Here is a 70,433-nt window from a genome sequence, read left to right as displayed (position 1 = left end):
GATCTGCCTGTCTCAGCCTCCTAAAGTGCTGGGGTTACAGGCGTGAGCCACTATACCCGACCTTTTTTTCTTTTAAATAGAACCAGTTCATTTCACAGTTGGTCCATCAGTCTGTCTTTTCATTCACTCTATAAATGTTTAGACTATCACACACAGAGTCCAAATAAAATGAAACCAGAGCATTTTGTCATATTGGTGCAAATTTGAGGATGAAGGCTTTTGGCTCAATTTTATTTTATCTTAATTTGTTTGTTTTTTTAGAGACAGGGTGTTCTGTCGACCTGTCTGGATTTCAGTAGCACAATCATGGCTCACTGCAGCCTTGAACTCCTGGGCTCAAGCAATCCTCCCACCTCAGCCTCCTGAGTAGTTAAGACCACAGGTACACATCACCACACCCAACTAATTTTGAATTTTTTTTGTTTTCTTTGTAGAGATAGGGGTCTCACTATGTTGCCCAGACTGGTCTTGAACTCCTGGCTTCAAGTGATTCTCCTGCCTCAGCCTCGTTAAGTGTTAGGATTACAGATATGAGCTACTGCTCCTGACCTTGGCTCAGTTTTAAGCAAATTATTGTGTCTTAGTGATTTTTTTTCTTTACTATAGATTTTTATTCTGTTTTTTTTTTTTTTTTTTTTTTTGTTTTTTTTTTTTTTGAGACGGAGTCTTGATTTGTCGCCCAGGCTGGAATGCAGTGGCGTGATCTCAGATCACTGCAACCTCTGCCTCCAAGGTTCAAATGATTCTCCCTCCTCAGCCTCCTGAGTAGCTGGGATTACAGGCACCCGACATCATGCCCAACTAATTTTTGTATTTTTAGTTGAGACGTGGTTTCACCATGTTGACCAGGCTGGTTTCGAGCTCCTGACCTCAGGTGATCCGCCCACCTTGGCCTCCCAAAGTGCTGGGATTACAGGCGTAAGCCACCACGCCTGGCCTTTATTCTGATTTTCATATGCTTTTTAGGTTTGTTTATGAGTGCAATGACCACTTCCAGGGATTCTTCTAGCCTGCATTTTCTAATCCGGTAACCACTAGTCACTTACAGTTTTTTATATTTAAACTTATTGTAATTAAATTAGGCCAGGCACAGTGGCTCACGCCTGTAATCCTGCACTTTGGGAGGCTGCGGGAGGCAGATCACTTGAGTTCAGGAGTTTGAGACCAGCCTGGGCAACATGACAAAACCCTGTCTCTACAAAATATAAAAAATTAGCTAGGCATGGTGGCATGCACCTGTGTCCCAGCCACTCTAGAGGCTGAGGTGGGAGGATCACTTGAGCCTGGGAGGTGGAAGTTGCAGTGAGCTGAGGTCATGTCACTGCTCTCCAACCTGAGTGACAGAGCCAGACCTTGTCTCAAAGCAAACAAACAAAACCTAATTATAATTAAATCAAATGTAAAATTCAGTTCCTTAGTTGTGCTATTCATATTTCCAGTGTTTGATACCCACATGACTAGCGGCTATCTCACTGGACAGTGCAGATATATACATAATATATCCATCTCAGAACATTCTGTCGGCCTACACTGTAAGCCAAGCTTGTCCAACCTGCAGCCTGTGGGTTGCATGTGGCCCAGGACAGCTTTGAATGTGGCCCACCACAAATTTATAAACTTTCTTAAAACATTGTGAGTTTTTTTGTGATTTTTTTTTTAGCTCATCAGCTATCGTTAGTGTTAGTGTATTTTTAAAAAATTTTTGTTTATTTTTATTTTCTATTTTTTTTTTGAGATGGAGTCTTGCTCTGTTGCCCAGACTGGAGTGCACTGGCACAATCTTGGCTCACTACAACCTCTGCCTCCCAGGTTGAAGCGATTCTTCTGCCTCAGCCTCTTGGGTAGCTGGGATTACAGGCGCGCGCCACCACGCTCAGCTAATTTTTGTATTTTTAGTAGAGACAGGATATTGCCTTGTTGGCCAGGCTGGTCTCTAACTCCTGACCTCAAGTGACCCACCCACCTCTGCCTCCCAAAATGCTGGGATTACAGGCTTCAGCCACCACGCTTAGCCAGTGTTAGTATATTTTATGCGTAGCCCAAGACAATTCTTCCAGTGTGGTCCAGGGAAGCCAAAAGATCGGACCCCACTGTGTAAGCAGGGGTGAGGACCCAGCTGTGGGAATGTCCTGTCATGTTGATGGGGAGGTGTAATCCGTCCACTCCATTCTTTGCCTTCTAACCTGCAGTTTGGAAAGTGGCCTCTAGCTGATGTCATAAGGAACACAGAGAGTGTATGCATTGGAAGACCTAACTTCCTACTCTTTGTTAACCATGTTGGGACAAGCGCCTGCTTTCTCAGGTCCCCTTTAGCCCAGTTTCTTATCCAAATGCCCATCGACCAGCAGAGGGAGCTGGTCCCCAAGCTGACCCACCCTTAGGTTTTCTTCCTTGGGAGATTTTGGTTGTCAAAGCTTTGCCCCTGCAGCCCTGAGTGGCCAGCTCCTCTCTTGCCCTCTGCCCTTTTGTGTTCTAACTTTGGGCTGAAAGGAACTTGGGGTAATCGTATTTAGGCTTTGCACACACCTAAATCTTATTTAGGCTTTTGCATTTTATCTGTTATAAGAGAGCAAGTGGGCAATGAATGTGCCCTCCTGAGGGTGTCTGAAAAGTGGGAAGTCTCCCTGTCCTAATCCATTGCCATTGACTTCAGCAGCAGAGGAAGCAGCACAACATCTGGAAATGAGGCTTCTCCAACTTCTGCTGCTAATTAACTCTGTGACCTTGGGCAAGTCATTACTTCCAACCCCAGGTCTCTCTTTTTTTAAATTATTTTAATTTATTTTTGAGACAGGATCTCACTCTGTCACCCAGGCTGGAGTACAGTGGTGTGATCTTGGTTCACTGCAACCCCTGCCTCACAGGCTCAAGCGATTCTCATGCCTCAGCCTCCCAAGCAGCTGGGTGATATGGTTTGGCTGTTGGGGAAACCTCTGCCTAGATTTCAGAGGAAGTATGGAAACACCTGGATGTCCAGGCAGAAGTGTGCTGCAGGGGTGGAGCCCTCATGGGGAACCTTTGCTAGGCAGCGAGGAAGTGAAATGTGAGGTCAGAGCCCCCACATAGAGTCCCCACTTGGGCACTGCCTACTAGAGCTGTGAGAAAAGGGCCACTGTCCTCCAGACCCCAGAATGGTAGCTCCACTGACAGCTTGCACCCATGCAACTGGAAAAGCCACAGACACTCAATCTCAGCCCATGAAAGCAGCCTGGGTGGAGCTGCCTAAGGCTGTGGGAACCTACCTTTTACATCAGCATGAACTGGATGTGAGACATGTAGTCAAAGCAGATTATTTCAGAGCTTTAAGATTTGATTACTGTCTTGCCTTGTTGGATTTCAGACTTGTATGGGGCCTATAGCCCCTTTATTTTGGCCAATTTCTCCCATTTGGAATGGGTGTATTTACCGAATGCCTATACCCCCATTGTATTTAGGAAGTAACTATCTTGCTTTTGATTTTATAGGCTCATAGGCAGAAGGAACTTGCCTAGTCTCAGAGGAGACTTAGACTTGGACTTTTGAGTTAATGCTGGAATGAGTTAAGACTTGGGGGACTGTTGGAAGGGCATTATTGCATTTTGAAATGTGAGGACATGAGATTTGGGAGGGGCCAGGGTGGAATGATATGGTTTGGCTGTGTCCCTACCCAAATGTCACCTAGAATCATAGTGGGAGGGACCTAGTGAGAGGTAATTTGATCATGGGGTGGTTACTGTCATGCTGCTCATACCATTATCATGATTAGTGAGTTCTCATGAGATCTGATGGTTTTATAAGAGGTTCCCCCTTCACTTGGCTCTCATTCTTCTCCTTCCTGCTGCCATGTGAAGAAAGACATGTTTGCTTCCCCTTCCTCCATGATTGTAAGTTTCCTGAGGCCTCCTCAGACCTGTGGAATTGTGAGTTAATTAAACTTCTTTTCTTTATAAATTACCCAGTCTTGGGTATGTCTTTATAGCAGTGTGAGAACAGACACAGGCACATGCCACCACGTCTGGGTAATTTTTTTGTATTGATGGGGTTTTGCCATGTTGTCTAGTCTGGTCTGGAACTCCTGGACTCAAGCAATTCACCTGCCTTGGCCTCCCAGAGTGCTAGGATTACAGGCATGAGCCACTGCACCTGGCCCAGGCCTCTCTTCATATGTGGTGAAGGATGTGGGACCTGATGATTTCCAAAGCCTTTTGCAATTCTAGATTCTATAACTTGGCCAAAGCCTTTGTGATCTGGTGGACACAGAGGTTGAGATCAAGATAAAATAGATATTCTCCCAAAAGAGAAATCTGCAGGCCTGGATGGTTTCACTGGATAATTCATTCAAACACTCATAGAACAGCAGACATCTCTTTTGCACAACCTTTTCCAGAAAATAGAGGAGGGAACACTTGCTAACTGATTTTATGAGACCAGTATTGTCTTATTATTATTATTATTTGGGATGGAGTTTCACTCTCGTCACCCAGGCTGGAATGCAATGGTGTGAACTGGGCTCACTGCAATCTCCACCTCCCAGGTTCAAGCGATTCTCCTGCCTCAGCCTCCCAAGTAGCTGGGATTACAGGTGTAAGCCACCACACCCAGCTAATTTTTGTAGTTTTAGTAGAGACAAGGTTTCAACTTGTTGGCCAAGTTGGTCTCTAACTCCTGACCTCAAGCAATCCACCCTCCTTGACCTCCCAAAGTGCTGGGATTACAGGTATGAGCCACTGTTCCCGGCCAATTTTATGAGACCAAAAACAGACAAAGGGCCGGGTGCGGTGGCTCACGCGTGTAATCCCAGCACTTTGGGAGGCTGAGGCAGGCAGATCATGAGGTCAGGAGATCGAGACAATCCTGGCCAACATAGTGAAACCCCGTCTCTACTAACAGTACAAAAATTACCTGGGCTTGGTGGCAGGTGCCTGTAATCCCAGCTACTGGGGAGGCTGAGGCTGGAGAATCGCTTGAACCTGGAGGCAGAGGTTGCAGTGAGCCAAGATCGCGCCACTCTACTCCAGCCCGGCAACAGAGTGTGACTCCATCTAAAAAAAAAACCAAAACAAACAACAACAACAACAACAACAAAAAAAAAAACAGACAAAGGCAGTACTAAAATGGAAAACTCTAGAGCAATATCTCCCATGAACTTAGATGTAAAATCCTTAATAAAATATTAGCAAATTGAATCTATCAACGTAAAATAATTATAAATATAAGCTCCAGCACAGTGGCTCATGCCTGTAATCCTAGCACTTTAGCAGGCCACGGTAGGCAGATCTCTTGAACCCAGGAGTTTCAGACCAGCCTGGGCAGCATGGTGAAACTCCATTGCTACAAAAAATAGAAAAATGAGCCAGGGATGGTAGTGCATGCCTGTAGTCCTAGCTACTCCGGAGGCTGAGGTGGGAAGATCACCTGACCCTGGAGAGGTCAAGGCTGCAGTGAGCTGTAATCGTGCCACTGCACTCCATCTTGGGTGACAGAGTGAGACTCTGTCTCAAAAAAATAAAATAAAAATAGAATTACTAATATAAGTATAAAAATAATTATATACTATAACCAAGTAGGACTTATTCCCATTATATAGGCTGGTACAACACTCAAAAGTCTGCCATATCAAGAAAGGAAGGTAAAAAAACAAGTCTTCCATATCAAGTGATCGATAGAGTTTAGATATTTAAAAAGTCCACCATATCAACAAGCTAAAGAAAAAAATCATATAATCATATCAGTTGGTGAAGAAAAAGCATTTGATGAAATCTAGCACACATTTATGATAAAAACTCTCAGCAAGTTAGGAATAGAGGGTAACTACCTTAACTTGATAAAGAGCATCTACAAAAAACCTGACAGCCCACATCATAGTGAATGGTGAAAGACTGAATGCTTTCTCCCTAAGACTGGGAACAAGGTAAGGATGCCTGCTCTCCCCTCTCTTATTCACCCTAGTTCTGAAAGTTCTAGCCACTGCAATAAGACAAGAAAAAGAAATAAAGGACATATGAAATGGAAAGGAAGAAATAAAACTGTTTCTTTTTGCAGATGACATGATTGTCTATAAAGAAAATCCGAAATAATCTACAAAATAAAGCTGACCCCCAAACCAAAACCCTCTTATAATTGGTTGGGAATTAAACAGGTTACAAGATACAAGATCAACACACAAAAATCCATCATGTTTATGTATACTAACAACAAACATGTGGAAACTGAAATTTAAAACACTGCATCATTTACAAATGGTCCAAAGAAAGTGAAACACTTAAGCATAAGCTGAACAAAACTTGCACAGGCTCTGCAAGCTGAAAATTACAAAATGTTGATGAAATAATTTATTTATTTATTCATTTATTTATTTTGTGATGGAGTCTTGCTCTTTGCCCAGGCTGGAGTGCAGTGGCTTGACCTCAGCTCACTGCAACATCTGCCTCCTGAGTTCAAGTGATTCTCCTGTCTCAGCCTCCTGGGTAGCTGGGGTTACAGGCACGTGCCACCACCCCCAGCTAATTTTTGTATTTTTAGTAGAGATGGGGTTTCACCATGTTGGACAGGCTGGTCTCGAACTTCTGACCTCAGGTGACCCTCCTGCCTCAGCCTCCCAAAGTGCTGGGATTATAGATGTGAACCAGCATGCCCAGCCTGACGAAAAAATTTTAAAAGACCTAAGTAAATGGAGAAATATACTGTGGTCATGGAGTGGAATACTCAATGTAGTAAAGAGGTCAATTCTCCCCAAATTGAGTCAGGTGCAGTGATGTACACCTGTAGTCCCAGCTACCTGGGAGGCTGAGGCAGGAAGATCCCTTGAGCCCAGGAGTTTGAGGCTGTAGTTAAAATGATTGCATCTGTGAATAGCCACTGCACTCCAGCCTGGGCAATATAGTGAGACTCCATCTCCAAAATTTTTTTTAATTTTTAGTTTTATTTATTTCTTTATTTTGAGACAGAGTCTCATTCTGTCACCCAGGCTGGAGTACAGTGATGAGATCTTGGCTCACTGCAACCTCCACCTCCCAGGTTCAAGTGACTCTCCTGCCAAGTAGCTGAGATTACAGGTGGGTGCCACCACGCCTGGCTAACTTTTGTATTTTTAGTAGAGACAGGGTTTTGCCATGTTAGCCAGGCTGGTATTGAACTCCTGACCTCAGGTGATCCACCCGCCTTGGCCTCTCAAAGTGTTAGGATTCCAGGCGTGAGCCACTGAGCCCAGCCAAAAAAAATTTTTTTAGAAGTGTAATTACTATTAAAATCCCAGCAAAGTATTTTGTAGACATAGACAAGTTTATTCTAAAATGTACATGGGAAAATATAGACTCTAGGAACAGGAAAATAATCTTGGGAAAAAAAGAAAGATGAAAGTGGGAGGAATTACTCTACCTCTTATTAAGATAAAATAGATACTGTAGAAGAACAGGATGAAAGAAAAAGGGAGGTCAAACTCTGGCCAGCCCTCCCCTGAGATAGTGGAGACAGAATCCCAGGGGCTTGCTTTCATCTGATAGCTGAAGCATCAATGGTCACATGCTCACTGGAAGGCTGTGGGCGTACAGGAAGCTTGGTTTCCCTGATAAAATTCCCATCTCTTTAAGCTCCTTTGAGAGTAGCTGGAACTTTAGTGAGAAGAGTCCACCATGTCTGGAAGAGAGATTCTAAAATGCTGCTGGTTTCTTGAGGTTGTCTCATGGGTGAGTTGAATGTTCTACTTCTTTCCCCACGTGCACCCGAAATTTGAAGGCAGAAGAGCATCAGGTTCCTGGTTTGTTTGTTTGTTTGTTTATATATTTATTTATTTTGAGAAGGAGTCTCAGTCTGTTGCCTAGGCTGGAGTGCAACAGTGCGATCTCGGCTCACTGCAACCTCTGCCTCCCGGGTTCAAGCAATTCTCCTGCCTCAGCCTCCCAAGTAGCTGGAATTACAGGCACCTGCCACCATGTCTGGCTAATTTTTAAATTTTTAGTAGAGACGGGATTTCACCGTGTTGGCCAGGCTGGTCTTGAACTCCTGACCTGAAGTGATCCGCCCCCCCTTAGCTTCCCAAAGTGCTGGGATTACAGGGATGAGCCACCATGCCCAGCCTGTTTCCTGGTTTATAGTTGTGTGCTAGGCTGATATGGTTTGGCTCTGTATCCCCACCCAAGTCTCATGTCGAATTGTAATTCCCAGTGTTGGAGGAGGGGCCTTGTGGGAGGTGACTGGATCACAGGGGCGGACTTCCCCCTTGCTGTTCTTGTCATAGAGTTCTCACGAGATCTGGTTGTTTGAAAATGTGTAGCCTCTCCTCTTCACTCTCACTCTCTCCTGCTCTGCTGTGTGAGGATGGTGCTTGCTTCCTTTTTGACTTCTGCCATGATTGTAAGTTTCCTGAGACCTCCCCAGAAGCCGAAGCCTGTATAGCTTGCAGAACCATGAGCTGATTATACCTGTTTTCTTTATAAATTACCCAGTCTCTGGTATGTCTTTATAGCAGTGTGACAATGGACCCAGCCCAGCCTAGACTACATTATTTTCTCTTTTGCCCCCTGTGAACTCTCATTTTTTTCCCAATGGAATGATAATGGGAAGAACTCTCATTTTAATAGGGGAAAGGAGGGCCAGGCATGGTGGCTGATGCCTGTAATTCCAGTGCTTTGGGAGGTCGAGGCAGGCAGATCACCTGAGGTCAGGAGTTCGAGACTAGCCTGGCCAACATGACGAAACCCTGACTCTACTTAAAATACAAAAATTAGCCAGTCATGGTGGCGGGTGCCTGTAATCCCAGCTACTCAGGAGGCTGAGGCAGGAGAATCACTTGGACCAGGAGGTGGGGGTTGCAGTGAGCCGAGATCATGCCATTGCACTCCAGCCTGGGTGATGGGCGACAACAGTGAAACTCCATCTCAAAAAAAAAAAAAAAAAATACATGAAGAAGCAAGACTGAAATTGGGACTACCTAGACGAATCCCACACAAAGGTGAAATCAGGCTGGCCCTCCTTCCCCAGCCAAGCTCTGGTTTGGAATCAGTGAGGCAACCAGACCCTCATCCTGTGGGCCTTTCCTCTTCCAGTACCCCATGACTCATTAAAAGGTGAAGCATGGCCAGGTGTGGTGGCTCACGCCTGTAATTTCAGCACTTTGGGAGGCCGAGGCGGGCGGATCACCTGAGGTCAGGAGTTCGAGATCAGCCTGGCCAACATGATGAAACTCCATCTCTACTAAAAATACAAAAATTAGCTGGGCGTGGTGTTGCACGCCTGTAATTCCAGCTACTGAGGTGGCTGAGGCATGAGAATTGCTTGAACCTGGTTGGCGGAGGCTGCAGTGAGCCAAGATTGTGCCACTGCACCACTGCATTCTAGCCTAGGCAACAGAGCGAGACTGTCTCAAAAAAAAAAAAAAAAAAAAGAAAGAAAAGAAAAAAATAGAAAAGATAAAAAGGGTGAGGGGCTTAGGTGGGGTCAGGAGAAATGGGAACAGTGTCTGGAATGAATGAAAGGCAGGCACCAGTGACCCTTTGGTCCAGGCTGGAGACATTTGTGTAGGGAGCATTTCATTTTTACATCAGGGAGGTGGAAGAGGTCATGGTAAGTTTACATTGGAGGGATTTCCTTCCTGCAGCCTTGAGAGGACCCCAGACAATACAAGTGGCTAAAAAGATAACCCCCTAGCCTGTGGGGTACAGGGCTCTCCCACTCCATGGGCCTCACTGTATTTCCCTGGTGGTCATGGATGGTGGTTGAGGACTTTCCCTTCTTCCTGCAAGCCTGGGTCTCCTTCTTCCCCACCACACCATCCTGGAATGCCTTCTTGGCTCCTGGGGCTGCTGCCTTTGATCTCAAATGGCATCAGGACATTGACATTGGAATCACTTTCTAATCCGGGACAGATGTGAGCCCAGGCGTGTGAGTGGAAAGTCAGATAAACCAAACCAAGCAAATAAGACAAGTAAGAAGAGAGCCCGAAGTGGGGCAAAAGTCCCTGGGCCAGGTGGCTCAGCCTGTAATTCCAGCACTTCGGGAGGCTGAAGTGGGAGGATCACTTGTGCCCAGGAGTTTGAGATCAGCCTGGGCAACATAGCCAGACCCGATCTCTACAAAAAATAAAAACAAAACATTAACGATGCATCATTGGCCAAGTAAGACTTGGGCAGATATAGTTGCTGCCAAGGCCCCAGCACAGCATGGGGCTGAAAGGGCCATCTCTTCAAGGCCCTCACTCCTGTTGCCCTACAAGGTTCCGGGTCTGTGCCTCAAGGGCATGTCCCCAACCCTCTGGGCAGCCTAGAGAAGGCTCCCAATAAACATCTGAGCAGCTGCAGGCATCCGGGGAGCCACCCCTCCACCCCCAGCCTGCCAGCTCTCTTGCAGCCTCACACCTCCCTTTACCACCCCTTCCTCTCAGGACAGTCACCCTTCACCTTTGGGTTAGTGGAGGGGCGTGCCCTGGAGAAGACCTCCCCAGGAGTGGAGGGGCTGGGTACAGCCATCTGCCAGTGTAAAATATGAGAAGCAGTGGGGACAGGCAGTAGAGCTGTCAGGAGGGAAGTTTCTCTTTCTTGCCCTCTTTTTTTTTTTTTTTTAATGTACTTAAGACTCTGAGGAAAATGGGGGAAGGTGTACAAGTAGGAAGGGGGTTTGGAAGCACACCAGGAAACAGCAACTGTCCATTTGAGTTGCTGCATTGCTAGGGCTAGACTAATTCTAGTCGGCTTGCGATGCAGACAACAGGTGGGGCAACTCTGACTGTCTCCAGGACTTCAGATAGACTGTTCAGACCTAGTGGGCCTCTCAGAGGTCTGGGTCGCAGTGACCCTGAGGAACCTGGGCACCCTTGACTCATTAGGTGAGAACCCAAAGACTCCCCAGGAAGCCTCCAATAGATCTAGTTCCCAGGCAAGACTGGTTAACTCCAGACAGGCCCCCACATTGGCCTACAATGAGATGGGCACATAAACTCCAATGTGGCTGTACAAGGTTTAGCATTCTGTAAACTACACTGGTTGAATTATCAGATTGGTCCCACGGATTCAGATCCAACTTGGGAACCTCCAAGCTTTTAAAAATTAATTCATTTGTTTATTTATTTACTTATTTATTTTTATTTTATTTTTTTGAGACAGAGCTTCACTCTTGTTGCCCAGGCTGGAGTGCAATGGCACAATCTCAGCTCACTGCAACCTCTGCCTCCTGGGTTCAAGTGATTCTCCTGCCTCAGCCTCCCAAGTAGCTGGGATTACATGCACCCAACACCATGCCCGGCTAATTTTTTTTTTTTTTTTGTATTTTTAGTAGAGACGGGGTTTCACCATGTTGGCCAGGCCAGTATTGAACTGCTGACCTCAGGTGATCCACCCGCCTCGGCCTCCCAAAGTGCTGGGATTACAGGCGGGAGCCACCATGCCCGGCCTTATTTATTTTTATAGAGGAAGGATCTTACTTTGTTACTCAGGCTGGTCTTAATCTCCTGGGCTCAAGCAATCCTCCCACCTCGGTTTCCCAAAGTGCTGGAATTACAGGCAGGAGCCAGCGTGCCCAGCCCTCCAAGCCTTTGAAGGCTGTTTGGCTGCAAACTTTACCTGTGCCTCCACGATTGTGGTGTGAAAGCAGCCATAAGTAAGAGTGAAGCTGTGTTCCAATACAGCTGTATGTAAGGATACTTAAATTTGAGTTTCATATAGTTTTCATGTGTCATGAAATCCTATTTTGGCACTGCATAGTGGCTCACACCTGAAATCCCTGCACTCTGGGAGGCCAAGGTGGGAAGATCGCTTGAGCCCAGGAATTCAAGACCAAACTGGGCAATATGGCAAAACCCCATCTCTACTAAAAATACAATGGTGGTGAGTGTCTGTAGTCCCAGCTACTCTGAAGGCTGAGGTGGGAGGATTACCTGAGCCTGCGAAAGTCGAGGCTGCAGCGAGTCATGATTGCACCACTGTACTCCAGCCTGGTTGGCAGAGTGAGACTTTTTTTCTCAAAGAAGAAAAAAAAAAAAAAAACCTTGAGCTTTCCATGGTGTGTAAGCCCATGTTGTGTGTTTATATAGTAGGTGAATGTAAATCAAAATAAACAGAGGACAGCTTTAGAAGTGAAAAGGGGTCAAACACAGGAACCTATTCTTGCAGCCCTGTGGGAAGAAGGAGAGGAGCTATGTGCCTGTCAGCAGCAAATAGCTGCCTTGAAGCCCATGTTTACACCTGTGGTGGAGGGACCAGCTTCTTTTCTCTTTCTCTAGGGATCCTGCTTTCTGTCTGCCCAGCCTGGAGGAACTGGCTGCACTCCTGCACTGCCCTCATCTGGATATTCCCACATAAAGCTGTTGGGCTGTGAATAAAAACCTCTCGTCCTTTTAGCTCAGTTGCAATAACATAATGACTGGAGGTTGTGGGTTTACTTTTTATTATGGAACATTTCAAATATAAACAAAAGCAGACAGAACAGTATTTCCCCTCCCATGGACTCATCATCCCACTACTGTGATGATCAATATACAGTCAATCTTGTTTCATCCATACATCCATTGGATCATTTTATTTATTTATTAATTTTGAGACGGAGTCCTGCTCTGTTGCCCAGGCTGGAGTGCAGTGGCGCCATTTGGCTCACTGCAACCTCTGCCTCTGGGTTCAAGCAATTCTCCTGCCTCAGCCTCCTGAGTGGCTGGGATTACAGGCGCCTCTGCCACCATGCCCAACTAAGTTTTGTATTTTTAGTAGAGATGGGGTTTGGTCACGTTGGACAGGATGGTCTCGAACTCCTGACCTCAGGTGATCCACTCGCCTCGGCCTTCCAAAGTGCTGGGATTACAGGCATGAGCCACTGTGCCCGGCCACCACTGGATCATTTTAAACAGAATCCCAGTGAGCCCATCATTTCATCTTTAATTATACAGTCTAGATCGCTAACAGATAAAGCCTTTTACTTTTTTTTTTTTTTTCCAGACACAGTCTTGCTCTGTCTCTCAGACTGGAGTGCGGTGGCATGATCTCAGCTGACTGCAACCCCCACTTCCCTGGCTAAAGCGATTCTCCCACCTCAGCCTCCAAGTTGCTGAGACTACAAGTGCATGCCACCACAGCTGGCTGATTTTTTTTGTAAAAAAATATTTCTCACTCTACTGTCCAGACTTGTCTTGAACTCCTGGGTTCAAGTAAGGCTCAAGTTCAAGACTAGCCATAGCATCCCAAAGTGCTGGGATTACAGGCACGAACCACTGCCCCGGTCCTGTTTATTTTTTTTATTTTTATTTTTTGAGATTGGTTCTAACTATATTGCTCAGGCTGGTCTCGAACTACTGAGTTCAAGCAATCCTCCCGCCTTGGCCTCCCAAAGTGCTGGGATTACAGGCGTTGAGCCACCTTGCTTGGCTCTTTTTTTCTTTTTTTTTAGACGGAGTCTCCCTCTGTCGCCCAGGCTGGAGTGCAGTCGTGCGATCTCAGCTCACTGCAAGCTCCGCCTCCCAGGTTCACGCCATTCTTCTGCCTCAGCCTCCCGAGTAGCTGGGACTACAGGCGCCTGCCACCATGCCCCGCTAATTTATTTTTTTGTATTTTTAGTAGAGACAGGGTTTCATCGTGTTAGCCAGGATGGTCTCGATCTCCTTACCTCGTGATCCGCCCGCCTTGGCCTACCAAAGTGCTGGGATTACAGGCGTGAGCCACTGCACCCAGCCCTCTTTTTTTCTTAAGCAAGGTGCGATGCACTTTTATTGTATTACATTAGGAGGATGTAAAGTCTGGCTGTCTCTCTTTTGGTGGTTTTAAAATTGATTATTGGGGTTTGGGTGTTGTCAGCCTGATGCATTCATTATTAAACAACTTCCCTTCAGCCTTTATCTAGATGGTTTTGGCAGATATTGATGATCATTGCCTACATCCATTATTTCACAGGGGGATGCTAGCGGTTTAAAGAGGAACATATTCTTTCTTTCTTCCTTTCTTTCAGTCCTTTCTTTCCTTCCTTTCTTTCCTTCATTTCCTTCCTTCCTTCCTTTCTTCCCTCCCTCCTTCCTTCCTCCCTCCCTCCCTTCCTTCCTTCCCTCTCTCCCCCTCTGTCCCTCCCTTTCTCTCCCTCCCTCCCTCCCTCTCTCTCTCTTTCTTTCTTTCCTTCTTCTTTTTTTTTTTGAGATGGAGTTTTGCTCTTGTTGCCCAGGTTGGAGTGCAATGGTGCGATCTCGGCTCACTACAACCTCCACCTCCCAGGTTCAAGTGATTCTCCTGCCTCAGCCTCCCAAGTAGCTGAGATTATAGGCATGTGCCACCACACCCGGCTAATTTTGTATTTTTAGTAGATGTGGGGTTTCACCATGTTGATCAGGCCAGTCTCAAACTCCTGATCTCAGGTGATTCATCCTCCTCAGCCTCCCACAGTTCTGGGATTACAGGCATGAGCCACTGCGCCCGGCCTCTTTCTTTCTTTCTTGGTGTTGCACTGTTGCCCAGGCTGGAGCACAGTGGCTCCATCATGGCTTCCTGCAGCCTTGACCTCTGGGGCTCAAGTGATTCTCCTATCTCGGCCCCCCAAGTAGATGGGATTACAGCATACACTACCACACCTCGGTGATTTTTAAATTTTTTTGTAGAGATGGGGTCTCCCTATGTTGCCCAGACTGGTCTCAAACTCTTGGGCTCAAGTGATCCTACAGCCTGGGCCCCTCAAAGTTCTGGGATCACAGGTGCCTGGCCAAACATATTCTTATAAATTCAAATCTACCCAGAAGGAATAAAGATAGATATATTTTCAATGTCCAGCTTTCTGGTTCTAGAGCTCAGTGTCATAGAAAGGAACCTCATCTAAGAGTCAAGAGCCTAGGGACCAGGCACGTGCTATAAGATCTTGCATAAATCAGGCCGTGTGCTGTGGCTCATGCCTGTAATCCCAGCACTCTGGGAAGCCAAGACAGATGGATTGCTTGAGTCCAGGAGTTTGAGACCAGCCTGGGCAACATAGCGGAACCCCGTCTCTACTAAAAATACAAAAAATTTGCCAGGTGTGATGGCGTGCGACTGTAATCCCAGCTACTTGGGAGGCTGAGGTGGGAGAATCAGCTGGTCTGGGGAGGTTGAGGCTGCAGTGAGCCAAGATTGCCCCATTTCACTCCAGCCCAGGCAACTCAAGTGAGATCCTGTCTCAAAAAAAAAAAGATTTTTTTTATGTTTAACCTAATTTTATTTTTTTAAAAAAAGATGTTGCATAAATCAATTGTCCCTTTAAACTTCAATCTGCAAAAATAGGGTGTTGAACAACATGATCTAGTGAGATGGTTAATTTTTTTTTTTGAGACAGAGTATTGCTCTGTCTCCCAGGCTGGAGTGCAGTGGCACAATCTTGGCTCACTGCAACTTCCACCTCCCGGGTTCAAGCAATTCTCCTGTCTCAGCCTCCTGAGTAGCTGGGACTACAGGCGTGTGCCACCACACTTGGCTAAGTTTTGTATTTTTAGTAGAGATGGGGTCTCACCATGTTGGCCGGGATGGTCTCGATCTCTTGACCTCGTGATCTGCCCAGCTCGGCCTCCCAGATTCCAATTCTTCCTGGGATTACAGGTGTGAGCCACTGCGCCCGGCCTGTGATGGTTAATTTTATGCCCATTTGACTGGGCTAAGGGATGCCTAGATTGCTGTCAAAATGTTATTTTGTAGCTCCTAGGCTACAAACCTGTACAGATGCTACTGTACTAAATAATGTAGGCAATTGTAACACAGTGGTATTTGTGTATTTAAACCTATCTAGGCTGGGCACGGAGGCTCATGCCTATAATCCCAGCACTTTGGGAGGCTGAGGCAGGAGGATCACTTGAGCCCAGGAGTTCGAGACCAGCCTGGAAAACATGGAGAGACCCTGTCTCTACAAAATTAAAAAATCAGCTGGATGTAGTAGTGTGTACCTGTGGTCCCAGCTACTCTGGAGGCTAAGATGGGAGAAACACTTGAGCCCAAGATGTTGAGGCTGTAGTGAGCCATGATTGTGCCACTGCACTCCAGCCTGGGCAACAGAGTGAGACTCTGTCTCAAAAAAAATAAATAAATCTTATTTTAAAATTTAATTTAATTTTTTTTGAGTCGGAGTTTTACTCTGTTGCTTAGGCTGGCATGCAGTGGTGTGATTGTGGCTCATTGCAACCTCTGCCTCCTGGGTTTAAGTGATTCTCTTGCCTCAGCCTCCTGAGTAACTGGGATTACAGGTGCACACTACCACACCCGGCTAGTTTTTGTATTTTTAGTAGAGATGGGGTTTCACCATGTTGGCCAGGCTAGTCTCAAACTCCTGACCTTGTGATTCACCCCTTGGCCTCCCAAAGTGCTAGGATTACAGGCGTAAGCCACTGTGCCAGGCCCAAATAATTTTTTTTTTTTTTTTTGAGACAGAGTCTTGCTCTGTCACCCAGGCTGGAGTGCAGTGGCACGATCTCGGCTCACTGCAACCTCCACCTCCTGGGTTCAAGTGATTCTCCTGTCTCAGCCTCCTGAGTAGCTATGATTACAGGTGCGCCCCACCTCACCTGGCTAATTTTTGCATTTTTAGTAGAAACGGGATTTCGCCATGTTGGCCAGGCTGGTCTCAAACTCCTGACCTCAGATGATCTGCTCTCCTCAGCCTCCCAAAGTGCTGGGATTACAGGTGTGAGCCACTGCACCTGTCCCCAAATAAATCTTAAAAAGGAACACATCAAAACCTATAAAAGGTACAGTAAAAATATGGTATAAATGATTAAAAGATGGTACACCTGTATAGGGCACTTAGCATAAATGGAGGTTTCAGGACTGGAAGTTTCTCTGGGTGAGTCAGTGAGTGGTGAGTGAATGAAGGCTGAGGACATTACACTATTGTAGACTTTATAAACACTGAACACTTAGGCTACACTGAATTTATTAAAGATGTTTTTCTTTCTTCAGTAAATTAAATTTAGCTTAATGTAACTTTTTTACTTTATAAACTTTTTTTTGGTTGTCAAATGATCCTTTATTAAAATATTGTCCTTTGTGGTTCTTAACTAGCTGAGCATTCCTCCGCACTACCGTTAAAAGTCATCTATGATGTCATGAGGGTGGCGGCCATCAACATTGCAGCCCACAGACTGGGCAGGCCCCAAAATCTCTTCAACGGTTCCAGAGAGTATGCTGGCTAAAGACTGATGCCTGGGCAACCTTGACAATCCAAAAGTGTTATTTCCAGGCAGGGTGTGGTGGCTCATGCCTGTAATCCCAGCACTTTGGGAGGCCGAGGTGGGTCGGTTGCCTGAGCTCAGGCTCAGGAGTTCGTGACCACCTTGGGCAACATGGTGAAACCCCGTCTATACTTTAAAAAATAAAAGAAATTAGCCAGGCGCAGTGGGGCGCACCTGTAGTCCCAGCTACTAGGGAGGCTGAGGCACGAGAATCACTTGTGCCTGGGAGGCAGAGGTTGCTGTGAGCTGAGATTGCGGCACTGCACTCCAGCTTGGGCTACAGAGTGAGACTCCATCTCAACAACAAAAGTGTTATTTCCGCTGTGTTTAATGTTTTTCTGTTTCTTTCTGCCTCTTGGCAGTTTGTCGAGGGCTTTGATGATGAGAGCAGAGGCAGAAGGTACCCCCTCAATCTGGGCCTGTCTGTTCTGGTCAGTTTCACTGTAATCCTCATACGCTTCCAGTCACTGATTGCCTTGGCAATGTCATCACCAACTTTTTTAGAGACAGACCTAGGGGGCTGATCTTGGGAGCCAGTGCAGATGTGGCACTGACTTCACCCCCAGTACACCCCAGGTGTATGAATTTGATCTCACTGGGGTTGAACTTAGGCAGCTGGTGTCAGATGAACCTGGATTTGGGACAGCAGAAGAAAGTTGCACCACATCCTCCTCCAAGCTGAAAACTGAAAGACTTTATAAGCTTTAAAATTTTTTTAAATGTTGACTCTTTTGTAATAATACTTAGCTTAAAACACAAACCCACTGTACAGCTGTACAAAATTATTTTCTTTCTTTATATCTTTATTCTATCAGCTTTTTCTATTTTTAAATATTTTATTTTATTATTTAGTTATTTATTTATTTTTGGAGACGGAGTCTTGCTCTGTCTCCCAGGCTGGAGTGCAGTGGCACCATCATGGCTCACTACAACCTCCTCCTCCTGGGTTCAAGCAATTCTCCTACCTCAGCCTCCCGAGTAGCTGGGATTACAGATGCACGCTGCCACGCCCGGCTAATTTTTTTGTATTTTCGTAGAGATGGGGTTTCACCATGTTGACCAGGCTGGTCTTGAACTCCTGAGCTCAGGCAATCCACGTGCCTCAGCCTCCCAAAGTGCTGGGATTATAGGCGTGAGCCATTGCGCCTAGCCTTTATTTTTAAGTTTTTTAACTTTTTTGTTAAATCTAAGACACAAACACACACATTAGCCTAGGCCTACCCAGGGTCAGGATCCTCAATATCACTGTCTTCTGCCTCCACATCTTGTCCTACTGGAAGGTCTTTAGGAGCGATAACACGCATGGAGCTACCGTCTCCTGTGATAGCAATGCCTTCTTCTGGAATACCTCCTGAAGGAACTGCCTCAGGCTGTTTTATAGTTAACTTTTAAAATATACATAAGTAGGCCAGGCGCAGTGGCTCACACCTGTAATCCCAGCACTTTGGGAGGCCAAGACAGGCAGATCACTTGAGGTCAGGAGTTCAAGACCAGCCTGGCCAACATGGTGAAACTCTGTCTCTACTAAAAATACAAAAATTAGTCAAGCGTGGTGGTGCACGTCTGTAATCCTGATTACTCAGGAGGCTGAGGCAGGAGAATTGCTTGAACCTGGGAGGCAGAGGCTGCAGTGAGCCGAGATCCTGTCACTGCACTCCAGCCTGGGCGACACAGTGAGACTCTGTCTCAAAAAAAAAAAAAAAAAATGTAGCTGGGCACAGTGGCTCACACCTGTAATCCGGGCACTTTGGGAGGCTGAGGTGGGTGGATCACCTGAGGTAAGGAGTTCAAGACCAGCCTGACCAACATGGTGAAACCCCGTCTCTACTAAAAATACAAAAAAAATTAGCCAAGCGTGGTGGCGCATGCCTGCAATCCCAGCTATTCAGGAGACGGAGACGGGTGAATCGCTTGAACCCGGGAGGTGGAGGTTGCAGTGACCCGAGATCGCACCATTGCACTCCAGCCTGGGCAACAAGAACAAAACTTCTTTTCAAAAAAAAAAAAATATATATATGTATATACACACACACACACACATCTTATATATGCATATATATACCCACAAATAGAAGAAGTAGGCTCTCAAATAACAGTAACAGGAAAAGTAAATACATAAACTAGTAACATAGTTGTTTATTATCATTATCAAGTATGCACTGTACATAATTGTAGGTGCGTTACTTTTATAGGATTGACAGTGCAGTAGGTTTGTTTATACCACCATCACCACAAACACAGGAGTCACCCATTGCACTACAATGTCACTAGGCGATAGCAGTTTTTCAGCTCCATTATAATTGTCACTGGCTGGAATGTCACATACGCAGATGCCCAGGCTGGTCTTGAACTCCTGACCTCAAGTGATCCGCCCACCTTGGCTTCCCAAAGTGGGATTACAGGTGTGAGCCACCCCGCCCCACTTGTTCTGTTCTATTGTTTCTGTTCCTCTGGAGAGCCCTGACTCCTCCACCTATCAAAACACTTCACAGCTCTGACCCTCCAGAGTCTATTATTTTAAACTGCAATCACAGTCATGACTGGTCAGTGTAACTTTTAGGACACCCAGCCTTAAGTTCCTTCCCCTCATTTTACAAAAAAAATGGTCCTTGTTTGAAAGTTTCATGCAGAGATATTGGTTTAACCCATTGCATTTCAGTGGTTCTGCTTATCACAGAAGACATCACCCTAGGCGAGCTTCTCAAAGGGACTCTCTCTCCTCTTTATCAAAGTGTCCATTTTCCCATACACCCATATTTGGCTGTGCAAAAAGAAATTTCTCCCATTCTCCAGGAGAGCATCTAGTGTCCTTACCCTTTGGGCAAACTCTTCTTAAAGAAAGTTCTTGTAAAGTCAGTCACCCAAGTTGTAGCTGACTGAGGGGCATTCTCTTTCAGAAGTCTTTGCTTTTTTTTTGATAGGTCCTTGCTCTGTTGCCCAGGCTGGAGTGCAGTGGTATAATGATAGCTCACTGAAAACTTGAACTCCTGGGCTCAAGCAATCCTCTTGCTTCAGCCTCCCAAATTGCTGGGACTACAGACCTGCAGCACCACCCCTGGCTAATTTCTGTATTTTTTGTAGAGACAGGGTCTTGCTATGTTGTCCAGGCTGGCAGAACCTCTCCCTCCCAAAGTACTGTGATTATAGGCATGAGACACCATGTCCGGCCTCACTGATATATCAAATTACACATTACAATGATAAGAAATTCTTCTGGCCAGGCGCAGTGGCTCACGCCTGTAATCCCAGCAGTTTGGGAGGCCGAGGTGGGCAGATCACTTGAGGTCAGGAGTTCAAGACCAGCCTGGGCAAGATGGTGAGACCCCCCCCATCTCTACAAAAAACATGGTGAAACCCCAACTCTACTAAAAATACAAAAATTAGCTGGGTGTGGTGGCATGTGCCTGTAATCGCAGCTACTCAGGAGGCTGAGGCATGAGAATCTCTTGAACCCGGGAGGTGGAGGTTGCAGTGAGCCTAGATTTCACCACTGCACTCCAGCCTTGGCAACAGAGTGAGACTCCACCTCAAAAAAAAAATTATTTATTTTATTTTTTAGACACAGGGTCTTGCTCTGTTGCCCAGGCTAGAGTGCAGTGGCACAATCATAGCTCACTGCTGCTCGGTACATCTCAGCCTCCTGAGTAGCTGGGACTATAGTCACCGGAAGTCTTTTCTATTTATTTATTTATTTTGGGATGGAGTCTCATTCTGTTGCCAGGGCTGGAGTGCAGTGGTGTGTGATCTAGGCTCACTGCAGCCTCCGCCTCCTGAGTTCAAATGATTTTCCCACCTCAGCCTCCTGAGTAGCTGGGACCACAGACATGTGCCACCATGCCTGGCTAATTTTTGTATTTTTAGTAGAGACAGGGTTTCACCATGTTGGTCAGGCTGGTCTCAAACTCCTGACCCCAAGTGATCCACCTGCCTCAGACTCCCAAAGTGCTGGGATTACAGGCATGAGCCGCTGCATCCAGCCAGTTTTTCCATTTTAATACGAGATAATATCTTCAGTTAAAAAGCATGAATTTATAATGATGAATTTTTATTTTATTTTATCTTTATTTTTAATTTTTTGTTTTGAGACAGGGTTTCGCTCTGCTGCCCAGGTTGGAGCACAGTGGTGTGATTACAGCTCACTGCAAACCTTGACCTCCCAGGCTCAAGGGGTCCTCCCACCTCAGCCTCCCAAGTAGCTAGGACTGCAGGCGTGCACCACCACACCTGGCTAATTTTTTCTATTTTTTGTAGAAATGAGGTCTCACTATGTTGCCTAGGCTGGTCTGGAATGCCAGCCTCAAGAGATCTACCCACCCACCTCTGTCTCCCAAAGTGCGGGGATTATAGGAATGAGCCACCATTCCCAGCCTAATGATGAAATTTTAAGGTGAAAACATCTTTTTCCCTTGGAGGAGGAGACCTTCTTATCCCTGACATCACAGGCTACATTGTCCCTACAACAGCTGGCTGGACAGTGTTCCATTAACGCTCCTTTTTTTTTGAGATGGAGTCTCACTCTGTTGCCCAGGCTGGAGTGCAGTGGCGTGATCTCGGCTCACTGCAACCTCTGCTTCCCAGGTTCAAGCGATCCTCCTGCCTCAGCCTCCCGAGTAGCTGGGACTACAGGCACGTGCCACCATGCCCGGCTAATTTTTGTATTTTTAGTAGAGACAGGGTTTCAACATGTTGGCCAGGCTGGTCTCGAACTCTTGACCTCGTAATCTGCCTGCCTCGGCCTTGCAAAGTGCTGAGATTACAGGAATGAGCCACTGTGCCCAGCAGTACTCTTTTTTATTTTTTTTATTTTTTTTGAGATGGAGTGTCGCTCTGTTGCCCAAGCTGGAGTGCAGTGGCACGATCTCAGCTCACTGCAATTCTCTGGCCTCAGCCTCCCAAGTAGCTGAGATTACAGGCCTGCGCCACCATACCCAGCTAATTTTTGTATTATTAGTAGAGATGGGGTTTCACCATGTTGACCAGGCTGGTCTCGAACTCCTGACCTCAAGTGATCCACCCACCTTAGCCTCCGAAGGTGCTAGGATTACAGGCATGAGCCACCATGCCCGGCCAGCACTCCTTTTTGATTTATTCTTCTTCCTGGTGTGCTACAGCCTCTGGGAAACTCCAGCAGGAAAAGACCCCCATGGGAACATCTCCATAGGAGGCTCACAGCGTCCTCTCATGCTGGTGTACCAGGTGGAAATGGCACCATGTGGCAGGTGCTGATGGATGCAGGTCCTAGTGGCAGGTTCAGTGGGGAAGAGGATGTGGTTCCAGGAAGCCTGTGGTGGGATCGCTGGCCTTGGGAATGAGAAAACTTTTCAGGAGATAATATGACCTGTAGGAAGGTGTCACTTCTGTCAAATTCAAGATGAGAGGCTAAGACCAAAACATAATGAGTGTCAGGTCTGTAAGTTTGTCCCAGCACTTTGGGAGGCAAAGGCAGGAGTACTGGTTGAGGCCAGGAGTTTGAGACCAGCCTGGGCTATACAGAGAGACCCATCTCTACAAAAAAAAAAAATTTTTTTTTAATTAGCTGGGTGTGACGGTGTGTGCTTGTAGTCCCAGCAACCTAGGAGGCTGAGGCAGGAGGGTCGCTTGAGCCCAGGAGTTTGAGGCTGCTGTGAGCTTTGATCACACCATTGCACTCCCGCCAGGGCAACAGAATGAGACCCTGTACATATTTAAAAAAAAAAAAAGCCTATAAGTTTGAAAACAACAAGCAGTGAATGGATAAAGGTCAGGCATCCAGAGTGGAGGATGAGAACACTGAGTAAAAATCAGTGGGACTGTCTTCCAAGAAGCCACCCCAATCCCGAACCTCTGCACTTTTGTTTTTTTTTTTTTTGAGACAGAGTCTCACTCTGTTGCCCAGGCTGGAGGGCAGTGGCGCGATCTCGGCTCACTGCAACCTCCTGGATTCAAGCTATTCTCTTGCCTCAGCCTCCAGAGTAGCTGGGACTACAGGCATGCGCCACCATGCCTGGCTAATTTTTGTATTTTTAGTAGAGACGTGGTTTCACCACGTTGGCCAGGCTGGTCTTGAACACCTGACCTCAGGTGATCTGCCCACCTTGGCTTCCCAAAGTGCTGGGATTACAGGTGTGAGCTACTGCGCCTGGCCTGGAACCTCTGCACTTTTGTGTATGCGAGTCCCACCATCTGGATGCCAATTTCCCTTTCCTGTGCCTTTCCACATCCTAATCATTTGTTTTTTTGTTTTGTTTTATTTTTGAGACAGAGTCTTGCTCTGTCACCCAGGCTGGAGTGCAGTGGCATGATCTCGGCTCACTTCATCCTCCGCCTGGCAGGTTCAAGCGATTCTCCTGCCTCAGCCTCCCAAGCAGCTGGGATTACAGGCATGCGCCACCACGCCTGGTAATGTTTGTAATTTTAGTAGAGATGGTGTTTCACCATGTTGGCCAGGCTGGTCTCGCACTCCTGACCTCAAGTGATCTGCCCACCTCAGCCTCCCAAAGTGCTGGGATTACAGATGCGAGCCACCACGCCCAGCCCCAATCGTTTGTTAACATTCAACTCCAATTCCTCCTCTTCGTGAAGTCTTTTCTGACCATGCCCTCTGGGAGTGGTTTCTCCTTCGCTGGCATCCCACCTTCACTGGCACTCGCTTCCCTCCTCTGCCCTAGTCATTTGGCAGTTACTTCTTATGTTTAAGCCTCTCCCTCTAGAGTGGAATCTGAAGGTGGCCATTGTGTCTGACACCTCTTGGTATGTTCCAGCACCTGGCCCTAGCCTGGTGCCTAGCACATAGCTGTGTCCCGTACTTGCTGACTGATGGATGGGTAATTGACGCATCAGGGCAGGCATTCTTTCTCAGTCCTTGTTTAATGACATTGAGACTTGAAGAGCTTGCTATCCAGCGACTTGTTCCCTCTGAGCAAGCAGGGGTTGTGCTGCTGGGTTTAATTTATGTTGCTCTGCCTTTCATGCTTTCAAAGGACTTTCCCACGACAGACTGGGGACCTAAAGGTTTGTGCCACTAGCACCAGGGCTCAGAGATGAGTGGTGACAGATGCAGCCAAGTGTGCCGGCCCCTGACCTGGTTCCGCTTCTGCACCAGGGTTGGAGTTTTCTGCAGCCATGGGGTCTGGCGCTTCATTCCCAGCTTATTCCCATGTGGAGTACAGTCTCTGGGCTTTCACGTGGAGGTGTGGGCTTGCATCTGTGAGTGGGGGGACCCACCCACTGGGTGTACATGACTATGTATATGGATGTGATGACTCTTGGTGAGGGGCAGGTGAGCTGGGCATGGTGGCTCACCCCTGTAATCCCAGCACTTCAGGAGGCCGAGGCAGTCAGATCACTTGAGGTCAGGAGTTCAAGACCAGCCTGGCCTGGTTCTACTAAAAATATAAAAATTAGCCAGGCATGTTGGTGGGCGTCTGTGATCCCAGCTACTCAGGAGGCTGAAGCAGGAGAATCGCTTGAACCTAGGAAGTGGAGGCTGCAGTGTGCTGAGGCCTCACCACTGCACTCCAGTCTGGGCAACGGAACGAAACTCTGTCTCAAAAAAAAAAAAAATTAAATATGTCAGGATTAAATTAAATATGTATTAAACTTTGTCTTCCCAGGAGATGCCTTTACTTGCTTTCCTTCCCCTCTCTGTGATGGGATAAAGCCACCCTACCAATATCTATGCCGAAAGCTGCCTCTCCCACAGGACTGGCAAGACTCCTTTGGCGGAACAAAGTAAAAACTAAACTTTCTCTGTGGGGCTGGGAGCTCCCTACCCAGGGGCAGGGACTGGGTCCTAGTCACCTCTCCATCAGCACACTGAAGGTGCAGACTGGCCAAGGACAAGTAGGGGCTTGGAAAAAGTGTGAGGAGTGAAGGAAAGGCTGGATGCCCCAGGGTGCTGCAGCCCTACCAGCCAGGTTGTCCTGTGATGACTTAGGCTGAGTGGCTTCTCTTCCTCCCCTCCTATTTATTGATTTATTTTAGAGACAGGGTCTCACTCTTCTGCCCAAGCTGGAGTGCAGCAGTGCCATCATAGCTCACTGTAACCTACAACTCCTGGGCCCAAGCAATCATCCCATCTCAGCCTCCCAGGTAGCTAGGATTACAGGTGCATGCCACCGTGCCTGGCTATTTATTTTATATTTTTTTGCAGAGGTGGGGTCTTGCTATGTTGTCCAGGCTGGTCTCAAGCTCCTGGCCTCAAGTGATCTTCTCTCCTTGGCCTCCCAAAATGCTAAGATTGCAGGTGTGAGCCACCATGCCTGGCCCATTTTCTTTTCTTTTTCCTTTTCTTTTCTTTTCTTCTTTTTTGAGATGGAGTCTCACACTGTTGCCCAGGCTGGAGTGCAGTGGCACAATCTCGGCTCACTGCAAGCTCCGCTTCCTGGGTTCCAGTGATTCTTCTGCCTGGCTAATTTTTTCTGTATTTTTAGTAGAGACGGAGTTTCACTATGTTGACCAGGCTGGTCTCAAACTCCTGACCTTGTGATCCTCCGCCTTGGCCTCCCAAACTGCTGGGATTATAGGCGTGAGCCACCACACCCGGCCGGCCCATTTTCAATTTATCATGGCGGGGAAGAGAATCCGATCCTGACTGGAAAGCAAGATGCCCTGCCACCTCTTGGGACTGGAAAAAAAAAAAAGTAGCATTTTTCCCATCCATGACTTCTTCAAAAACAGGAAACACTTCTCTTTTCTCCCACCACACCCTCTCCCACTGGCATCTGGATCCTGACCATTCTCTTGATGCTTTCTTGAGGGGCCCTCAGCCATGTGCCAGGGCATGGGGGGCTCCGCTTCCCTCCTCTTTGCAGCCAGGAAAGCTCCTCACTCCTTTCTTAATTAAAGGCATTTGATAAAACCCAGCACTGGCTTCCCCACTGGGGAGGAGCCATCCTTAGTGTCCTGTCTTCTTTCCCTCCCAGCACCAGCTGCTCTTTCCCCAGCACTTGCTTCCCAGGGGAAAGATGTGGTTGGTAGGAGGGAAGGGATCAGAGAGTGTTTTAGCTCTAGTACCAGCTTCTTTGGGAGGCAGAAAGGTTCCAGCCTTGTCTGAGCTTTCCCTCCTAGGGAAGGAAGGGAGAGGAGAGCATGGACCAAGCAGCATGGAGGATCTGCCCTCCTCTGTGCTGCCTCCTTCCATCAAAGAAAGTGGGTGGCTCTCACCTGTAATCTCAGCACTTTGAGAAGCTGAGGTGGGAAGATCACTTGATGTCAGGAGTTCGAGACCAGCCTGGGCAAGAGAGTAAGACTCCAGCTCTACAAAACATAAAAGAAAATAGTAAGCATGGTGGGGGGTACCTATAGCCCCAGCTACTTAGGAGGCTGAGGAGGGAGGATCACTTGAGCCTGGGAGTTCAAGGCTGCAGTGAACTCTGATTGAACCACTGTACTCTAGCCTGGGTGACAGAGCAATACCTTGTCTATAAAATAAATAAATACACTTTGGGAGGCTGAGGTGGGCAGATCACTTGTGGTCAGCAGTTCGAGACCAGCCTGGCCAACGTGGTGAAACCCTGCGTCTACTAAAAATACAAATATTAGCTGGGCATGGTGATGTGCGCCTGTAGTCCCAGCTACTTGGGAGGCTGAGGCAGCGGAATTTTTGAACCTGGGAGGCAGAGGTTGCAGGGAGCCGAGATCATGCCACTGCACTCCAGCTTGGGTGGATGCAAAGAAGCCAGCCAAAGCAGCATCTAGGGGTGACTTGAAAGGCGATGCTAGAAACTTACCACTGGGTTGGTGGGCAACCCCTCCTGCTAATGGTGGCAGGAGGCAGACAAATGCCTAGGCAGATAGGGGCAGGTCCCTGGTAAAACCACACCTCCAAGCCGAGGATATTTTAAAGCCTGAAAGCCAAGCTACAAGTCAAATCCACGGACCGGATTGAGAACCTGTCTTGGTGTGCTTTCCTCTTATTAATCCCCACCCTTCACCTATTTTACATTCACCTACCCTTTCCTAATTGGTTTTCTACACTGTCCATGCCCCACCTTTGAGTGGTGTCTTCGCTTTAACCTTTATTGCATACTTACAAACCAATCAGCACGCAATCCCCATTTTGAGTCCATAAAAGCCCCAGACTCAGCCACACTGAGACAGAAACCACCTGACTGCAGGGGTGGAGAACGAGCCCTACCCCCAACATCCCCGCTCCGCTGAGAGCTGTTCCATTGCTCAACAAAATCCTTCTCCACCCATCCTCACCCTTCTAATTGTCAGCCTTACCTCATTCTTCTTGGATGCAGGACAGGAGCTTGGGAACTGCTGATTGCAAGTGCAATCTATAACACAGGGGGCAGTGGCGGGAAGGGGGGTTGTTGCCAGCCTGGAGGTCTCCCTAGTTGGCAAAGTGGCCGAGAAAAATCCTGCATCAGCTGGGCATGGTGGCTCACGCCTGTAATCCCAGCACTTTGGGAGGCCGAGGCAGGTGGATCACCTGAGGTCAGGAGCTCAAGACCAGCCTGGTCAACATGGTGAAACCTCATCTCTACTAAAAATACAAAAATTAGCCGGGCGTGGTGGCACAGACCTGTAATCCCAGCTACTCAGGAGGCTGAGGCAGGAGAATCGCTTGAACCTGGGAGGCGGAGGTTGCAGTGAGCCGAGATGGCACCATTGCACTCCAGCCTGGGCAACGAGAGTGAAACTCTGTCTCAAAGAAAAAAAAAAAAATCCTGCATCACTGCTTTCTCTTTCCCCCTCTGGCTTGATCCCTCTCTTACCTCCTGGAAGGAAGCCTAAGCATTTGGGCCTGGGTTGTAGGTGGGACTCGTGACCTCTCCCAGCCTCTGGGGAGCAGCTTCTCCAATAGTCAGGGATCTCAATGACCTTCCTTCCTTCCTTCCTTCCTTTCTTCCTTCCTTCGTGCCACTTGCAAAAGTTCAATGATTATTCAGAAACTGGAAGAAGGATTTCTCTTCCTACCTCAGGAGAGAAAGAAGCATTTCTTGGTCCCTTCTTCCATTTATGACCAGGAGCTAAAAGAGAAGGCACTGCTAGAACACACTCCCTGTCCACCCCTGTCTCCCCAGGCATAAGGCTTTCATTCCAGGCCAGTCCTTAGGCACCAGAATGCCTTTGGTTTCCGCATAAAGGAGATCCCTTCTGTCTCCTCTTCAAGTCCTCTGGATCTGACCTTGGGAAACAAATCAGGTGTGTGCAGAGTTGGCTGTGCCACATTACAGAATACAAGGAAAGTCTTAGCTTAGGGGCTTCTTTTCAGTTCTGATAGTTTTTATCTCTCTGCCTTCTGGTTAGATGGTGGGCCATTGCCATGGTGGGGGCCTGGAGAAGGCAGACTGGCAGGTGGCACCAGCCACAGCCTGGCTGGGAGTGAAGGAAGTTGTTTTGGAAAAGGGACCAGCTCCTTGGATGCCTGTGTACCTGTTAGAAATGAACCTTTACTGCACACTTTCCACAAGATGAAAAAAAAAAAAGAAACAAACCTCTACTGTGTTATAATGGACAAACCTCCATTTCCTCTCTGGGCCTCAGGTTTTCTTTTCTTTATTTTTTATTTTATTTATTTATTTATTTTTTGAGTCAGAGTCTCGCTCTGCCACCTAGGCTGGAGTGCAGTGGCCTGATCTAGGCTCACTGCATCCTCCGCCTCCCGGATTCAAGCGATTCTCAAGCCTCTACATCCTGAGTAGCTGGGATTATAGGTGCCCACCACCACGTCTGGCTAATATTTGTAGTTTTGTAGAGAGAGGGCTTCACCATGTTGGCCAAGCTGGTCTCGAACTCCTGACTTCAAGTGATCTTCCTGCCTCGGCCTCCCAAAGTGCTGGGATTACAGGCGTGAGCCACCGCACCGAGCCTGGGCCTCAGGTTTTCAATTCTGTAAAGTGTTGGTGCTGGATTTGACCGTTAAGACTGTTTTTAGTGCTTATGCTCTGCCACCTCCACCCTATGCCCCTAGACTATTTGTGACGAAAGAAGAAACAGCAAACACCAAACCAGCTGCTCAGAGGCCACGTATACACACATGATTTCATAAAAATGAATGGATGGTTGCTGTGGGCAATGGAGAGGAGAGACAGGGTAAAGGGGTAGCAAAAACTTCCACCTAGTTTTTGCTCCATTCCAAGAACTTTAAAGCCAGAGGGGTGGATTATGAATGTTAGAATAGAACTGCCTGTTACGCATGTAGTCTTAGACAGGGTATAAGGCTGTGATCACCTGAACTCTTTTTGGCTTCTTTAGTCCATGTCACATGAACATATACAGACACACACATACATGCATCCAATCATGATGTTCACAGGAGAGAGTACTCATCCCTGCTATTAGAACTTCTGCTCATCAGGCGGCTGCTGCCACTTCTGGCTCTGCCAGACACATATTCTAAATCACAGAGCTATTCTCCCTGGCACATAACCCCTGAGCACCAACACGTAAACAGCAGCCTGAGGGCCTGAACTCAGTGCATTCAGAGGCCCACAGACGCTGCCTGCTTCCAAGGGCACAGAACAAAGGTCATCTGGGGGCTGAGGGCCAGCACAGTGCTCTCTCTGGGCAATGTACACTTCTATCCCGAGTTGGATGACCTCTCCGGCCCAGGCAGTACTAATTCCCCTCGGGCCAGTCATTAGGATGACTTCCCAGAGCAGTAGGCCAGCTGTCTCCACCCCTCTGCTGACCATCAAAAATGAAGGTGAGAGTATAATTGGGTACATCCCCAGGGGAAGACCATTTGGCAGTATCTTTCAAATTTGCAAATGCATAGACCTTATAACATAGCAAAATCTATTTGTAGAATATACTCACATACAGGTGAAATGACATGTGTTTAAGTTATTCATTGCAACATCATCTGTTAGTAAAGATAAGAAGTAAGCTCGATGTCTATCAGTAGCAGACTGGTTTCATAGACAATCATATAACCATACAATGGGATACTGAAAATGAGATGATTTTGGCTGCGCACGGTGGCTCATACCTGTAATCCTAGCACTTTGGGAGGCCCAGGTGGGTGGATCATCAGAGGTCAGGAGTTTGAGACCAGTCTGGCCAACATTGCAAAACCCCGTCTCTACTAAAACTACGAAAATTAGCCGGGTGTGGTGGCACGCGCCTGTAGTCCCAGCTACTTGGGAGGCTGAGGCAGGAGAATCGCTTGAACCTGGGAAGTGGAGGTTGCAGTGAACCGAGATCGCACCACTGCACTCCATCCTGGGTGACAAAGACTCTGTCTCAAAAAAAAAAAAAAGAAAGAAAGAAAGAAAAAGAAAACGAGACACTTTTGTATATCTATCTGGAAGGATCACAGATACATAGTCAAATTAAAATAAGCAAGGTGCAGAACAGTGGGTATATATGACTGCTATTTGTATAGAAAAGAAAGGATAAAAGAATATATATATTTGTATTGACTTGTATCTATATAAAATATGAGCTGAGGGATAAACCAGAGTTTATCCCTCTGGTTTACTAATGGTAACTAATGGTAGTTACCTGCTAGGGAGATGAAAACTGGGATGAAGGCAAGTCTCTATTATATGCATTTGTTATATTTTGATGGTTGAATAATGTGCACGTATAATCTATTCAAAATATTAAGTTATAAAACACAAAATCACAAAAGAGACCCAATAGTCTATAGACTAAGGTGGCAAAAGAGGGAGCCCTTCCCCCTGCCATCTGCTTGGGCGGGGGAAAACCAGACTGAGGAATGAGAGCAGGGATGGGTTGGCAGAGGAGGAGGAAGCCAAGTGTCTCAACATTGATGGATTTGCTCATAAAACCATCCCTAACCGGAGTCAGAAATTTCTCTTCTTACAGTGTTGTTTGGTTATTGGCCTAATCATTCCCCAAACTCAGGCACACTCAGGTGGTTTGAGAAATCCTGTCTTTTTTGAAAATGTTAAACATTTTTACACACTTCTTCCAAATTACAAGGTCACCCCTAAGGCATTGACATCATTGAGGTTGCTTCACTTTCCGGCACCCCTTTCCCTTCCCCCTCCAATGCTGATGTCCTGGAAAAAAATTGCTGAATGGCATGCATTGATTTTAGAGATTACTTTTTGGGAATCTTATGATATCCCTTTGAGATAACTGGCAACAACACTCTGGGGTGCTGCAAAACCCTATTTGGGAGTGACTGCCTTGATGGTCAACAGGAAGCCACAGCCAAGACTCTATGCCCAGTGGGGCCTGCACCACTCTGTCATGACTTGAGTGGGGGCAGTAAGAGGTGGAAGGGGCCAGAGGCTGCCTCTTCACTTTCACCCCCATGGATTTCCATGGATCCAAAGGCCTGCTTGGGGTTCTTCATGGGCATAGAAGTCACTTGCTTGGGAGCCCAAGACAAACCCTGCTCATGGGTGAGCAGCTGGGTCCCTGGGAGACGAGGCTGGTTCTTTTTCCTTGGGGATAATTTTAGGTTCTGAATTCCCCTGCAACCTTCCTAACTCCCAGCCCCCAGCTCAGCCTCCCAGAGGGATTTTTCATACCAGTGACTACAAAGTGTTCTTTCGAAATATAGAGCTGTTCAGAGACCTGCCAGGGCATAGCCCTGGAGGCATTTTCCATGATAATTTTTTCCCCCTTTGTCCCATTGTTTCAGAGGAGGAAGCATGATAGCTCAAGAATCAGGTCCTGATAGTCCCTGATAAGGTGTCACATCTTCCTGCCTCTCCACTTGAACCCTGGGGCTTTATTTTCCAGCGCCCCCCTCCCCATACGCAATCTGAGAGGAACTGGTTTAGAGATTGAGAGAGCAGGGGCTGGAAAAAGGAAGCCTTGCAAGTCTTGAGTGAGGGCAGGGAGAAGGGAAGAGGAAGAGGGAAGCCTCTGATGGAACCGCCTAAGAGACTTCAGAGGCTTTGAAACACCAGGCCTGCCACCACACACGCTCAAAAATGAACGCATGAATTCCTCAACTCAACACCTTCTAGTTTTTAAAAGTTAATGAATGAAATCCTTAAGGAAGTCCAGACACGGTGACTCACACCTGTAATCCCAGCATTCTGGGAGGCCGAGGCGGGTGGATCATCTGAGGTCAGGAGTTTGAGACCAGCCTGGCCAACATGGTGAAACCCCGTCTCTACTAAAAATACAAAAATTTGCTGGGCTTGGTGGCACATGCTCATCCCAGCTACTTGGGAGGCTTGGGAGGCTGAGGCAGAAGAATTGCTTGAACCTGGGAAGTGGAGGTTGCAGTGAGCAGAGATCGTGCCACTGCACTCCAGCCTGGGCAACAAGAGCAAAATTTCATCTCAAAAAACAAATAAACAAACAAAAACCTAAAGGAAGTGGAGCGAACACTTACCATTGGGGAGATGGCAATGGAAGAGTTGTGTAGAGTTCGGGGGGATGGTGGACCTGCCTCATACCCAGTCACCCATTTACCCATTTTTTAAAAAAATAGGGTCTTGCTTCTTGCCGTTGTCCAAGCTGGAGTGCAGTAGTAGCATGATCACAGATCACTGTAACCTTGAACTCCTGGGCTCAAGCGATCCTCTCCTCTCAGCCTCTTGATTCATCCTTTCTTTTTTTTTTTTTTTTTTTTTGATATGGAGTTTCGCTCTTGTTGCCAAGGCGGGAGTGCCATGGTGTGATCTCGGCTCACTGCAACCTCTGCCTCCCAGGTTCAAGAGATTCTCCTGCCTCAGCTCTTGAGTAGCTGGGATTACAGGCATGCGCCACCACACCCGGCTAATTTTTTTTTTTTTTTTTGTATTTTTAGTAGAGACAGGGTTTCTCCTTGTTGTTCAGGCTGGTCTTGAACTCCTGACCTCAGGTGATCTGCCCACCTCGACCTCCCAAAGTGCTGGGATTACAGGAGTGAGCCACCGCGCCCACCTGTTGATTCATCCATTTTTAATATGTCTTTATAACAGAAAGATTTTAAGAGAAGGGGCTATCTAGAAAATCTCTAGGTGGAAAGGTGCATGGAAGGGGCAGTGCAGAGTGGGGAAGATGGAGAAATTGAAATTCTTCAGCATCCCAGACTACATAGTGCCAAATCCAAATGCAAATCCAGAGCTAGCAATGAAAAAGACTCCTGGCCGGGCGCGATGGCTCACGCCTGTAATCCCAGCACTTTGGGAGGCTGAGGCGGGCGGATCACGAGGTCAGGAGATCGAGACCATCCTGGCCAACATGGTGAAACCCCGTCTCTATTAAAAATATAAAAATTAGTTGGGCATGCTGGCGGGTGCCTGCAGTCCCAGCTACTTGGGAGGCTGAGGCAGGAGAAGCGCTTGAACCCGGGAGGTGGAGATTGCAGTGAGCCGACATCACATCATTGCACTCCAGCCTCCAGCCTGGGTGACAGAGCGAGACGCCGTCTCAAAAAAAAAAAAAAAAAAAAAAAAAAGAAAAAGAAAAAGACTCCTGAGCCTCCTAGTGGTTCACGCCTGCAATTCCAACTACTCAGGAGGCTGGGACAGGAGGGTGGCTTGAGCCCAGGAGTTCAAAGCCAGCCTGGGAAAAATAGAGAGAGAGAGAGAGAGAGACTTGAAATATGGTAAATTTCCTCAGTACCTGAGAATATTAAAAAAAACAAAAAGCTAGAAGGAAAGAGAAGGTAACTGAAACAGAAGGGAAAGGGGACAGATCTCACCAAGCTGAGGTCTTGGGAGAGGAGATACTGGCTGAGCCCTATTACTTAATTTAAAATACCTTAGGGGAGGCCACCCAAGTGGATGCGGGGCTCCTGTGAATCCTTTGCTTGACTCCAGCGGGTTACCTTTGCCTCTGATACATAAAGGGTGGGGATGGGAGCACTCTCCTCTCTCCTTCCCCTGCCTTGCTGTGGGAACTTCTGGGAAAGGAGGTGCAGGGCTCCAGGAAGCCAGTGCCCAGGGAGTGCTATGCTGAGTCCAGGAGCCTGGCCACGGCAGGGGTGGACAGATGGTGGCAGAGGAACCACGGTGTCCCTTCCTCCAGATTTAGCTAAAGGAAACGTGGAGCATCGCATTGGCCATCCTCCCCACTCTCCAATTCGGCTCCGGAGGCCCCTCCAGACTATAGGCAGCTGCCCCTTTAAGCGTCGCTACTCCTCCCCCAAGAGCGGTGGCACCGAGGGAGTTGGGGTGGGGGGAGGCTGAGCGCTCTGGCTGGGACAGCTAGAGAAGATGGCCCAGGCTGGGGAAGTCGCTCTCACGCCTTGCTGTCCCCTCCCCTGAGCCAGGTGATTTGGGAGACCCCCTCCTTCCTTCTTTCCCTACCGCCTCACGCGCGACCCGGGAATGGCTCCGTGGCCTCACGAGAACAGCTCTCTTGCCCCATGGCCGGACCTCCCCACCCTGGCGCCCAATACCGCCAACACCAGTGGGCTGCCAGGGGTGCCGTGGGCGGCGGCCCTGGCCGGGGCGCTGCTGGCGCTGGCGGTGCTGGCCACCGTGGGAGGCAACCTGCTGGTCATCGTGGCCATCGCCCGGACTCCGAGACTCCAGACCATGACCAACGTGTTCGTGACTTCGCTGGCCGCAGCCGACCTGGTGATGGGACTCCTGGTGGTGCCGCCGGCGGCCACCTTGGCGCTGACTGGCCACTGGCCGTTGGGCGCCACTGGCTGCGAGCTGTGGACCTCGGTGGACGTGCTGTGTGTGACCGCCAGCATCGAAACCCTGTGCGCCCTGGCGGTGGACCGCTACCTGGCTGTGACCAACCCGCTGCGTTACGGCGCACTGGTCACCAAGCGCCGCGCCCGGACAGCTGTGGTCCTGGTGTGGGTCGTGTCGGCCGCGGTGTCGTTTGCGCCCATCATGAGCCAGTGGTGGCGCGTAGGGGCCGACGCCGAGGCGCAGCGCTGCCACTCCAACCCGCGCTGCTGTGCCTTCGCCTCCAACATGCCCTACGTGCTGCTGTCCTCCTCCGTCTCCTTCTACCTTCCTCTTCTCGTGATGCTCTTCGTCTACGCGCGGGTTTTCGTGGTGGCTACGCGCCAGCTGCGCTTGCTGCGCGGGGAGCTGGGCCGCTTTCCGCCCGAGGAGTCTCCGCCGGCGCCGTCGCGCTCTCTGGCCCCGGCCCCGGTGGGGACGTGCGCTCCGCCCGAAGGGGTGCCCGCCTGCGGCCGGCGGCCCGCGCGCCTCCTGCCTCTCCGGGAACACCGGGCCCTGTGCACCTTGGGTCTCATCATGGGCACCTTCACTCTCTGCTGGTTGCCCTTCTTTCTGGCCAACGTGCTGCGCGCCCTGGGGGGCCCCTCTCTAGTCCCGGGCCCGGCTTTCCTTGCCCTGAACTGGCTAGGTTATGCCAATTCTGCCTTCAACCCGCTCATCTACTGCCGCAGCCCGGACTTTCGCAGCGCCTTCCGCCGTCTTCTGTGCCGCTGCGGCCGTCGCCTGTCTCCGGAGCCCTGCGCCGCCGCCCGCCCGGCCCTCTTCCCCTCGGGCGTTCCTGCGGCCCGGACCAGCCCCGCGCAGCCCAGGCTTTGCCAACGGCTCGACGGGTAGGTAACCGGGGCAGAGGGACCGGCGGCTCAGGGTCGGGAAGCATGCGATGTGTCCGTGGGTCAACTTTTTGAGTGTGGAGTTTATTAGGAGAAGGTGGGATGGCTTTGCTTGGAGAGAAAAGGGAACGAGGAGTAGCGAACCAAAATGGGACCCAGGGTCCTTTTCTTTCCGGATCCAGTCACTAGGGTAGAAGCAAAGGAGGGCGAGCGGGCCGTCGTTCCTCACCCAAGGACCTAAGGTGCGCCACCGGAAAGCGCTGCGGTGTCCCGAGGACTCTCGCCCCGCCTGGTCGGCTTTAGGGATTTTTTTTTTTTTTTTTTTAAATAGAGACAGGGTTTCGTCTCTGTCTCCCAGGCGGGAATGCAGTGGCGCGATCTCAGCTCACTGCAGTCTTGAACTCCTGGCTCCTGGGCTCAAGCGATCCTCCCACCTCAGCCTCCTGAGTATCTGGGACTACAGGCGAGCCCCACCAATCCCAGCTATTTTTAAAATTTCTTGTAGAGATGGGGTCTTGCTATGTTGCCCAGGCTTGTCTTGAACTTCTGGCCTCAAGTGATCCTTCTGCCTCAGCCTTCCAAAGCATTAGGATTACAGGCCGGAGCCAGGGCGCCGGGTCGGCTCTAGTTTTGGTTTTCCAGCTCAGTTCTTTGCCCCCCTCCCCCGATTTCTTGCCGTCACTAGACCTGGCTCGGACTTGAAGGCAGGGCTAGTGCCCCCCCACCCGCCCCCCAAGCCCTCGGCCTCAGTTCTGGGTTTTCTTAAAGGTTTGACAGCTGTGGAGGTGAGAATCCACTTCCGGTATGAAGTACAGTTGTGAGTGAGGAGCCTGTGAGTGCAGATGTGTGCCCTCCCGCTCCCTGGGCTGGGTTGGAGTAGGGATGGGGTGGGGCGTGTGTGGCTGGGTGGTGCCCTGGCGTTTTTGTGTAACTAAATATGCGTTCCAGGGTCCCTGATCTCTGTCATTCCCCTCAGTGCACCTGTTGCTCCTTTCACCCCAGGGTCTATTATCTCCACTTTTTTTCCCAGGGCTTCTTGGGGAGTTTCTTAGGCCTGAAGGACAAGAAGCAACAACTCTGTTGATCAGAACCTGTGGAAAACCTCTGGCCTCTGTTCAGAATGAGTCCCATGGGATTCCCCGGCTGTGACACTCTACCCTCCAGAACCTGACGACTGGGCCATGTGACCCAAGGAGGGATCCTTACCAAGTGGGTTTTCACCATCCTCTTGCTCTCTGTCTGAGAGATGTTTTCTAAACCCCAGCCTTGAACTTCACTCCTCCCTCAGTGGTAGTGTCCAGCTGCCGTGGAGCAGCAGGCTGGCTTTGGTAGGGGCACCCATCACCCGGCTTGCCTGAGCAGTCAGTGAGTGCTTAGGGCAAAGAGAGCTCCCCTGGTTCCATTCCTTCTGCCACCCAAACCCTGATGAGACCTTAGTGTTCTCCAGGCTCTGTGGCCCAGGCTGAGAGCAGCAGGGTAGAAAAGACCAAGATTTGGGGTTTTATCTCTGGTTCCCTTATTACTGCTCTCAAGCACTGGCCTCTCTCACTTTAGCCATGGAATGGCCCCGATCTACCTCACAGCAGTGTCAGAAGGACTTCGCCAGGGTTTTGGGAGCTCCAGGGTTCATAAGAAGGTGAACCATTAGAACAGATCCCTTCTTTTCCTTTTGCAATCAGATAAATAAATATCACTGAATGCAGTTCATCCTTGGCCCCCTTTCCCTCCGTTTGTTTTCTTTTCATAATCCACTTACTCCCTTCCCTTCTACTCTGCACTGGCTTTTGACAGAGACAGTAAATTAGGCCTAATCCTCACTCTTTTCTTCCTAATCTTCATCAAATAAAAAATGAAAAGTCTGTCTGGACGAAGGGGAGTGAGCTTGAGCCTTTGATATCTTGCTCCCCCACCCTTCCTGAAACTCTTGAAATCCAGTTGCCATTGAGTAGCAAAGCCACGCTCCCCACAGGACTTGGACAGAGGGCCCACAGGGGGATGGGCTGGCTGTGGCCAGGTTTAGGGCAGGGGGCATTTGTCCCCTCCATGCTATAATCCAGTGGTGCCTTACATGGTGTGTGTGTGTGTGTGTGTGTGTGTGTCTGGAGGCACAGGCACAAAGCATTGCTTGGGTTGGTCAAATGTCTTGTGTCATAAATATATTCTGATGTTTCCCAGCCTTTCCACAACCTCTACCTTCCCACTCACCTTCCCCAGCTACAAAAATCTGTATTACCCTCTTAAAGTAAAACTGGAGTTACAAATTTGAGCCTGTTGATGCAGTTTTCTCTTATTTCCATTTTATGAATCTTATCAGCCAGGTTTCCTATGTAAAGAAAATTTCTATGGAAATCATTAGATCATTTTGTGAGTTTCTATTTAAACTCTATGAGCCAAGACTATTGTCCAGGATGATTTATGGAATGCCCGGTAAATCACAGATGTTTTGCGTGTTTGTGATGTAGTGCGCAATGCGTTGTCTTGGTTCAGGGGCCCTAGAGTTATAAAATTCCATCTGCCCCAAGGAGGAGCTCAATAGATTTCCACATATGGGTGTTCCCTGTGAATTGGACCTGGTCTGTGCTGCTCTCTTTTCTCCAGGAGCCCAGGTTTTATTTCTCAGGATGTTTTCATACCAAAGATGACTTTCTCCTTTTCAACCAGGGCAGGGTGAGATCTCTGGCGTCTGAGGTGTGCAAGATTTCTTGGCAAAGGCTCAACTTTGTGGCTGTTAGTGGAGGAGGAAGTCTTGCTTGACAAATAAGAGGCCCTCCTCTCCCCATCTCTGGATATTCTCCCAACATCGCTGGATAAAATTGGCCAGTCAGTGCTAGGCAGGGGAGAATGATGATGTTGGAGGTGGGGCCCCTGGTGTGTAGACTTGTCCTTGAACATTGTCCAGAAGCTCATACTGCTTGAGTCTTGTTGGACTTGCCCGTGCGCCAGCTGTCACACTCCTTTGCAGTGTTTAGACTTGTGCTGGGGCTATGGATTCCATCTGCAGATTGTCAGATAGAATCTGACAGTCTGGTCATTTCTCCAGCAACTTGTGGCCAGGCATCAAGTGGAGGGAGATTTACATCTTTGGATGGGAGCAGGCTGCTTTTGCTAGCATGAGGCCTGAGCACTCGAACTGTAGAAGACAAACAGCTGTCCCCTGAACCCAGAGATATGATGACTTCCAGGCCCGTAAGAACAACAGAGTCCCTAGAGCCGCTGGCCTCCCCAGAGTCTGTTAGCTGGAGCTGGGCATGGGACAGAAATGACATGGAAGAGAGGGCTGAGTTGGAGGAGAGGGAATGAAGAGCGGGCTTTTTCAGAGCTGACCTACCCTCTGCATCAAGTGGAACTGAGGGGGAACAGGCAGAATTTGGGTACAGGAGGATGTGGGGGGCTGACTTTCCCAGACTTTCTTCTGGGGAATGGAGGTAGGTGCAGGCTGTGGTCCTCACGGGCAGTCCCTGGGCCTTAGTCGCATGCTGACTGCATCCTCAACCCTAGGAGAGTAGGAGCAGCTCCTCTCCTCTGTGTGTTTCCATTGCACCCTACATGGTCCTAGGAGCACAGGGGAAGGCATGGGAATAGTGCTTCTTACTGTTTCCATCTTAAAACTGCCTAGATTCAGGCCTTTTGAAGGCCTCTTGGCGAAGATATGTCTACACACTGTCTGTGTTTGGGTGTCTGTCCAGAACGGGGAAATGGGAGCCTGCCATGGCAAGCACTGCTAATGCTCTCCCCCACACAACAAGCCCTGGGTATAGTCTGCCTTTGGCCAGTGAGAAGCAGCTGAAGCATAACATGCAATTCAATTTAATTTGAGGCCGAGGTGGGCGGATTACCTGAGGTCAGGAGTTCGAGACCAGCCTGGCCAACATGGCAAAACCCCGTCTCTACTAAAAATACAAAAATTAGCCGGGCATGGTGGTGGGTGCCTGTAATCCCAGCTACTTGGGAGGCTGAGGCAGGGAGAATGCTTGAACCCGGGAGGCAGAGGTTGCAGTGAGCCTAGATCGCACCACTGCACTCCAGCCTGGGCAACAGAGTGAGACTCCATCTCAAAAAAAAAAAAAAAAAAAAAAAAAAAGGGACAAGGAAAAAGACAGTCTCATAGAAATCAAATAACTTCCTTGTATTGACTCTCACCCCATCTACCAGACTCCAAAGTCCATTTTCTCTTCTCTATATGCACTGCTTAGAAGCAGTTGTGTGACACTGAACAAGTCACTTAGCCTTTCTGACTGTTTCTTTGCCTGTGAGTCAACTGGAGATTACATGATCACTCTACTCAGCTCATGCAGGCTGCTTTTGAAGACCCGGTGAGACACTGTGTGAAAGTGGTTTGGAAACTGAAAATGCTTCTCCGGTATAAAGCGGTGGAATCAGAATCTGGAGCTTGGATGAGTCCCAGGTCTATTATAGCAGGGATCCCCAACCCCTGGGCCGCAGACTGCTACTGGTCTGTGGCTTGTTAGGAACTGGGCTGCATAGCAGGAGGTGAGTGGAGGGCAAGCGAGCATTAACACGTGAGCTCCGCCTCCTGTCAGATCTGCGGCTGCGTTAGATTCTCACTGGAGCGCGAATCCTAAAGTGAACTGCACATGCGAGGGATCCAGGTTGCATGCTCTTTCTGAGAATCTAATATCTGATAATCTGAGGTGGCAGCTTTATCCCAAAACCATCTCCTTCTCCCCTGTCCGTGGAAAGATTGCCTTCCACCAAACCGGTCCCTTGTGCCAAAAAGGTTGGGGATCACTGTCTTATAGGGTCTTGCTCTGTTGCCCAGGCTAGAGTTCAGGGGCACAATCATGGCTTATTGCAGCCTCAGCCTCCTGCTCAAGTGATCCTCTTATCTCAGCCTCCCAAGTGGTCAGGACTACAGGCTTGCACCACTATGCCCAGCTAATTAAATTTTATTTTTTGTGGAGACTGGGTATTTCTATGTTGCCCACGCTGGTCTTGAGCTCCTGGGCTCAAGAGTTCCTCCTGCCTCAGCCTCCCAAAGTGCTGGGATTATGAGCATGATCCACTGTACCTGGCCCTGGTTTTGCTCCCTGTATATTCCTGTTTCTGTCGACAGCCTGGGTCTTGGACCCACTTGTCTTTGGTCTTTGTGGACATGCCCTGCCTGGTCTTTCTTCTGCAAGTTTGTACTCACCTCAGACTGACTGCTTTGGTTTTCTGTCCTGGTCTTTATACATCTCCACCTCTGGCTCTGTTTCCATGTTCAGACCCTGGTCTGGCCCGATATTTTGCTCCTGGTCTGGATCACCCCATCATTACCAATGCAACATTTACAACGAGACCAATTTTAAGAATGGGTAGGCCAGGCGCAGTGGCTCACGCCTGTAATCCCAGCACTTTGGGAGGCCGAGGCGGGTGGATCACCTGAGGTCAGGAGTTCAAGACCAGCCTGGCCAACATGGTGAAATCCCATCTCTACTAAAAATACAAAAGTTAGCCGGGTGTGGTGGCAGGCGCCTGTAATCACAGCTGCTCGGGAGGCTGAGGCAGGAGAACCGCTTGAACCCAGGGAGGCAGAGGTTGCAGTGAGCCGAGATTGCGCCACTGCACTCTCAAAAAAAAAAAAAAAAAAAAAAAGAATGAGAAGATTTAGAACAGAAGGTACTTCTGGATCTCAGGACATTATGGTCTATTATAGTAGGGGGTTCATGAGAATGGGACCCTAAGGAACCAGAAAGGGGAGAGAAGGTGGCGTACAGTTTGCTAGGGCTGCCATAACAAATGACTACAAACTGGGTGGCTTAACACAGGAGGAACTGATTCTCTCACAGTGCTGGAGACTAACAGTCCAAAATCAAGGTGTCAGCAGGGCTGTGCTCCCTGTGAGGCGGGAGGGGAAGATCCTTCCTTGCCTCTTCTCTTATCCCGGTGTTTGCTGACAATCCTTGGGATTGTTTGGCTGGAGCTGTATCACTCTAACTTCTCCCCCATCTTCACAAGGCCTTCCCCTGTCTGTCTGTGCCCACATTTCTCTCCTCTTATAAGGACATCAGCCATTGGATCAGGGCTCAACCTAATCTAGCATGACCTCATTTGAACTTGGTTACATGTGCAAAGACCCCATTTCCAAATAAGGTCACATTCACAAGTGCTGGGTGTTAAGATTTCAACAAACTTTCAAGGGGACATAATTCAACCCCTAACAGAGGGTATGATGGGGAAGGGGAAGACAGAATTGCTCCAGACCTTTCCAAGCTTATCTTATTCCTGCTGCTTCAAACCCCCATTTCTTTTCTTTTTCTTTTTCTTTTTTTTTTTTTGAGATGGAGCCTCGCTCTGTCGCCCAGGCTGGAGTGCAGTGGCGTGATTTTGGCTCACTGCAACCTCTGCCTCCTGAGTTCAAGCAATTCTCCTGCCTCAGCCTCCTGAGTAGCTGGGACTACAAGTGCATGCCACAATGCCCAGCTAATTTTTGTATTTTTAGTAGAGATGGGGTTTCACCATGTTGGCCAGGCTGGTCTTGAGCTCCTGACCTCAGGTGATCCTCCTGCCTTGGCCTCCCAAAGTGCTGGGATTATAGGCTTGAGCCACTGCGTCTGGCCCAAACCCACATTTCTAAGGCTCTGTTTCATCCTGTCGCCAGCCAGGAGGGTGGCAGGGGTGCTCCCATTCCTGGATTTCTATTGCTGGGGCTTTCCTCCCATCTCCCTGGGCCCAGATTGTAGGGGTCGTTTATCAAATCAGACCTTGCGTTTGCTGTCCCTTGGAGTAGAAGTTGCTGTCCACTCTCCATTCTTCCCATCTTCCTTGAGTAGTAGAAAATTTAAGTTTTAGCTGGAAACACAGCCTCCTAGCTAAAAACACTTGGCAGCATTTGCAGTATGTGGTGGCACACACCCGTAGTCCCAGCTACTCGGGAGGCTGAGGCAGGAGAATTGCTTGTACCTGGGAAGTGGAGGTTGCAGTGAGCCGAGATTGTGCCACTGCACTTCAGTCTGGGTGACGGAGCAAGACTCCATCTCAAAAAAAACAAAACAAAACAAAAAAACACTTGGCAGCCTCACTTGCGGATAGGCATGGCCACGTGACTAAGTGCTACCAGCAGAAGTGTGCAGCACTGGCTGGAATGCGGGTATGATGGTGAGAACTGAAGTAGCCGCCTGTGGTCACAAGACGGTAATCATGTGTCGTGGATGTCAGAAGAACCAGATGGAAGGAGCCTGGGTCTCTGGCAGTGTGGAGCCACCATTTTGGCCCTGGACTGCTTATGTTTCAGAACCTTAAATGAAAGAGAAATAAACTTCTGGCCAGGCACAGTAGCTCATAGATCTCATGCCCATTTTCAAGGCCTTATATCCAGCTCCACAAACCAAGCCACACAGGGCTGGGCACAGTGACTCACATTTGTAATCCCAGGGCTTTGGGAGGCTGAGGTAGGAGGATTGTTTGAGTCCAGGAGTTTGAGACCAACCTGGGCAGCACAGGGAGACCCCATGTCTACAAAAAATTTTTAAAAATGTATCCGGGTATTGGTGGCATGTGCCTGTAGTCTTAGTTACTCAGGAGGCTGAAGTGGGAGGATGGCTTGAGCCCAGGAGGTTGAGGCTGCAGTGAGATTGCACTACTGCACTTTAGCCTGGGCAACAGAGCAAGACCTTGCCTCTAAAAACACACATGCACATACACAAAAACTGAAATAAGCTTATATCTTGTTTAAGCCACAGTTACTTTAGCCATTTTTCTTTTCTTTTTTAGCAGTAGCTGACCTGAACAAATATATCAGCCAAGGAGTGGGAAAGAAGGTTATACCTTTTTTAGGGTGTATAGGTTATACCTCTGGGGAGAGGCATGGACATCTTCCTGAGTTCTGCAATGAGTGTAGCTTAGGTTAATCTAGCCATAAAGCGGCCTTGCTCTGGTACCTTGCAGGGTACATCTGATCTATGAGAACCAACATCTCTCTAGAGTCTGAGTTTTTGTTGCACCTGAGACCACCAAATCCATCTCCTTGACATTGATTCTTATGGGGATAATTATCAATAAGTATATTAGCTTCCTGAGACTGCTAAAACAAATTACTACAACCTTGGTGGATTAAAACAACAGAAATATATTCCCTCACAGTTCTGGAGGCCAGAAGTCTGAAATGAAGGTTTTGGCAGAGCTGGTTCCTTCTGGAGGTTCTCAGGGGAAAATCCGCTCCATGCCCCTGGTGGCCTCTAGCTTCTGGTGGCTCTGGCAGTTCTTGGCATTCCTGGGTTTATAGACATGTCACTCCAGTCGCCACCTCTAGCTTCAATTTGTGTGGCTTTCCTGTGTCGCTGTGTGTCTTCTCCTTTGTGTCTCTCTCTCTCTTTTTTTTTTTTTTTTTTTTTTTTTGGTGACAGAGTCTTGCTCTGTTGCCCAGACTGGAGTGCAGTGGCGCAATCTTGGCTCACCGCAACCTCCACCTCTCAGGTTCAAGCGACTCTCATGTCTCAGCCTCCTGAGTAGCTGGGATTACAGGCGCATGCCACAGTGCCTGGCTAATTTCTGTATTTTTACTAGAGATGGACTTTCACCATGTTGCCCAGGTTGTCTCAAACTCCTGACCTCAGGTGATCTGCCCTCCTTGGCCTCCCAAAGTTTGTTTTTGTTTTTGAGATGGGATCTCACTTTGTCACTCAGGCTGGAGTGGAGTGATACAATCATAGCTTACTGCAGCTGCAAACTCCTGGGCTCAAGCAATCCTCCCACTTCAGCCTCCTGAGTAGCTGGCACTACAGGCCCATGCCATCACACCTGGCTAATCTTTTTATTTTTGTTGACAGAGGGTCTCACTATGTTGCCCAGGCTGGATTTGAACTCCTAACCCCAAGCAATCCTCTTGCCTCAGTCTCTCAAAGTACTGGGATTATAGGTGTGAGCCATGGTGCCCAGCCATTTCTGTCTCTTATAAAGACACCTCTCATTGGATTTGGGGCCCATCCTAGTCCAGCATGACCTCATCTCAAGATCCTCACCTTAATTACATCTTCAAAGACCTTTCTTTCAAATAAAGTTACATTCTGAGGTTCCAGGTGAACAAACCTCACCCACTACAGTGAGAGACACTTGTGAGCCCTTTAACTGGGAGTTCTGCTCCCATAAGTTTAGCATCCACTCCAATCAGTGCCACCCCACCAGGGAACGGCTGTTTTCTCCAGAAGCTCTTGGACTCTGTGGTAAGCACAATTCTGAGATGACCCCCAGTGAACTCTAATGACCCCATATCTTTGCATAATCTTCTGATGAATGTGGGTGGGGCCCATAACTTGCTTCCAACCAGTAGAATATGGCAAAGGTGATGGATGCTACTCTTGGACTATGATACATGGCAGAGAGGAAGGGATTTTTTTTTTTTTTTTGAGATGGAGTCTTGCTCTGCTGCCCAGGCTGGAATGTGGTGGTGCGATCTCAGCTCACTGCAAGCTCCACATCCTGGGTTCACGCCATTCTCCTGCCTCAGCCTCCTGAGTAGCTGGGACTACAGGTGCCCACCACCACACCCAGCAAATTTTTTTGTATTTTTAGTAGAGACGGGGTTTCACCATGTTAGCCAGGATGGTCTCGAACTCCTGACCTTGTGATCCACCTGCCTTGGCCTCCCAAAGTACTGGGATTACTGGCGTGAGCCACCATGCCTGGCCGAGGAAGGGATTTTGAAGATGTAATTACAGTCCCTAATCAGTTGATTTTAAGCAAATAAAGCGGGAGATTATGCTGGGTGGGCCTGACTTAATAAGGTGAGTTCTTTATTTAAAAGAGGGTCTAGAGCTCAGAAACAGTCAGAGATATACTCCTACTGGCCTAGAGGAAGCTAGCCACTGAGAATTCTACAACTGTAAGAAAATGAATTCTGGCCAGGTGCAATGGCCCACGCCTGTAATCCCAGAACTCTGGGAGGCCAAGGTGGGCTGATACTTGAGGCCAGGAGTTTGAGACCAGCCCAGGCAACATGATTAAACTCCATGTCTACTAAAAATACAAAACAAACAAACAAACAAACAAAACTAGCTGGGTGTGGTAGCAGGTGCCTGTAATCCCAGCTACTCGGGAGGCTGAGGTAGGAGAATTGCATGAACTTGGGAGGTGGAGGTTGCAGTGAGCTGAGATCATGCCACTGCACTCTAGCCTGGGTGACTGTCTCAAAAAAAAAAAAAAAAAAAGGATGCTGCCAACAACCACAGGAGCTAGGAGGACACTGAGCCTCCGGTGAGACCATAGCCCTAGCCGACATCTTGATTGCAGCCTGGGGACCCTGAGCAGAAGACCCAGCTAACCCGTACCTGAACTCCAGACACATGGGAACGGTGAGAAAATAAATATGTTATTCTAAGCTGCTGAGTTTGTGGTAATTTGTCACATACAACAGAGAATGAACACAAACTTACTACACTACATGATTCTGCCTGAGGCTGCTCTTTCTAGCAGTCCTTCTCTGACAGTGCTTTTTTCTTCTCCTCTTTTTTTTTTTTTTTTTTGACAGGGTCTTGCTCTGTTGCCCAGGCTGGAGTGCAGTGGTGCAATTACAGCACATTGCAGCCTCAGCCTCCCAGTCTCAAGTGATCCTCCCACCTCAGCCTCTCAAATAGCTGGGACTACAGGCACACACCACAACTCCTGGCTAATTTTTCTGTAATTTTTGTAGAGATGGGGTCTGACTATGTTGCCCAGGCTGGTCTCAAATTCCTGGGCTCAAGCAATCCTCCCACCTCAGCCTCCCAAAGCACTGGGATTACAAGCATGAGCCATTGCACATGGCCAGGCAATGTTTTTAAAGGTGCCCCTTCAGAACTCAAGACACACTGGGATGACAAGCTCAGGAAGATCCCCTTGCAATGATCTGTGACTCTCTTTGAAGGCTTCATCTTAGTCTGTTTCATTTTGCTATAAAGGCATATCTGAGGCTGGGCAATTTATAAAAAAAAAGAGGCTAATGTAGCTCATGTTTCTACAGGCTGAGAAGTTTAAGGGAATGGCCCTGGCTACTGGCAAAGAACTTTTGTGCTGGATCACAACATGGCAGAGAGGGTCAAAGAAGAAGCAGATATGTGTGAAAAGGGGAAAACCTGAGGGGCGTCCTGGCTTTATAACATCCCACTCTGTCGGGAACTCACCCATTCCTGCAAGAACTAATCCAGTCTCATGAGAGTCAGAATTCACTTACTCCTGCAAGAACAGCACCAAGCCATTCATGAGGGATCCATCCCCATGACCCAAACACCTCCCACCCGGTGCCCCTTCCCAGTGCTGCCATATTGGGGATCAAATTTTGACATGAGTTTTGGTGAGGACAAACAATATTCAAACCCTGGCAGGCTTATCTGGGACTCTTGCTTCCATGTTCTAGGAACAGGATCTCTGTGTGTCCATCGTTTGCTCCTGAGGGAACAACCAGTGATCTCAAGATTCCTTGGTCCATATACACCTTTTAAGTAATTTAAGGCTAGGTGCAGTGGTTTATGCCTGTAATCCTAGTGCTTTGGGAGACTGAGATGGGAGGATTTCTTGAGGCCAGGAATTTGAGACCAGCCTGGGCAACATACTGAGACCAAGTCTCTACAATAAATAGAAAAATTAGCCAGGCATGGTGGCGTTTGCCTGTAGTCTAAGCTACTGGGAAGGCTGAGGTGGGAGGATTATTTGAGCCTGGGAGGTCAAGGCTGCAGTAAGCTGTGATGAAGACACTGCACTCCAGCCTGGGTGACAGAGCAAGACCCTGTCTCAAAAAAAAAAAAAAAAAAGAAATTTAGGAGCTAGAGGTACAGAACTCATCACAGTTTCATTTCTGAGTTGCCAGTGAGGAGCCATACTTTATAACTCAGAGGCACAGCACACCGTACATGGTTCCCAAAATCTCTTTATCAAGAAACAAGATGAAACATGGCCTCCACTGTGGATATTTCCAGAAGCGAGTGGGGATGGGCCACTTCTTCCCAGAGGAGAGAAATAGGAATGGGAGGGCTCTGCAACAGTCGGTGCCATCCACACAGTCTCTGGTTTCTCTTCCAGTCATGGATCACGTGACCAAGCCTGTCCTCCTGGGGCCTCCCCTTGGGCCTGAGTCTGAATCTAAATGACGCTGGAACACTCTCCCAGAGCCACAAGGTTGGGTGCTGGAGGAATGAGGGAAGCAGAGGCAGCTGCTTTTCTAATGGAGAAATTCCTTTTTTTTTTTTTTTTTTTTGAGGCAGTCTCACTCTGTTGCCCAGGCTGGAGTGCAGTGGCGTGATCTTGGCTCACTGCAACCTCCGCCTCCCAGATTCAAGCGATTCTCCTGCCTGAGCCTCCCGAGTAGCTGGGATTACAGGTGCCCCACCACCATGCCCAGCTAATTTTTGTATTTTAGTAGAGACGGGGTTTCACCATGTTGGCCAGGCTGGTCTTGAACTCCTGACCTCAGGTGATCCACCTGCCTCAGCCTCCCAAAGTGCTGGGATTACAGGCATGAGCCTCCATGCCTGGCTGAGAAACTCCTACCATTTTTGGGGAGGGAGAAACATATGGGGCTGATGGCAAACTTTAGTGCTCCAGTTCCCTCAAGACTCAGCACCTAGGTGTGACACCTTCTCATTTTCTTTGCTCAGTCTTAAGAGCAAACTGTAGTTTTTACCCTAAGCCACTTTCAAGACCATGAAGTTGGTGGGGTTGGTGACTATCTGGTATTGACTGGAGTGGTCTGGTATAGGAGCTTCTGATGTTATACAATGAAATATCTTTTTAAAACTTTGCCTTTGTTTTTCTTTATTATTCCTTGCAAGTTGTTGTCAGGAAAAAAGAAATCTGTTTCTTTAAAAAAAAATGGGGTATAGGCCGGGTGCGGTGGCTCATGCCTGTAATCTCAGCACTTTGGGAGGCCAAGGCGGGTGGATCATTTGAGGTCGGGAGTTTGAGACAAGCCTGGCCAACATGGAGAAACCCATCTCTGCAAAAAATACAAAAATTAGCCAGGCGTGATGGTGCGCACCTGTAGTCCCAGCTACTCAGGAGGCTGAGGCAAGAGAATTGCTTGAATATGGGAGGCAGAGGTTGCAGTGAGTTGAAATTGCACCACTGCACTCCAGCCTGGGTGACAGAGCAAGACTCTGTCTCAAAAAAAAAAGTATAAAAGTTGTACAAAAAGAGTGGATATTATTAATACAGAAGATATTGTTTAAGCAGATATTTTTCAAAAGCACCCCTGCCTGCCAGCATCTCCCCCCAGGCTTGGTCCACTGCCTGGTATTTTTATGGAAGACATCTGGCAATTCCATTCCTTGGCCATTGCCTTAGCTCAGGCCTTCATCGCTTCTTAACTGAATTAACTAAAATAGTCTCCACTTGGCCTTCTTGCCTAATTCTGGTTCCCCTCCACAAGCCCCCAGAGAATTTTTCTGAAATATAAATCTGATCATGTCATTCCCTTTCTCGAAATCATCCAGTGGTGTCCTAAAGGTTTTGGGGTAAGAGTCAGATAGGCCCTTAAAAGGCCTATCATTTTTATGGACGAAGCCTACTTCCCTAACTTGATTTCCCACCACTCCCTCAATATGCTTTTATTCCAACCATACTTAAATGCACTAAAAAAATTCTCATTTTTTTTTTGTATCTGTACCTTCACACATGGTACCCTCTGTCATCCATTCAAACACAGACTGTACTTTCTGCTCATCTGTCCACCCCAGCAATACTTTTTTTTTTTTTTTTAGGCAGGGGCCCACTCTGTCTTCCAGGCTGGAGTGCAGTGTAATCATGGCTCACAGCAGCCTTGACCTCCAAGAGCTCAGGTGATTCTCCCACCTCAGCCTCCGGAGTAGCTAGGACTACAGGCATGTGCCACCATGCCTGGCTTATTTTTGCATTTTTTGTAGAGACGGGTTTCGCCATGTTGCCAGGCTGTTCTCAAACTCCTGGACTCAAGCCTCTGTCTGCCTTGGCCTCGCACACTTCTGGGATTACAGGCATGAGCCATTGCGCCCAGCCTCAATAAGTTTTTGCTGAATGAACAAATTCTAATTATGTTACAAGGTGAAACTGACAGGGTTTGCCAATGGCTTGGATGCAGGGTTTAAGAGAAAAAAAGGAAAGTTAGGGATGAGCCCAAGATTTTTGCCCTGAGCACATGACAGAGTGAACTTGTCATTTACAAAAGTGGGGAAAATGTGATAAGAGCAGGTTTGGTGGGGGATATGAAACTATGAGTTAGTTTTCAGACATAATACATTAAAACATTTGTTTTAATTTTTTGTAGAGATAGGGTCCCACTATCTTGCCCAGGCTGGTCTCAAACTCCTGGGCTCAAGTGATCCTCCCACCTCAGCCTCCCAAAGTACTTGGATTACAGGTGTGAGCCACTGTGCCCAGACGGTTCTTTTTAACACAGTGCATTTTGTTTTATTTTATTTTTTAAATGCAATCTTGCTCTGTCACCCAGGCTGGAGTGTAGCAGCACGATCTCAGCTCACTGCAACGTCTGCCTCCCAGATTCAGGTAATTCTCTTGCCTCAGCCTCCCAAGTAGCTAGGATTACAGGCGCCCACCACCACGCCTGGCTAATTTTTGTATTTTTAGTAGAGATGGGGTTTCACCATGTTGACCAGGCTGGTCTCAAACTCCTAGCCTCATGTGATCTGCCCACCTTGGCCTCCCAAAATGCTGGGATTACAGGTGTGAGCCACTGCACCCAGCCATGGACATAGTGCATTTTAAAAGTCTATTAATGTTTAGTTATTTGTTGGAATATCAAATAGGCATTGGATTTTCAAGTGTGTAGGTCAGGAGAAAAGTTTGGGGCTGGATATATACCTTTGAGATAAGGGTATTTAAGCTCATGAAAGTAGGTAAGCTCATCTGCATGGTGACCATAGACAGAGAAGAGAAGAATTCAGAGAACAGGGCCCTGGGGCATTCCAACATTTAGAGGTTAGGAATCGAAGGAACCAGCAAAGCCAACTGAGAAGCAGCAGCAGTGAGGCAAGAGGGGAATCAAAGGGAAATGGTGTCCCGGATGCCACCGGAAGAAAATGTTTTAAGAAGGAAGTGGTCAGTTGTATTACGTGCTGTTGAAGCATCAAATCAGAAAAGGACTGAGAGCACATAACTGAATTTGGCAGTATGAAGGTCTGGCATTTGTGATCTCAGTGAGACCAGCTCTGATGATGTGGTGATGATGAAATGCTGATCAGATTGGATCTTAGTCTATTTAGTGTTGCCATAAAGGCACACCTGAGGCTGGGTAATTTATAAAGAAAACAGGTTTATTTGGCTCACAATTCTGCAGGCTAGAAGACTGGACATCTGGGGAAAGTCCCAGGCTGCATCTCCCACTCATGGTGGAAGGTGAAGAGGAGCTGGTGCGTGCAGAGATCACAGGGCGAGAGAGGAAGCAAGAGAGAGGGTAGGAGGGAAAGGTGCCTGGCTCTTTTCATAGGTTGGTGCAAAAGTAATTGCGTTTTTTGCTATTTTTTTTTTTTTTAATGGCAAAACCTGCAATTACTTTTGCACCAACCTAATAACAACCAGTTCTCACAGGAACTAATAAGAGTGAGAGCTCACTCACCACTGTGAGGAAGGCACCAAGACGTCCATGAGTGACCTGTCCCTAAGACCCAAAGACCTCCCATTAGGCCCCACCTCCAACATTGTATTAGTCCATTTTCACACTGCTGATAAAGACATACCTGAGACTGGGAAGAAAAAGGGGTTTAATGGACTCAGTTCCATGTGGCTGAGGAGGCCTCACAGACATGGTGGAAGGTGAAAGCCATGTCTTACATGGTGGCAGACAAGAGAGAGAACTTGTGCAGGGGAACTCCTCCTCATAAGTAAGTAAGTAAGTCTGTCATGAGACTTACTCACTATTACGAGAACAGCACGGGAAAGACTTGCTCCCGTGATTCAATTACCTCCCACTGGGTCCCTCCCATGACATGTGAGAATTGTGGGAGCTACAATTCAAGACGAGATTTGGGTGGGAACAGAGCCAAACCATATCAGGGATCAAATTTTAACATGAGATTTGGAAAAACATCCAAATTATTGCACATTGGGTCCAGCAGAATATGGGAGGTGAAGAAGTGGAGATACAGTACAAAACGCCCTTTCATTTGCTGTCGTTCTGAAAAGGAACAGAGAAGCATGATGTGGCTGATCATCATGTTGTTATTTTGGTTCATCTGGGGACTGTTTCCCAGAATCCTTGTTAGATTCTGGGTTACAGTTGGAAAAAAGAGGAACATATTTTGTTCTTTTGGTTCATCTGTGGACTCTGTTTCCCAGAAGCCTTGTTAGATTCTGGGTCAGAGTTGGACAAAAGAGGAAGATACCCAAGCTCTGGGAGGTGGAAGTGAAGCAGCTCTCTTAATATCTGAAGGACTTCAGGGTGAGACACAGAAGCAGAAGTAGTTGGAGGACCCAGCTTACTTTAGACTCTCCTCCACCCACGTTCAGTTCTGCTTCCAGACTGTTGGCTCTGTACACCACTGGAGGACATGGGCCCATCAAAACACACCTGGCTGCAACACACAGAGGCAGTAGCTACACAGAAGCCATACCTTTTGGCCTGGTGTGGTGGCTCATGCCTGTAATCCCAGCACTTTGGGAGTCCAGGGCGGGTGGATCACTTGAAGTCAGGAGTTTGAGACCAGCCTGGCCAACATGGCGACACCCCGTCTCTACTAAAAAAATACAAAAATTAGGCCAGGCTCGGTGGCTCATGCCTGTAATCCCAGCACTTTGGGAGGCCGAGGCGGGTGGATCATCTGAGGTTGGGAGTTCGAGACCAAACTGACCAACATGGAGAAACCCCGTCTCTATTAAAAAAAATTAAAAATTAGCCAACGTGGTGGTGCATGCCTATAATCCCAGCTACTCAGGAGGCTGAGGTAGGAGAATCGCTTGAACCCGGGAGGCGGAGGTTGCCGTGATCTGAGATCGTGCTGTTGTATTCTAGCCCGGGCAACAAGAGTGAAACTCTGTCTCAAAAACAAAAACAAAAACAAAAAAAAAACAAAAATTATCCAGGTGTGGTGGTGGGCACTTGTAATCCCAGCTATCTAGGAGGCTGAGGCAGGAGAATTGCATGAGCCCAGGAGGTGGAGGTTGCAGTGAGCCAAGATCATGCCACTGCACTCTAGCCTGAGCAACAGAGTGAGACTCTGCACTCCAGCCTGGGCAACAGAATGAGAATCCATGACTCTGCACTCCAGCCTGGGCAACAGAGTGAGACTCCATCTCAAAAAAAAGAAAAGAAGCCACATCTACCCTTAGACCTCTCCATATGGATCCACTTCTGCAGTTGCACGCATGTGGCTCCTCAGATTTCCCTGCAAGCGCAGACGTGCCCACCCAGGTGGTGCTTTCAGGAGCTTGATGAGTGATTGTCTCCGATTCTGCAGCTTCCATCTCTGGGTCTTCACTTCCCCAGCCCCTCCCCTGATTGTGTAAGGTCGAATCCCCATAATACCTACATCACTCGCAGCGCTTCTGTTTCCTTAGTGAACTCTTGCTTGATAGATACATGGGCTAACAGCTGGAGGATGTGAGGTCAAGGGAATTTGTTTGTTTTTAAGATGGGGGGTTTAGCTGCCTGTTTATGCTCAAGAGAATGTTCTAGTAGAGAGGGGGAATTAATGATAGAGGAAAGGAAGGACAACTGCAGGAGGAATGCAGGCTCTGAGCAGCAGGGCTGGGACCCAGGGGACCAGGGGAGAGGCTGGACTGAGATAGGGGCACAGGGCACTCATCCATTGTTTTGAGGGAAAAGGCAGAGTAGGTGGACACCTGTGCGAGCAGAGTAGTAGCTATGATGGCAGCCTGTGGAAGTCTCTTCTGATTGTTGGTTAGGCGCGTAGGCTCATGCCTGTAATCCCAGCACTTTGGGAGGCTGAGGTAGGTGGATCCCTTGAGCCAGGGAGAAGGAGGTTGCAGTGAACCGAGATTGTGCCACTGCACTCTATCCTGGGCGATAGAGCCAGACCTTGTCGGGGGAAAAAAAAGGTCTCTTCTGATTGCTTTTATTGTCTCAGAAATAAGATCAGCAGCTGACAGTACCAAGAGGAAGTGCTGGTTATTTGAGAGAGGGAAAGGTGGGACCTAATTCTGAAATTTGGTCTTTTTTGGCTGCCTGGTCTGTGAACCTCCTTCTAAAGCTTGGGAAATTCTTCATTTTCTGAGTGTTGGTGGGTGCTAGAGGCCACCTCCCACCATGGAGGCTGAAAAGACCAGACCTTCATTCCGGCTATGCCTTAGCGAGGGCATGGGCAGGGCACGGGTCACATGAGCAGGCTCAGTCAATCAGACGCAGACTTCCTGATCTCAGCCTGGGGCCAGTTGGAGAATCCTTTCCCAGAGCAGCAGCTTTGGTGGCGAGGTCCCATCTCTCTAGGACCTGCGGGGCAGCAAGGGCGTCCATCAGAGGAAGGTGAGGGTGGAGCCGGTCACAACATCCTCTAGTGTTTGGCAGTGGGATCCTCCTCGCCAGCTTCCATCATTTCATCATTTTTTTTTTTTGAGACTGAGTTTCACTCTTTTTTTTTTTTTTTTTTTTTTCAGACGGAGTCTCGCTCTGTCGCCTAGGCTGGAGTACAGTGCTTGAGAATCTCAGCTCACTGCAACCTCCACCTCCCGGGTTCAAGCTATTCTCCTACCTCAGCCTCCTGAGTAGCTGGGATTACAGGCATGTGCCAACACACCCGGCTAATTTTTGTATTTTTAGTAAAGACGGGGTTTCACCATGTTGGCCAGGCTGATCTCAAACTCCTGACATCGTGATCCACCTGCCTCGGCCTCCCAAAGTGCTGGGATTACAGGTGTGAGCCACTGCACCTGGCCTTGAGACTGAGTTCCACTCTTGTCGCTCAGGCTGGATGGAATACAATGGCATGACCTCAGCTCACTGCAACCTCCACCTCCTGGGTTCAAGCCATCCTCCTGCCTCAGCCTCCCAAGTAGCTGGGATTACAGGCATGTGCCACCATGCTTGGCTAATTTTTTCTTTTTTCTTTTTTTTTTTTTTAGTAGAGACGGGGTTTCACCATGTTGGCCAGAATGGTCTCAAACTCCTGACCTCAGGTGATCCACCTGCCTTGGCCTTCCAAAGTGCTGGAATTACAGGCGTGAGCCACCGTGCCTGGCTATGACCAACTTCCTTCTGTGGTTTGGTCTTGGTGGTGCTCTGCTCTGAAATCTCCAGCCTTTCTGTCAATTACAATAGCCACTTGATATCCTTTCAATAAATTCCTCTTGGACTTAGCCAGAATTAGTTTCTGTTGCTTGCAACCAAGAATCCAAACTGATATTGACAGGAATTAGAGGCTTGACTCAAAGAAAGTTCTTTCCAACTTCTCTCTGCATCTGCATACAGTTGGCATCATTTTTTTCTGAGTTTCTTGCATGTTAGAGACCAGTAGCTTCTGGAAGCTTTATGATCATTTCTTTATAATTGTATGACTGGAGAATAATGACAGGTGCTTTTTCTCCTCCAACTCCAACAGAAAATCCCAGGAAAGTACTCCGATAGGCCAGGCTTAAGCCACATGTCTCTTCTCAAAGCAAGCACTGGTCTGAATGCTGGTGTCCTCTCAAATGTGTATAATGAAACCTAATACTCAATATAAGAGTGTTGCCAGGAGCGGTGGCTCACGCCTGTAATCCCAGCACTTTGGGAGGCTGAGGCAGGCGGATCATGAGGTCAGGAGATTGAGACCATCCTGGCTAACATGGTGAAACCCCGTCTCTACTAAAAATACAAGAAATTAGCCGGGCGTGGTGGTGGGTGCCTGTAGTCTCAGCTACTTGGGAGGCTGAGGCAGGAGAATGACATGAACCTGGGAGGCGGAGCTTGCAGTGAGCCGAGATGGTGCCACTGCACTCCAGCCTAGGCGACAGAGTGAGACTCTGTCTCAGAAAAAAAAAGAGTGTTAAGAGGTGGGGCTTTTTGGAAAGTGATTAAGTCTTGAAGGCTCCACCTTCATGAATGGGATTTGTGTCCTTATAAAAGAGGTTGGGCTGATGAGAGATGGGAACTTGGGGCCACAAGCATGTCATTCCCTTTTACTGGCTGACCAGCTACCAGGCAGAGCCTCTGGCATGAGCCAACTTTCCTCTCCATTTACCTCTCCTCTCCTCATTCCCACTCCCCAGCCCTGGGCACTCCACATAGCCTGCAGTTGTCCAGAGAAAAACGTCTTTCCCCCCTGCTGCTGGGACAGTACTGGGGACCCTGGAATTTTTACCAGATTTGGAAGTGTGAGGCCAACAGACAAAAAAAATAGCCATTAAAAGTGATGGTCTTCAAGAATTTGATGGGCCAGGTGCTGTGGCTCATGCCTGTAATCCTAGCACTTTGGGAGGCCGAGGTGGGTGGATCACTTGAGGTCAGGAGTTCGAGACAAGCCTGGCCAACATGGTAAAACCCTGTCTCTTCTAAAAATACAAAAATTAGCTGGGTGTGGTGGTGTGCGCCTGTAATCCCAGCTACTCAGGAGGCAGAGGCAGGAGAATCGCTTGAACTCGAGAGGAGGAGGTTGCACTGAGCTGAGATTGCACCACTGCACTCCAGCCTGGGTGACAGAGCGAGACTGGCTCAAAAAACAAACAAACAACAACGAAAAAGAATTTGGAGGCCAGGCTTAATGGCTAATGTCTAATTCCAGCATTTTGGGACTTGGAGGCAAGAGGATCACTTGACCCCAGGAGTTTGAGACAGCCTGGGCAACATAGTGAAACCCCATCTCTCCCAAAAATTAGAAAAATTAGCTGGGCCTGACGGTGCATACATATAGTCCTAGCTATTCCAGAGGCTAAGGCCTGATCCTGGGAAGTTTGAGGCTGCAGTGAGCCTTGGTCGCACCATGGCACTCTAGCCTGGGCGACAGAGTGACATCCTGTCTCAAATAATAACAATAATAATAATAATAATAATTTGTAATGAATGACGCAGTGAACACTTGCTGACTGTCTTCCCAGAATCCCTTCTCCCCTCTCCCATTCCTAAGAGCACCTGGAATCTCAGGGGGAATCTTTCTCGGCTGGCACCACCCTAGGCTCTAGGTGGTTGGTTTAAACTGATGGAGTATTCCATTCTCAGCCATGTTAAGATTAGGGATGGGCGAGGGACTCGACTGAAGCCAAGGAGAAACAACAAAGGGGCCCAGGGAATTCAGGAAAGGAAAAGTAAACGTTTTATAAAGGAAAAAATTTAAATATCAGGACCCCTACAAACTTCTTTTTTTTTTTTTTTTTTTTTTTTTTTAAGACAGAGTCTTGCTCTGTCACCCAGGCTGGAGTGCACTGGTGCTATCTGGGCTTACTGCAACTTCTGTCTCCCAGGTTCAAGCGATTCTCCTGCCTCAGCCTCCCTAGTAGCTGGGATTACAGGCACCTGCCACCACGCCCAGCTTTTTTTGCATTCTGAGTAGAGACGGGGTTTCACCATATTGGCCAGGCTGGTCTCGAACTCCTGACCTCAAGTGATCTGCCCACCTCTGCCTCCCAACATGCTGGGATTACAGGTGTGAGCCACTGTGCCTGGCCTAATTTTTGTATTTTGGTAGAGACAGGATCTCAAGTGCCTGTAATCCTAGCAGATGGGGAGGATGAGGTGGGAGGATCACTTAAGGCCAGGAGTTTGAGACCAGCCTGGGCAACATAGCAAGATCCCACCTTTGCAAAAAATTAAAAAAAAATTAAGGGCTTCAGAGAATTCTATTGCATGGATATCATTATTAATTTAAACATTCCTTCAGTAATTGGTATTTGGTTTATTTGCAAACAAAGCTGACATGTAGATTCCTTAAGTGTGTATCATTTCGTTTATGTGCTGCATCCCATCCATCATCAACTTTTTTTTTTTTTTGAGATGGAGTTTCGCTCTTGTCGTCCAGGCTGGAGTGCAATGGCTCAATCTCGGCTCACTGCAACCTCCGCCTCCCTGGTTCAAGCTGTTCTCCTGCCTCAGCCTCCTGAGTAGCTGGGATTACAGGCACAGGCCATCATACCCAGCTAATTTTTGTATTTTTAGTAGAGACGGGATTTCACCACATTGGCCAGACTGGTCTCAAACTCATGACCTCAGGTGATCTGCCCGCCTCAGCCACCCAAACTGTTGGGATTACAGGCATTAGCTACTGTGCCCGGCCCCATCCACTTTTGTTCTCACACCCAGAGTCAGCCAGAGAACCAGCCTGACGCATCCAGGAGAGTAGAGCCAAGGGGATGCCAGAGAATGAAGCTGGGGCCCTGATGATAACTGTGTCCCTCTGGACTGAACTTCGACTGGAGTCAGATGTACCCTGGCCCTCCCAGTTAGGTGCCAATACTTTCTCTCTGTTGCTCAAGCTGGTTTGGACTAGGTCTTTTTTAAATTACGTGCAGCATAAAAGGTTCTCACTGGCACACAATAAATCCTCACAGCTGAAATGTTAAGTGAAGAAAGTATGATGAAAATGACACATAAATGTTGATAGCAATTACCTTAAAATATAAATGTCAAAGAACAGAAACTGGATGGAGGTGCACCCGGACTGAAGTTATGGATTGGTTGTAGGGAATTTGTGTGCTTCATTATAATTTTTTGATGCTTTTGAGTTTTCTACAATAATACAGACTACTTTCATAATCATTTGCTCAAAACAGGTTCCCTGGGAGCATAGCCTGAGACAGGAGTTCCGGGGCATGTGACTTAGGGAAGGAGTGCCCTTCAGGAAGAACCTGGAAGGGAGTGAAGGAAGCAGGATTGTGAAGGGGAAGGAACCAAGCAAGGATGTGGCCTCAGGTCAAGTCTAGGATTCGCCTGGTTGGGGAATGGGCCCTGAAGTGTAGATTGAGCCACAGAGGTGAACCGAGACAAGGGGGCTGGCCTTTTTTCTTTTTCTTTTCTTTTTTTTTTTTTTTTTTTTGAGACAGAGTCTCGCTCTGTCACCCAGGCTAGAGTGCAGTGGAGAGATCTCGGCTCACTGTGCCCTCTGCCTCCCGTGTTCAAGCAATTCTCCTGTCTCAGCCTCCCTCCCTACATGCGCCCACCACCAAGCCAGGCTAATTTTTTTTTTTGTATTTTTAGTAGAGATGGGGTTTCACCCATTAGCCAGCATGGTCTCAATCTCCTGTCCTTGTCATCTGCCTGTCTTGGCCTTCCAAAGTGCTGAGATTACAGGTGTGAGCCACCGTGCCCGAAATTTTTTTGTTTTTTAAAGACAGGATCTCACTCTGTCAACCAGGCTGGAGTGCAGTGCCATGATCATAGCTCACTGCAACACCACCATGCCCAGCTAATTTTAAATTTTTTTGTGGAGTGGGTGGGGGGGGGGGTCTCCCTATGTTGCTCAGGCTGGTCTTGAACTCCTGGGCTCAAGTGATCCTCCCGCCTCAGTCTCCCAAAGCACTAGGATTGCAGGTGTGAGCCACCATGCCTGGCTGTGGCTGACCCTTTATATGCCTAAATCAGGCAGTCATTGGCTACCCCTGTTAGTGGGGGTGAAACCTCCAGGTGGTTTCTAGGCTAGCTGACGTCTGCCAGCCAAGCACAATTCTCCAGAGAACACAGGCATATAAGCCTTGTCCACCAGCGAAGCAGCAGCTGGGGCCGGGCACATTGGTGGTGAAGGCCTTCTGGGTGAGACATCAACAGTGTTTGCAACAATCATTTAAAGAGTTATTTAACATCAGGCTGGGTGTGGTGGCTCATGCCTGTAATCCTAACACTTTGGGAGGCTGAGGTAGGCAGATCACTTGAGGTCAGGAGTTTGAGACCAGTCTGGCCAACGTGGTGAAACCCTGTCTCTACTAAAAATACAAAAAAAAGCCGGGCGCAGTGACTCACGCCTGTAATCCCAGCACTTTGGGAGGCCCAGGTGGGCAGATCACCTGAGGTCTGGAGTTTGAGACCAGCCTGATCAACATGGAGAAACCCCCCTCTCTACTAAAAATACAAAATTAGCTGGGTGTGGTGGCGCATGCCTGTAATCCCAGCTACTTGGGAGGCTGACGCAGGAGAATCTCTTGAACCTGGGAAGCAGAGGTTGCAGTGAGCCGAGATCACACCACTGCACTCCAATGTGGGCAACAAGAGCAAGACTCTGTCTCAAAAAAAAAAAAAAAAAAAGAGTCATTAAACATCAAAAGGAAAAGAAAGCAAGCAATATGCTGACTGACTCTATAGAGGCTGGCTCTTTTCTCCCCTTGGCCTCTGCTGTCTATGCTTACTAGTTGGCTATCATTGAAACTTAACAAATGGCCAGGTGTGGTGGCTCATGCCTGTAATCCCAGCAGTTTGGGAGGCCAAGGCAGGCAGATCACCTGAGGCAAGGAGTTCGAGACTAGCGACAAAGTGAGACTCCATCTCAAAAAAAAAAACAAAAAAAGAAAGAAAAAGAAACTTAACAAACATATGTAGAAGTCTTGGCTCTAGATAACTGAGAGAAATAGGACTGGCTTAGTGAGTTGCCAATTATATTCTAATAATAGGATTCTTTATTAAAACAACTGTGGAAGAAAACAGTGTTTGCTTTTTATTCCTTTTGAAATCTGGGGCACTTTGCAAAATGGAAATTAACGCCTCGACTTGCACTGGTGTCTGATCTGGGGTTTTTGCTTCTGCAGGAGAAGCCCTATCTGGCTTATTGGCTGCCTGCCTTGCCCTATGTCTTTCTTTCTTTTTTTTTTTTTTTTAATTTGTATAAATGTGTGAAGTACAAGTGTAATTTTGTTAGATGCATACATCGCATAGTGGTGAAGTCAGGGCTTTTGGGGTATCCATAACCCCAACAATGTACATTGTATCTGTTAAGTAATCTCCCATTATCCTTGCCCTGTCATCTAAGGAGTGGGCTTGTTACTTTGGACTGAGCCACCTGGGGCTAGAGAAGAGAAGGCATTGAGTGAGGGAAACGGGCTTGGGAATTCCGGAGATTGTTATCCTGCCCTGCCCGCTGTCTGAGGGGATTCTCCTCAAGTACCCTGGAATGTTCCTGTGGCCCCTGTGGATCGCCACCACAAAGATCATGAGGTTCTGTTGCCCTGGCAACCCGTTGTCCAGCGCCTCTGCACTGGGGCTGCCAAGGTTCCAGGAAGAGGCAGGACTGCCCGGCCCAGCCTTGGAGGAAGACTTCTGGGCAGAAGCGGAACACAGGAGCAGAGACACATAGTCTTGGCTCCAGTTTCGTCTCAGTTATGCCCACCCTTTCAGTGTTCATGGATGTGCCCCTCGCCCACAAGCTAGAGGGCAGCTTGTTAAAGACCTACAAACAAGATGATTACCCGAACAAGATATTCTTAGCCTATAGAGGTAGATGCCTAGCAGTTCTGAAGTATAAGACTTAAGTGATGGTAACTGCCTCTAGGAGGACAGTGTTCCCTGCTGCAGGGGGAGGGGTGCAGCCCAAGCTTCTGTGGGTGGAGAGATCTTTTCTTGTTAACAGAATTACCCAGTGGGGAAAAGTGCAGATAAGGTCCCAGGTCATTCCATGCTCTCTGCCCTTCTCTGGGGGCTTCTAGGGATTTGGTGAGAGCTATGTCCTCTTCCACAACTCTATGCTTGGGGGCCTGCATGGCCATCCCACACTTCTTCAGATTCTTACCTCCTCTCTCTCTCTTTCTCTTTCTCTTCCTGTTCTTGAACCAAGAATGGTTCTCCAGATTGAGCCTTCTGCTATGCAACTGGGGCTCACCACTGTGAAAGTCAGGGTTACCTTTATTTAGCTTCATCTACCTATAACTCTCATTTTGCATATATATATATATATATATATATATATATTTTTTTTTTTATTTTCCTTGAGACAGGGCCTCACTCTGTTGCCCAGGCTGAAGTGCAGTGGCAAGATCTCAGCTCACTGCCACCTTTGCCTCCTGGGCTCAAACCATCCTCTTGCCTCAGCCTCCTGAGTAGCTGGGACTACAGGCGCTGGCCACCATGTCTGGCTGTTTTGTATTTTTTTGTAGAGACAGGGTTTCATCATGTTGCCCAGGCTGATCTTGAACTCCTGAACTCAAGTGATCCACCCACCTTAGCCTCCCGAAGTGCTGGGATTACAGGCCTGAGCCACCAATCCCGGGCTTGTATAATTTTTAACCTTTAAAATGGCATAGGTTTCAGTTGTCTTTTTTAAAAAGACAAAAATAATACACATTCACTAACAGCATATTCTTTTCATCAAGGAGAAAAGAAAAGGGAAAGTTGTATTTTCACAGGCACCTTCCCACAGCCCCATGGAGTCCAGGAGAGATTTGTTTGCGGGCTGTCTGCAGAGCTCAGCCCTGGGGGCCCAAACCAGGCATCTGGAGCTCCCTCTGTGGTTTTCCTCACAGTCTGCATGACAAATGAAGGCCATCCCTGGGTTTCTCTCGTGGTGCAGAAGACTCGACTACAGATTTCACAGGATCCCTCCCTGAATTATGAGTACTTGCCCACCATGGGCCTGAAATCATTCATCCAGGCCTCTCTAGCACTCCTCTTTGGAAAGCACAGCCAAGCCATTGTGGAGAACAGGGTGAGAAGGTGGGCCCTCCCCTGGCTCATTTAGATACAGAGAGTGGCGATCTGGGTCTGCACAACCTTAAACCCGAAAGGGACCTCGGAGGGCCCCCTGGTATTGATAAAAGAGATACCTGAGGCTCAGAGAGCCCACAAGTCCTTAGCCATCGAGTCAGGATTGGAATCTCAGTCCAGTGGTATTCCCACCTGCTCACACTGCTGATTTGAAAGCTCTTTCAAGACAGGAATGATCTGAATTGGAGGTGGTGTTAGTATTCCCATTACTGTTTTATTTTTTAACCTATTATATATATTTTTTGAGACAGAGTCTCACTCTGTCACCCAGGCTAGAGTGCAGTGGTGCCATCTCAGCTCACTGCAACCTCCACCTCCCAGGTTCAAGCAATTCTGGTGCTGCATCCTCCTGAGTAGCTGGAATCACAGGCATGTGCCATCACGCCCAGCTAATTTTTGTATTTTTTGTAGAGACAGGGTTTCACCATGTTGGCCAGGCTGGTCTCAAACTCCTGGCCTCAGGGGATTCCCTGCCTCGTCCTCCCAAAGTGCTGGGATTACAGGCATGAGCTACTGCGTCTCGCCTCCATTTCTGTTTTAGAGTGTTATTTCTATTTCTTTTTATTTTTTAATGTTTATTTATATTTTTTTGAGACGGAGTCTCACTCTGTCACCCAGACTGGAGTGCAGTGGCCTGATCTCCGCTCACTGCAACTTCCGCCTTCCGGGTTCAAGTGATTCTCCTGCCTCAGCCTCTTGAGTAGCGGGGATTACAGGTGCCCAACACCACATCCGGCTAATTTTTGTATTTTTAGTAGATACGGGGTTTCAACATGTTGGCCATGACCTCGAGTGATCCACCCACCCCGGCCTCCCAAAGTGCTGGAATTACAGGTGTGAGCCACCACACCTGGCCTATTTGTGTCTATGTCTTGCTGGCAGGTAGGGGGTGTACACACTGTTGGTGACAGTGGTGCCTTCCAGCTTGGCATCCAGTTTCTCAGAGCTTGGCATAAGGATGCTCGTATAGTTTACATCATCTCTTCTCAAAAAGGTTAGTCTTACCCAAGATGAGGGGAACAGCAAATCCCCGTCCCTTGTTCCTAATCCTCACCCCATTTGCCATCTTCACTGTTATCCCTCATTCTCTGTCATGAGCAAAATGGCAGACAAGCCAAGCTATTTACGTCCTTTTCCTGTTAATGTCCTACCTTCAGCCAGTGACTCTCAGCCCCACACTCCAGTACCTCTGTCTCCGTCTCTCTGTTTCCCATGTACCAGCTAGTGGGGGGTTGTGTTCCCACAGAACTGCATGGACTCATCTTCCAGGACATGGGCTTTACAGTTTATGAATACTCTGTCTGGGACCCCAAGAAGCTATGCATGGACCCCGACATACTCCTCAATGTGGTGGAGGTAGAGGGGCCCCGCTCAGAAACTCCTCCCTAGAGCTGACTTACAGCCTAATGTTCCTCTCCTCCCCACACCTCTTAAGTCATCCAAGACCTTTTCCAGGTTTGAATTTGCCTGGCCCTTCAATGGTAACTAACATGGAGGAGCACTTCACCCCCAAATGCCCTGGGGCCGCCACTCCTGGGTGGGGGTGAAGCCTGATGAGACCGTCTGTACCTGCAGCAGATCCCACATGGCTGTGTCCTTGTGATGGGGAACATTATCGACTGCAAGTTGACACCAAGTGGGTGGGCAAAGTTGATGTCCATGATAAAGGTAAACCCAATCTCCCACCCGACCTTCCTGTCTTTGACTCTCTGCTCTCTCCTCCATCTGTCTCATTCTTTTTTTGTTCTCCTTTCTCCTACAGAGCAAGCAGATATTCCCATTTTTTGATATTCCCTGTCAAGGTTTATACACCAGTGACTTGGAAGAAGATACTAGAATCTTACAATACTTTGTGTCTCAAGGCTTTGAGTTCTTCTGCAGCCAGTCTCTGTCCAAGAATTTTGGCATTTATGGTATGGTACAGGCAGAAGAAGGGAGGGTCTGTTGCTGAAGTGGTGCTGCGCTCACAGCACAGTGATGTTTTTGATGTCTCATCCTTGGGAGGGAGCCAAGGACTCTAGGGAGAGCACTATAGAGGCAGAAGTGGGGAGCACTGAGCTAGAATTTGGTTCTGTTACTAAATCTAGTAACAGAACCCAACCCAGCTTGGCTTGGATCATTTCACCCCCTCAGGCCTCTGTTTCCTCAACTATAAGATGAGAGGGTGGGGCTGGCATGGTGGGTGACACCTGTAATCCCAGTTGACACCTCCTAATCCCTCCTTTGGGAGGTCAAGGTTAGGTGACTACTTGAGGCCAGGAATTCAAGACCAGCCTGGGCAACACACCGAGACCCTGTCTCTACAAACAATTAAAAAAATTAGTCGGGCATGGTGGTACACACCAGTAGTCCTACCTACCCGGGGGGCTGAGGCAGGAGGATTGCTTAAGCCCAGGAGGTAGAGGTTGCAGTGAGCTATGATTCCACCATTGCACTCTAGCCTGGGCAACAGAGAGAGATGGTCACTTTAAACAAATAAAAATAAAAATAAAAAAGGAAAGGAAAGGAAAAAACAGGAGAGTAGAACTTAGTGATCTTTCAAATTCCTTCCTCCTTTAAGACTCTGACTTATGGGTACTTTTGCTGGAAGGAGAGCCTCTGGCAACTTCCCGGAGCCTGAATATCACCCTGGCTGGGCTGCAATGAGGGCCTTGTGGTTCAACCCTTTCTTCTGCAAGGTTGGAGGTTGAGATCTAGGTGAAGGCCTTGGGAGTGGAGGAAGGGGCTGAGGCTGAGGCTGTCTTCCCAACACTGCAGATGAAGGAGTGGGGATCCTAGCGGTGGTGGCAGTCAACAACCAGCAGCTGCTGTGTGTCCTCTCCCAGCTGGAAGGATTAGCCCAGGCCCTGTGGCTAAACCCCCCCAACACGGGTGCACGCATCATCACCTCCATCCTCTGCAACCCTGCTCTGCTGGGAGAATGGTAAGGGTGAGGGCTGGAGCAGGAAGGGATGGGAGAGGCCCTGGGTGCCTGCAGACCTGCTGATCTGCAGGATTCGGCAGGGTGCTTCTCTCCTGCCCATGTGGCCTTTTTACTCCATTCATTCATCAACATTTACTAAGGACCTGATGTGTACCAATGGCGGTGGCTATGCCAAGGGTTGCCTTAGGGGACAGAGTGATAGGACATTTGTTTTGCACCCAGGCCAATGAGTTATATGAACTCTTCCAGATTGCTTGGGGAGATTAGAGAGCATCAGGGGCTTGCAACTCTGGCAAAATCTGCCTGGGAGCCTCCCTGGTTTGCTTAAATGAATATGAGATCAAACCTCCCTCCCACTCATAATCATCCCAGAGCCTCTGGCACTCTGTTGGAGACCTTTGAAGGTAAGAAGAGTGGACTGGCAATGAGGGAGGTTTGAGGGCAAGGGGGACCTCACACCCTCCTTTCTCATTGTCCTTCCTTGGTAGGAAGCAGAGTCTAAAAGAAGTTGTAGAGAACATCATGCTAACCAAGGAAAAAGTGAAGGAGAAACTCCGGCTCCTGGGAACCCCTGGGTCCTGGGGTCACATCACCGAGCAGAGTGGGACCCACGGCTATCTTGGACTCAACTGTAAGGGTCTAGGGGGCTGGTGTCCCCCCTTTCTGACCTTTGGCCTGTATTTGAGCATTAAACTTCACTGACTAGGTGACCAGTTCCTAGCTTCCCTCCAGATTTTGATTCTGTCCTCTGGAAAATGGGCTGCTTTAAAGACACTTCTGGACCCCCAGAAGTACCGATACTCCCTATCCTTCATAAACCAGCCTGGGTGCCCGGTGCAGTGGCTCATGCCTGTAATCCCAACACTTTGGGAGGCCGAGGCGGGTGGGTCACCTGAGGTCAGGAGTTCGAGACCAGCCTGGCCAACATGGTGAAACCCCGTCTCTACTAAAAAATAAAATATGAAAATTAGCCGTGCATGGTGGTGCATCCTGTAATCATAGCTACTTGGGAGGTTGAGGCAGGAGAATCGCTTGAACCTGGGAGGCGAAGGTTGCAGTGAGCCAAGATTGCACCATTGAACTCCAGCCTGGGCAACAAGAGCAAAACTCCATCTCAATCAATCAATCAATAAAAAATAAGAAAATAAACCAGCCTGGGCTAGAGGAGAATTCGAGATGGCCAGTCTCGGGATCTGAGACCTTGTCATGATTTTAGCCCAGCAGGTGGAATACCTGGTCAGGAAGAAGCACATCTATATCCCCAAGAACGGTCAGATTAACTTCAGCTGCATCAATGCCAACAACATAAATTACATCACTGAGAGCATCAATGAGGCTGTCCTCCTCACAGAGAGCTCAGAGATGTGTCTTCCAAAGGAAAAAAAACCCTGATTGGAATAAAACTTTAGTCTTTGCAAAAATCTTGTGCTGATTATTCATTACTACAATTCATTTCTTTGCTTATTTATGAAGCAGTGGTCTGGCCTCAGTACAGAGAAAGAGACAGAGAGAGAGAGAGAGAGAGAGAAAGGCCCAGAGGGGAAGGGTGTATCTACCTTCATTGGCCATCTCATATTTATTGAGCACCTACTACATTAAGGCCCTGAGCTGGCCGTGAAAGGGAGTACAAAAAACAGGTAGAAACCAGCCTGTTTTCTCCAGACACTTACAGTCTAGTTGGGAGACAAGCCTTAGTCACATAAAACACTTAAGTAACATTTTAAGGCTGAATGTGACAGAAGTCAGAATATATAAACAGAAAATGTGCCAGGAATTTAGAAAAGAAATACATCAAAGTGGGCCAGAATAGATGGGGAGCATCTCATGAGGAGGTAGCACTTGATTGGGATATTGATAGACAGATGAATGGATTGGATGAATAATAACTAATAGAAGCTGGAAGGATATCCTAGGTCAATAACAACCTGAGCAAGTGTCACTGACATGATAAGAAAAAATAAATGTTTATCGGGCATCTACTAATACATGGGACTCTGCAAACTCCCAGGATACCAACAGGTATATGACACAGTTGGTGCCCTCCACTCTCGTTGGGGAGACACAATTTATATGGTTGAAAGGAAAAATTCTTTTTTCTCTCTCCTCTACTGTGATTCTCAATTCTGACACCAGATTGTATAGGGTTTTTCCCACACAATTAATTCAGTTCTTTGGTGGACATCAGTTGGGTGTCTTAAAATTCAATAGATTCCTTTTTATTTTTTCTTTTCTTGAGATGGCGTCTCTGTCGCCCAGGCTGCAGTGCAGTTGTGCAATCTCAGCTCACTGCAACCGCCACCTCCCAGGTTCAAGAGATTCTCTTGCCTCAGTCTCCCAAGTAGCTGGGACTACACGTATGTGCCACCACGACCGGCTAATTTTTGTATTTTTGTTAGAGACGGGGTTTTGCCATGTTGGCCAGGTTGGTCTTGGACTCTTCTCAGGTGATCCACCCGCCTCAGCCTCCGAAAATGCTGGGATTACAGGCGTGAACCACCATGCCCAGCCCAATTCAATAGATTCTGATACTACCTACCTGGAGTTAGCATCAAATTCCAGAGGTGAATGGCTCAGTTCTGCAAGACTGCACCCCACTTCAGATGCCAGTCACATGTCCAGTGGTGTGACTTGTGCATCTGCTATAAACTGGGGTTCCTACCACTCCTTCCTTGGGTTTGATAATTTGCGAGAACAATTCACATATCTCAGGAAAATAGTTTATTTACTAGATTATCAGTTTGTTATAAAAGGATACAACTCAGGAACAGCCAGATGGAAGACACGCATAGGGAAAGGGGCGTGGAGGAAAGGGGCGTGGAGCTTCCATGGTCTCTCTGGGTTCGCCCTCCCAGCTCCTCCATATGTTCAGCAACCTGGAAGCTCTCCCAAACCCTTTAGTTAGGGGTTTTTATGAAGGCTTCATTGCACAGACATGATGGACTAAAACATTGGCCGTTGTTGATTAACTCAAACTCCACCCAGTCCCTCTCCTCTCCCCAGAGGTCAGGGGTGGGCTAAAAGGTCCAACCTTCTAATCACATTGTCGGCCCCTCCCACAACAAGCCAACCATCCTTATGGGCTTTCGAACAGTGACCTCATTAACATAAACTCAGCTGTGGTTGAAGAGGTCTCATTAGGAATAATAAACAGTGCTCCTTTCACTCTACACTTCTTAACGCTTTGGAAATTCCAAGGTTTTGTTTTTTTTTTTTTTTTAAGATGGAGTTTCAGTCTTGTTGCCCAGGCTGGAGTGCAATGGCATGATCTTGGCTCACTGCAACCTCCGCCTCCTGGGTTCAAGCAATTCTCCTGCCTCAGCCTCCCAAGTAGCTGGGATTACAGGCATGTGCCACCGTGCCTGCCTAATTTTTTTTTTTAACTAGAAACGGGGTTTCACCATGTTGGTCAGGCTGGTCTCGAACTCCGGCCTGACCTCAAGTAATCCACCCGGCTCCGCATCCCAAAGTGCTGGGATTATAGGTGTGAGCCACTGTGTCTGGCCTCCAGGGGTTTTTAGGAGTTCTGTGCCAGAAACTGGACAGCTACCGAATCTATTTCTTATCATAAATCACAATACCACAATGATAAAAATGTAGATAACAATAAAAGGTGAAATGTAGTAAGTGCTAATAAGTGTTTCAGTAAAGGGTTAGCCCAGGAGGACTTAGTTACCCAAAACCTGCATATTCCAAGGGTCTTCAGGACTGGGCCTCACTGGCTCCTGGGGTGTGCATCCAGACCCTTGAGTGTCCTACCTGATAAGAGTGTCTTTGTGGCCCAAGACCTTGGGATGCATCTATTAGTTTGACTTCTTGGGGCTGGAGACTGAGCAGCTAAGGTCCGTTATATGGGTACTGCATGACTATGTAATTGATCCCCAATAAAAACTCGGGACACCAAGGCTTAGTGGGGCTTCCCCGGTTGGCAGCACTTCACATGTGTTGTCACACACTGTTGCTGAAAGAATTAAGCACTGTTCTGTGTGAATCCACTCAGTGAAGACAACTGGAAGTTTGTGCCTGGTTTCTCGTGGACTCCACCCTGTGCCTTTTTCCCTTGCTGATTTCACCCCGTTTCCTTTCACTGTAATAAACTGTAACCACAAGTGTAACAGCTATGCTGAGTCCTGTGAGACCCTGCAGGTGGCCTCAGAGACCACCAACACACACGTTCAATTAGATTCAGAGCTGGGTTTAGCAGGAAGATTCAGGCAAGCCCATTTTCAGCTTCCTTGCATCCCCTGAGGATTGCTCCTGCAGGGAGTACAGACAAGTGATCAGCCTCATAGGGTTGGGCTTGAGATCCAAAAACCTGGCTGCCAAGGTTAGTAGGCTCCTGCCTGGAAAAGAAAATCCCCTTCCCAAAGACTGTAATTCTTATGAGAGGTAGCAGAGTGATATGGTTTGGCTGTGTCCCCACCTAAATCTCATCTTGAATTGTAGCTCCCATAATTCCCACATGTGGGAGGGACCCAGTGGGAGATAATTCAATCATGGGGGTGGTTTCCCCCATACTGTTCTCATGATAGTGAATAAGTCTCATTAGATCTGATGGTTTTATAAGGGATTTCCCCTTTCACTTGGCTCTTGTTGTCTCTTGTCTGCCACCTTGTAAGATGTGCCTTTTGCCTTCTTCCATGATTGTGAAGCCTCTACAGCCATGTGGAACTGTGAGTCCATTAAACCTCTTTTTCTTTATAAATTAGTCAATCTCAGTATGTTTTTATTAGCAGTGTGAAAACAAGCTAATACACAGGGCATCTGACTAGAGGTGATTGTGAGGATGCTTGCAAGAAAGTTCATAGAACAAACATAGCCATCTCCTCTGGCTTCCTGTTGTTTAGAGATGGGTTTTATTTTGAGCCCCTGTATTTGTCCACAGTCTCAGGTTCTTCTTCAGGTCTTCTGATGGCTCCTTTGTCCCCAGGTTCTAAAGGCTTCTTGTCCCAATGTCAGAATAACTCTAGAGAACCCTCAGTGCTTGCAGATGGCAGGTTTTAACTGTTCTCAAAGGCGTACTAGCATGAGGAGATAATTTATTCAGCCAACGTTCTCCCCACCCTCCTGAGCCTAAGAAAATCATGGACTCTCATGTTACGGAGGTCAGAAAGCTTTGAACTACTAAAGCAAGACTATTGTCTTTGACCTTTCTTACTAGTGGATTACATGAGCCACAAGGATTTCTAGTGTACCCAGCCCAGGATGCTGGCAGGATTTGGCGGACAGACTGGTTATCCTCAACCTTTGTTCCTAATTGGCTTCCATTCCCCACTATTGACTTCACACTCAAGATTCACTTAAACTTTTCTTGAAAGTATTTTCTGCCTAAATCACCTCTTTTTTTTTTTTTAGACGGAGTCTCAGTCTCACTCCATCACCCAGGTTGGGGTGCAGTGGTGCGATCTCGGCTCACTGCAAACTCCGCCTACCAGGTTCAAGCAATTCTCCTGTCTCAGCCTCCTGAGTAGCTGGGATTACAGGTGCCTGCCATCAAGCCCAG

At 48.1% G+C, this 70,433-nt stretch overlaps 2 protein-coding genes across 5 annotated transcripts; both read left to right on the top strand.

The window, feature by feature from the left end:
• The first annotated feature begins 32,217 nt into the window (after window positions 1–32,217).
• Window positions 32,218–37,212, top strand: ADRB3 (adrenoceptor beta 3). The gene is made up of 2 exons (XM_034965946.3): window positions 32,218–35,507; window positions 36,538–37,212. Exons 1-2 carry the CDS (start codon window positions 34,303–34,305, stop codon window positions 36,557–36,559), a joined length of 1,227 nt encoding a protein of 408 aa, XP_034821837.2. The 5' UTR covers window positions 32,218–34,302; the 3' UTR covers window positions 36,560–37,212.
• A 19,048-nt stretch (window positions 37,213–56,260) lies between these two features.
• GOT1L1 (glutamic-oxaloacetic transaminase 1 like 1) lies at window positions 56,261–66,354 on the top strand. Of its 4 annotated transcripts, none has more exons than XM_003830824.6 (9): window positions 56,261–60,747; window positions 61,770–61,951; window positions 62,893–63,004; window positions 63,257–63,366; window positions 63,586–63,678; window positions 63,773–63,923; window positions 64,768–64,933; window positions 65,422–65,564; window positions 66,150–66,354. In XM_003830824.6, exons 1-9 carry the CDS (start codon window positions 60,633–60,635, stop codon window positions 66,323–66,325), a joined length of 1,248 nt encoding a protein of 415 aa, XP_003830872.4. In that variant the 5' UTR covers window positions 56,261–60,632; the 3' UTR covers window positions 66,326–66,354. The 4 variants fall into 4 exon arrangements, with proteins under 4 accessions (XP_003830872.4, XP_054972436.2, XP_054972435.2 ...); XM_055116461.2 differs by having other exon boundaries at window positions 63,589–63,678; window positions 66,150–66,349; XM_055116460.2 differs by having other exon boundaries at window positions 61,653–61,951; window positions 66,150–66,349.
• The last annotated feature ends 4,079 nt before the right edge of the window (window positions 66,355–70,433 follow it).

This window comes from Pan paniscus, chromosome 7, assembly GCF_029289425.2.
Source record: "Pan paniscus chromosome 7, NHGRI_mPanPan1-v2.0_pri, whole genome shotgun sequence".
NCBI lineage: Eukaryota > Metazoa > Chordata > Mammalia > Primates > Hominidae > Pan > Pan paniscus.
The sequence above is the reverse complement of the archived record's forward strand: the minus strand, read 5'-3'. Positions and strand labels throughout refer to the sequence as shown.

Bases quoted from the DNA above. Each gene is read 5' to 3' on its own strand.
- ADRB3 (XM_034965946.3), top strand. From the start codon at position 34,303: ATGGCTCCGTGGCCTCACGAGAACAGCTCTCTTGCCCCATGGCCGGAC. The intron at 35,508-36,537 runs GTAGGTAACCGG...TTTTTTTCCCAG, and splicing joins CTTTGCCAACGGCTCGACGG to GGCTTCTTGGGGAGTTTCTT.
- GOT1L1 (XM_055116460.2), top strand. From the start codon at position 60,633: ATGCCCACCCTTTCAGTGTTCATGGATGTGCCCCTCGCCCACAAGCTA. The intron at 60,748-61,652 runs GTAGATGCCTAG...GTATTTTCACAG, and splicing joins GATATTCTTAGCCTATAGAG to GCACCTTCCCACAGCCCCAT. The intron at 63,005-63,256 runs GTTAGTCTTACC...GTGTTCCCACAG, and splicing joins CATCATCTCTTCTCAAAAAG to AACTGCATGGACTCATCTTC.